The sequence below is a fragment of the Trichosurus vulpecula genome, chromosome 2 (assembly GCF_011100635.1).
Source record: "Trichosurus vulpecula isolate mTriVul1 chromosome 2, mTriVul1.pri, whole genome shotgun sequence".
Taxonomy (NCBI): domain Eukaryota; kingdom Metazoa; phylum Chordata; class Mammalia; order Diprotodontia; family Phalangeridae; genus Trichosurus; species Trichosurus vulpecula.
In genome coordinates, this window is record NC_050574.1 from 172,302,640 (window position 1) to 172,374,728 (window position 72,089).

A 72,089-nucleotide genomic window follows, 5' to 3' on the forward strand; every position below is an offset into this window, starting at 1 on the left:
TCGTTCCTTCGTTCCTTCCCTCCTTCTTCCTTCTTTCCTTTTTTGAGTCATCTTGTGCAAGATGACTAATATGGAAATGTTTTACATGACTGAACGTGTATAACCGATATCAGATTGCTTACCATCTCAGGGAGAGGGGAGGGGAGGGAGGGAAGGAGAGATAGAATTTGAAACTCAAAACTTCAAAAAAACAAATGTTAAAAATTTGTTTTAATAAGTAATTGTGGAAAAATAAAATATTATATATGTATATACATATATATAAACAACATATAAACATTTTCCCAATATTTCTGAGATATGTTTCCTATATATCACTTCAGTTTCTGGGGGAATAGGCTCAAAACTTAGCTCAATTCCTACATATTATTGGTCCTACCAAGTTCACATCTGTATGCAGAATGACTGTCTGATAAATTTTCCTTTCAGCCTCTGCTGGCCTGGATCCAGAAGTTCACTCCTTGCTTCTTAAGGCATCAATACTGGGGTGGATGCAACAACTGACCTGGAACCTAGACCCTGGAATGTTGGGATATTAGAGCACACCGATGATCCTTTTCAAACTCATAAGATCATGAGATCCCACTTCTCTCATCCAGAATATAAAAGAACAAACAAAAAAGCTAAAAATGAAGGCCTGTTTGTTGGAGCCACATGGCTTCAGAGGGGAGAAGATCCTAAGACTTCTCCCTTAGTCTCTCATTGGATGCCATGAGCAAAGGTTTAAATGAGTGAAGCCAAATAAGCAAATGAAGTAAAGAGGTCTTGCTTAGCTCAACGTGATGGACACTTTTTAATGTCTCTGCAGCCAGTCAGTGAGCTTTTCCTCCTTCACGTGGTTAGCCAATCAGAACCAGTAACAGAATATGCATTCATGCTCTATAGTCTCTCCAAGACCTTCTTTTATACATCTTGATTCTCTCAGAAGCCATTGCCCTAGTATACCTCCTATAGAAAAGGTGCATCATCCTAGCAAGCTGATTGGGTCTGTACATGTGTCAGAATACAATTGCACAAGTGCAAAATACAATAAACTTAGAATAGAGGATCTGTGTGTGGCAGAGAAGTGAGACGGGTTGAAAAGGTAGGTTGGAATGAGACAAGGGAGGACCTTGATTATCAGGCTGAGAGCTAGCATTTTTCCCAAATGGATTTCTTTTCCATTTACACAGATCTTTCTTCTTTAAGGTAATTCAATTCAGCTTCACAAACCTTTATTATGTTCTTATTATACCAAAGGTACAGGTAATAAAGAGTCCATATTTCATAAGAATGCCTGGTCTTGTTACATTTCAAGTTAAATGATGAACCCTTCTGTCTGATTGGAGGTCTGCCCCTGTGCATTGGGACCTGATCCTTAATTCACTTTGGGACAGATGCAAAAGAACTCAATTCCATATCTCTCAGCGTCCTAGTTTTCCTCTTCTAACTTAACATATTCCTCTTCTTTTTTTTTACTGGCTGTAGAGCATAGAATTAATGACTTTGTTTTTTATCAATCTTTGAGCATTCCTCAGAGGAGGCTGCTCTACAGGAAGGAAGAGCATCTTTCTGAGAGTCTCAGTGTGACTCTTCTATAGGTGCTTGGCAGGGGAGTTCAGTTGATTCCTTAGATGGAGAATTGGTTAGCAAAGTTCAGCTTGTTCATCTTTGGAGGTCACTATGACCCAAGGGTACTCACTATCCCAATGCTCAGTTACATATCTGAGCTGAAAGCAACAACAACAACAAAACAAAGACAAAAGCAGGAAAAAACCCTTCAGAATAGTAACAAAAGGTTCCTAATAAACAACATCTTGAGTGCACCTCCTATCACTCAGCTTTGATCATTCAGCTGTTTATTTCCTTGAAACGTTCTGAATCTTTGGGCAAGTAGGATTGCAGTGGCTAGAAGACTGGTCTTGGAGCCAGGAAGACCTGTGTTCAAATCTTCTTCAGACATTTATTTGCAATGTGACCTGGGCAAATCACTTAACCTCTAGACTTCACTTCCCCATCTGTGAAACGATACTTTCAGCTATAGGCTGGCATGTCTTAGCTTCCAGAAGTATTAGAGAAGAAGTGGGGGTACTTGAGCCAAGAGTGAGCTAGAATCAAATATTGCCACTGCCACTTCCAAGTTATATGCCCTCAAGCAAGTCATTAACCTCTCTGAGTCTTGATTTCTTCATCTGCAAAACGAGTTATAATAATACTTGCAGCACATGCCTCACAGGGTTTTGAGATAGTGTGTAAAGCACTTTGCAAAGCTCTTATTATAGAAACGTCAGTATATAAAAAGTTGTTCAGTCATGTCCAATTTTTTATGACTCTATTTGGGGTTTTCTTGGCAAAGATACAGGAGTGGTTTTCCATTTCCTTCTTCAGCTGATTTTACAGATGAGGAAACTGAGGCAAACAGGGTTAAGAGAATTGTCCAGGGTCCACAGCTAGTAAGTGTCTGAGGTCAAATTTGAACCCAGGCCTTCCTGACTCCAAGCCTAGCACTTTTATCCACTGCGCCACCTAGCTCTGGGTAGAGTACTAAATAAATATTAGTTACTACTGGCCAAGTGAGGCAGGATCATTGGGCAGGTCTAGGATCAATATGATTGAAGGAAAGAATGGATGAATGGGCAAGCATTTATAAATGCTTAGGCTGGGGATACAAACACAAAAACTGAAATCGTTCCTTCCCTCAAGCATTTAATATTCTTATACATGTAATGGAAGGTTAGCCAGGAGGTTCTGGTCCAGAGCCTCACAGAGATAGTTATCCACTGAGCAGTCAATCTACACACCTTTCCAAAAGTAATAGCTTTTCTTGATTTGGTTACTTAGTGCTTAGAGAAAATGGTGACAGGTATGTGTGTATGTGTGGATAGAGTGTGGGAAGAAGGTAGTGGAACTGGACAAATGACAAGTTGGTCAGCTGGTCTGCTGGGTTGCAAAGCAAGATATGCTCTGAAAGCTATCTAGGTCTAGTAGACTAATTAAGTTTGTATTCGTGAATGTAGTTCTCCATTAAGATGGCTCAGTCCCCAGGGTGAGAAGGTCCATATCTGAGTAGATAGACTTCCCCAGGGACTAAGGGTGAATTGAAGGTTATGAGTATAGCGATCCTCTTGGAATTCTACTTGCTTCCTTCAAAGGGTTACTAGGTGATATAGTGGTTGAGAAGAGGACTTGAGTTTAAATCCCACCTTATTACTGTGTAACCTTGGGCAAGTCACCTAGTAATTCTCTGCCTTGGTTTCCTCATCTGAAAAATGGAGAAAATACTAGCACCTAACTCATAGGATTGTTGTGAAGATCAAAGAAGACAACATATATACACCTTGTAAACCTTCCTTAGAGTGTTTTAAATGATACTAGGTATTATTATTAATATCATGTATAATAATCATTATTCTTGTTCACCTGTAGAAATGTCACTTAAATATTGTATTTAAAAAGTCTCTTCCTGGTCTTCTCTGTCTTTTGCCTCCCCCCATTCTTCCATTTTTAAACTTAAAAAGCAGGACACTTTAGACTTTTTTTTTTACTGTGGTGTAGATTTGTGTCTAGATATTTAGTAGCCTATAGTAGAACACTGGCAATGTACCTATCTTCTGCCTACCTAATCCCAGCTATCACTGACCACTAAAATCATTAAATCTTAGCTCCCTAGAGGACCCAGGTTGTGGTTAGGTCTATACCTGATACAGACTCTCTATGACTCTACTTTAAAGGAGGACAGAGAACCAGACATAGCAGGTTTGTTAGTAATGAATGTAAACTATACTTTTTGTGTTTAAACCTATGTCTGGTCAGTAAACAAACATGTTTTGTGTGTCTGCTTTGTTCTAGTGCTAAATACTAGGGTAAAAAAGGGGTGGGATGGGGCAAAACCCAGTTCATACTGCAAACCTTCAAGGAGCTTACAATGTAATGGAGGATCGAGCATAAAAACCACAATGCAAATACAAAATCTCTTTCCCTCTCTCTCTCTCTCTCTCTCTCTCTCTCTCTCTCTCATTCTCTATCTATCTCTCTCTGTCTCTCTGTCTCTCTCTCTCTCTTTCTCTCTTTTGCTATTGACCTACCTGTCTAGCTAGCTATGACTGCCCTGGCCCCCCACTACCTAAAGCCCCAGTATGTTACCTTTTACCCCTCCCCCAGGTCTTTCAGTACTCTTAAGTGGGTTTGGGGGTGTTTAGGATTTTTGCTACTGGCTCCAGCCTCCATTGATGGCATTCTCCCAATTATAAGGTGTCCCTGCACCTCAGTTCCATTTAACCACTTAATAGTTGGATTAGCTTTAACAAAGTGATATTTATTTCAGAAACATAGCAAGAATAAACATGCATGCATTCCCTCCAGAACCTGAGGGCATAATCCCCATTTTATACTCTGGGGAGAGGAAGAGGATTAGGTTTACAATTTACTTAGTTTCAATACTGCACAGTTGCGCCAAGCTCCAATCCAAAGCCCTCCCTTGGGCTCAAGTCCTAGGCACCCTGGTGTCTCACGGCTTGCCTGCTGATCTGAATGGCTTAGAATATACAGGCTTGGAATCCTGCCTCTATGGCTCAAATTCTGGGGTCCAGTGGGGACATCATCACACATACCTAGATGTGAGAAGAACAAATTAGGCAGAACAAACCAAACCAAAACTCCAACCCCAACTCCCCTTCTCAAGGCCACAGGATAAAAGGGAGGAGGAGAGGAAGAAGCCCTTACCCCGACCTAGTCAGTTCATGGTGCCTGTGCCGTGGGTGAACATGACCTTCATCCTCTCTGGGCACCACCAAAAAAAGAGCATGATTGTCCCATCTTAGAGTTTTGAAGATTCAGCCTGTTGTAGATACATAACCAATGTAAAGAGGCTATTGCTATCTAGGTGGAGGGAAAAGAAGGATGTCTTCTCCCAGAAATGGGTGCCTCCACGTTAGGTGATCTGGGCATATGAAAGCCCCAATCACGCGCGCGCACACACACACACACACACACACACACACACACCTGCAACACTATTCACTGCCTCCTCTCTCTCCCTCCTCTCTCCTTATCTCTCCCCTAAGATCTCACCTTCTGCAAAAAAGCCTTTCCTGATTCCCTTTAAGGCTATTTTCTTCTCCCCTCCCCTCTGAGATTACCTCTAATGAAAATATCTTTTTTTTTTAATGAAAATATCTTATATGTGTATGTTCATACACTTAAAAATAAATATAAAGTATTTTTATTAGACATAATCTTTAGTTTTAAAGGGGATCAGGAAAGGCTTTTTGCAGACGGTGAGATCTTAGGTGAGACTTGAAGGAAGACAAGAGATAAAGATAAGGAGGGAGAGCTTTCCAGGCATGGAGAAATGTTAGTGAAAATCCAGAGTGAAGAGATGGGGTGTCTTGTGTGAGAAACAACACAGAAGCCAGTGTCACTGGATGGAAGAATTGTGGAAGGAAGGAAGGTATAAGAAGAATGGAAAGATAGGAGGGGCTTTAAAAGCCAAAAGGAGAGTTTTATATTTGATGTTGCAGATAATAGGGAGCTATTGTAGTTATTTTAATGGGGGGTAACAAGGTCTGATCAATGCTTCAGGAAGATCGTTTTTACATTTGAGTGAAAGATGTATGATGGATTGGAATGGCAAGCATCTTGAGGCAAGGAGACCAAAAAGCAAACTATTTAAATAGTCCAGGTGTAAAATCATGAGTACCAGATGGTGGCAGTGTCACGAAAGAGAAGGAGGTGTGTGAGAGATTTCACAAAGGAGAATTAACAGGACTTGACAACTGATTGGATGGCGGCTGAGAAAGAGGGAAGATTTGAGGAGGACACCTAGGTTGTGAATCTAGGTGACTGAGAGGATCGTGATGCCCTCCAAGGCAATAGGGGAGTTTGGAAGAACAGAGAGTAGGGGGAAAGATAATAAGCTCAATTTTGGACATGTTGAGTTTAAAATGACTGTAGTACATATAGTTAGAAATGTCTAAGTAGAAGTTGGAGATGTGAGAATGGAAGTCAAGTAAGAGGTTAGGGATAAATAGATCTGAAAATCATCTGCACAGAAATGATAATTGAATCCATGGAATTTGACAAGATCACCAAGTGAAATAGTAGAGAAGGGAAGAGGATGAATAGGCAAGACCTATATGGATATCTAGCAAAGGAGATGGAAGAGGAGTCATACAGGTGGAAGGAGACCTAGGAGAAACCAGTGTGGTGGAAACCTAGAGAAGAGTATCAAAGAGAAGTAGTTGATCAACAGTATCAAAGGTTATAGAAAGGTCAAGAATGGTGGCATTTCAAAGAGGCCATCAGATTTGATAATTAATAGATCTTTGGTAACTTTGAGAAAAATTATTTTAATCGAATAATGAGGTCAGAAGTAAGATAACAAAGAGTTAAGGGAGTGAGAGGAAAGGAAATAGAGATACTAATTGTAGATGGCCTTCTCAAGAAGTTTAGCCGCAAAAGGAGAGGGAAAGGTAGACTGATAGTGTGGCTGGATGGGTCAAGTGTGGGCTTTTGAGGATGGAGGAGAGAAGGGCATACTTGTAGACAACAGAAAAGCAGCTAGTAGACAGGGAGACTGATAACTAGTGAAAGAAAAGTGATGAGAGAAGGGACGATCTACTGAAGAAGACAGGACGGAACTGGCTCAATGGTGCATGTAGAGGAGTTAGCCTTGACAAGAAAGATCACCTCTTCATACGAGACGGGGTGAAGGAAGTAATAGTGAAGGCATGTGAGGGATGTGAGATGAGGAGGAGGGGAGAAGAGAAGCTCTCAGTTAATGTTTTCCATTTTTAAGGAACATATGAGTTGAAGTTCTCAGCTAGAGAGTATAGGAGAGGGAGCTATGAGATTTAAGAAAGAATGAAAACATTTGGAAAAATTAATGTGGTGAGTAAGATATTGAGTCAATTGGGGAGATTTAAAAGGATTGTCACACTGAAGTTCGAGCCCAGTTGCAATGTAACATAAATTTGTAGTGGACCACATTAGCAGAGTTTCATGATTTTTTCCTGTTCTTCAGCAGCATAAGAATAGGAGTAAAGGCAGTGAATGGTCATAATAAGGTTGGGTTTGGCAGGGCATGATTGATGTTAGGATAAGGGAGCAAGAGATTTGAGAATGTAGAACTGAACTGGTTCTCCAGGGGATCAAGATGTGGAATGGGGAAAAGTGAAGCCAGTGCATGGGTGAAAGCCAGAGAAAGAACTGAAGAGTAGAGGTCATGGTGAGGATAAAGAATAGGATTAGAGGTTGTAAAGCAGTGGGGATGGAATAATAAAAATATGAACATATAAGGAAACTTATTTCATGAACATGGATGTGGAACCCTTGTGGGTCATGGAGAGATCACAGGTTTCCCTACGTATAGCTGGAGCAGAGTGGATGTAACCTGGCCAGGGCAGAGTACAGTGAGGATTCTCAACTCCCTTATTTTGGATACGATGCATCTCTCAGTGCAGCCATTGCTAAGACTGGCCAGAAAACTCAGGCAGGGCCAGCTTCTCTAGGTTCTCCTTAATAGTAGAACTGGGGGCAACTTCTGAAGGCCAGCACTGCCACATTCCCTGCTGTTGGATACCATGGATTTGACCTCAGGAGCTTAGTCATTTGAGTTGCTGAGAAGGTCATCCTCACATTTGCAGCTCATTTGCCCTGAAAACTATGCTTGCAATTTGATTAATAAATCATGAACTCTTCCCTTCTCACCTTTCCCCCAAATAAAAACATTCCCCATTACTACCACCCCATAACTGGCCACCATGGGCCCCCTGACAATCAATTACCCACCGGAGATGAAATTATTGTTTAATGGTTCCTGGAACTGGCTCCTGCTCTGACATTCATCACAATCAATAATGCATCAGCAGGGACAAAAGAAATTACCTGCCTCCTGCTAAGTGAAGGAGTCCATTTATATTCCACACAGCACCTTCATGCCAACTGAGCAAGCCACCACAGGTGGGTTTTCCTATTCACAGGGCTCTTGCTCTCCAGAGGGATGAACACAGATAGGGGTATGTAGATCCTTGGGGAAAATAGTTGTTGGCTGTCTCCAACTTATGAGCTGCAGGGTCAGGACTAGACTTGTGGTGGAAATCTTAGAACCAAGGAAGGATGGTCAGAGAAGCAGTTCTTGGTAAGGATGTTTGGGTAGATGAGAGTGAACAAGGCCAGCAATGCCAACTAATGAGTATGATGTTGATAATGAGTTGGTTTTCTTCTCTTCTTAGAGTACACCATGCTTTCCTGCTAATTTTAGGGATATGAGAAAGGAATCCTTTCTTAATGGGTTCTAGAGGGCTCATTGCTTCAAGAGAAGTAAGAAGGAAGGGAAAGTCACTTTGCCTCAGTTTTCTCATCTGCAAAATGGGGATAATAATAACATCTACCTTACACGGTTATGGATCAAATGAGATAACATACAAAGCCCTTTGGAAACCTCAAAGTGACAACCTTAAAATGTCATCCTCAAAGTCTAGAGATTGACAACAGCACCTCACATTTAAAGGACATTCTAAGGTTTATGAAGCACTTTCTTTATAACAATCTTGTGACATGGGCAGTGTTAGAAATATTATTCTAATTTGGTGGTGACTCTAAAAGTTAGAGTTCCATTGGCTTGCCAAAAGTCCTGCTGCCAGTAAGTGTTAGATGCAGAATTCCTAACTCCAAGATCAATGCTACTTATGTCTACATGTTTATAATATTATGAATATATTATTATATGACATAAAATACATGGATTTGTATGTATATGTTATATAAATACATACCTATGTACATATACATATGTATACACACATGTATACACTCATGCTAGTGCTGGCACATAGTAAGTGACCAATCACTTATTTACTTGACTTACCTAATAAACACCCTTTAAATTTAGGTTTTCTAAAAAGTTCTCTCTTCAGAAATCAACTCTAAGACTAAGTCACCTAAAGAGGTGGAAGGGAACAAACATTTATTAGGCAATTGCTGTATTCCTTGGCACTAAAGTACCAAGCATTTTACAACTATCTCATTTGATCCTTACAACAGCCCTGAGAGGTAGATGCTGTTGTTATCTTCATTTTAGAGTTGAAGAAACAGAGGTAGGTATTAAGTGAGTTGTACAAAGTCACACATTTTTTAAGTGTCTGAGGCTGGATTTAAACTAAGGTCTTCTTCACCCCATGCCCAGGCACTCTTATCTCCAACATTTAGCTTCATCTAGAGAAGGTTCCTATTTGTAATGGTGGTGAGAATTTCCTCTCTCTAGAGTTCCACTATGATGGTAAAATTACAGACCTAGATTTCATCCCTAATTAAAGATTACAACATTCTTCCTAATAGTATCAGTCATCCACCTAATATCACTGAGAGGGCAACTGAGGCAAAGACAAGACATTGTAGATTGTAAACTCCTGGAAAGCAGGATTAATTTGTTTTTTTTTTCTCTTTGTATTCGTAGTGCCTATTGCATTATCTTTCACATTTCGTTCACTCTTTGTGACCCCATTTGTGGTTTTCTTGGAAAAGATACTGGAGCAGTTTGCCATTTCCTTCTCTAGGTCATTTTACAGATGCAGAAACTGAGGCAAATGGGCTTAAGAGAATTGCAAAGGGTCGCACAGCTAGTGAGTGTCTGAGGCCAGGTTTGAATCCAGGAAGATGAGTCTTCCTGACTGCAGCCCTGCCACTCCACCCATTTTACTACCTAGATGCCCATCTTGCATACAGTAGGTACTTAATAAACACTTATTGAAATAAATTCACTTGAGTTGGCCAAGATGTTTCTGAAATCCAGGTCCTTTGCCTTAACCTTCAAGTACTTTTCTAATTCAGTCATGCTTACCTAGAATTTCCATGGTACCCACAGGACCCATAGATGGATTTCAGCAGTGGTCTAACACTCAGACTGCATGTTTGTTTAAAGTTTATATTATACTTCAATTTGCATTGCTACTATTTAAGCTTTCTTCTTCTGACCATGACAAAGTTACTTGCTTTACATATTTACCTGGGCATAGGGACAGATGGCTACATGATAGTACTCTTAGGCTGAGTATCGAATACAGAGTAAGTACAGAATACAGATCCCTACCCTCTATGGACACTGATTCAATTAGGCCTGACTTTCTTCCAGTGAGCCATTCAACCACTCCAATATCTTTTTATATCATATCAGCTACATTGGACCTAAATTTGAGCACTTGGGCCACCCTCATTTATTTCTCCTCCAGTTTTTATGATACAGGGCATCCCTAAAGTCTGGACACATAGGAAAAAATGCATATTTTCAAGAAATGGAATATTAACAGACCATAGCCCCTTTGATTTCTTTTTCCAGGGTATGCTAAAGGAGAAGGTGTACTCAACGAAAATCACAGATGCAACACACTTGATTGAATGCATAAAGAGCGAATGTGCTAAAATTGACAGCAATGTGGAGTTATTGCATCAAGTTCATGTGAGTCTTGCAAACCTTTGCATCACAAATGTTGGAAATCATATTGAAGACATTATTTGTTAATATTCCAATTAAATAAAATGTTGTTGAAAATTTCATTTATTTCATTTCTTGAGAATATGCATTTTTGCCTATGTGACAAGACTTTAGGAATGCCCTGTAGTTAACTGTGTTAGGTGGTACAGTGGATTGAGTGTCAGGCCCAGAGTCAGGAAGACTCATCTTCCTGAGCTCAAATCTGGCCTCACACACTTAGTAGCTGTGTGACCCTATCAATTATCTTAATTCTGTTTGTCTTAGTTTCTTCATCTGTAAAATGGTCTGGAGAAGGAAATGGCAAACCAGTTCAGTATCTTTGCTAGGAAAACCCCAAATGGGGTCACCAAGAGCCAGACACTGAAAAACGACTTAACAACAGCTGATAACCATCTCTTTGACCTATGTGCTCCTTGCTTCAGAAAAACTGCTACTTCTCCAACCATATGTCTTTAACTCCTTCCCAGATGATCCTTCTTTGAGACAAAACTGAAAGCTCACACATGGCAATACAACTAGGCAGGAGTGAATGTAGCATCTTCTGCCAAGCTGGGGGTGTTTTATTGTGATTAAAAAAGGTTATTCCTTAAAAGAACAATCTATATTGGTAATTAAGTGCTGAGGTCCATCAGCCTTGTGCTGTGAAGGGTATAGCATTACTGTCAAGAACTCTCAATTATTCACCACTTGGTTTATAATCCTGACTCTCTCTTTCCACTCTCTCCTAAATATTAATGAAGAAACCAAGAAGATGGTAAATCCAGAATGCCCAGGTGTCAGTCAGAAGCTTCTGACTTCTGATTGTGCTCAGCTACAGAGATCTGTAGTGGAGTCACATAACTCAAACAGTAGGCTTAGTAAAAGAAGCAGGCAGCTAAGAGGGGCAGTGGAAACAGCATGGGCCTGGAGTCATGAGTTCAAATCTGGCCTTAGATACTTACTAGCTGTGTGACCCTGGACAAGTCACTTAACCCTGTTTGCCTCAATTTCCTCATCTTTAAAATGAGCTGAAGAAGGAAATGGCAAACCACTCCAGTATCTTTGCCAAGAAAACCCCAAATGGGGTCATGAAGAGTCAGACATGGCTGAAATGATTCAACAAGAAAAATAAAATGAGCGGTAGATTTGGGGTAAGCAGATTTGGGTTTGAACTGTGTGAATTGCGACAAGTTAGGCTCCTTCTCTGGGCATCAGTGCCTTTATTAGTAACATATGGAAGTGGGATTGGACTATGCCATCTCTGAGATCCCTCCCTAATCTAAATTTTACAAAACTTTTTCCAGTATTCAGAAGAATTGTAGATGGAGGGCCTTCAGAGGAGGAGGCTATACGGCTAGAGATGGATAGATGAAGTGAGCAGATGCTTACATTGAGGCAGCTAAAAGGCGCAGGGTATAGAGGCACTCTGTGCCTTGAGTCGAGAAGATCTGAGTTCAAAACCAGTCTTAGACACTTACTAGTTATATGATTCAGGGAAGCATACTTAACCTCTTCTTGTCTCAATTGTAAAATAGAAATTGTAATTGTAATTGTGAATTACATTCCTCAGTTGTAAAATAAAAATAGGAATGGCACCTACCTCCCTGGGTTTTTGCAAGAGTCAAATGAGGTAACATTGGTGAAGCACTTAGCAAGGCCTCCCACCCCACAGTATCTCCTCTATCCACTTGTTACAATGACTGCCCAATTCTACCATTAGAGATGCACTCCTTTAGATTAATGAGTCCATTTTTAAAAGGCAAATACTTTTGGGAGAATAAAACATGTTGGGGTATTATCAACATATTTTACCTTGGCGTGAATTACTTTAATAGACGATGATGACTGAGCAAAATATCCTGGGAAATAAGCATTTGAATGGGAGATGGGGAGGGAACCCAGCATAGGTACTATATGGATCAGGCAGGCTTAGGTGGGTTGCTGAAGCAAGTGTCATGAGGGCAGTGAGAATAGGTTTTGGAGGCAGTTCCAGGAGTAGAAAAGTGAAAAATTGGAGCCCAAAGGGCCCCGAGGACAAACTGCCTATTTCATCATTTTGCCTACGGCTGACCCTGAATATAGTTATATTATAGTAAAACCTAGGAGATATCCAACCTAATTGCTTAACATAAAGAAATAAACTGCAGAATAGTCAAATCACAGAATCTTAAAGTAGGAGGGAACTTTTGAGTTCATCTAGATCAACCTCTTACCCAGGGCAGACATCCTTCCTACCTCATCTCTGCAGGCAGCCATCAAGGCTCCCATTGAAAATTCTCAGTGACAGGGAGCTCACGGTCTACTCCCTCCTCCACATGACAAGTCTTCAGATAGTTGAAGGCAGATATCATGTCTCCCTTTAATCTTATCTTTTTTTTCCCCAGGACAGACATATCTAGTTCCTTAATTCCCCTCATCATCATGATAGCCCTTCTCTGGCCAAACTCTTTTGTTTCAATAAGCCTCTTAAAATGTCCTGTCCATAACTGAACACCCTTCTCCAGATGTGGTCTGAACAGCAGGAAATAGTGGGACTATTGTGTCTTGTGATTTAGATACAACACTTTGATTAATGTAGCCCGAGTTTGCATTCCCTTTTAAAAAGAGATGTATCAACATTTTTGGTGTAGGATACCTGCTTTTGTGAGGTTACAAGAACGGAGGCCACTGCTTTGGTGATTCAGGTGAATTAGGCCTCGAACCTGTCTGTGGGAACTGTCTATCCCAAGCATGTGATGATTGTCCCCAATGGATTGGGCAGATGAGACAATTTGTTCCAATGGCCATGAAGGTGGCTGAAGTATGTCTTACAGCTTGGTCAGATATTGAAGACGCCAAGGTCGTCCACTGCATGCCAGGCCATTGACAGTCATCTTGACTTCTGTCTTGCCACTGGACTTCAGTGATTCTGGAATAGTGAGGCTGACACCTTTGTGCAACTATGCGCAACTCTGCCTCACTTACATCCAATACACTCAGAAGTCAAGACATCCCTTTGATGTCATTGGTCTTCTTTGAAAAGGAAGGGTGAACAGTAACAACAACAGGGTGGAGCTAACAGTCTCAGAGGGTCTCTAGGTAATGCCTCTCCCCTCACTACAGTTCCTAGATACATTCCTATATTTGGAGGTCCAGGTCAGTATCTTTGGATAATTCCCATCTGCTTACCTACCCACAGAAGTCTTTCCCAAAAAAACCTTTAATTCTAGTGCCTTCCATCTGTTGATTATTTCCAATGTATCCTGTACATAGATTGTTTTACATAGATATTTGCATATTGTTTCCTCTATTAGACTGTGAGCTCCCTGAAAGCAGGAACTTTGTTTTGTCTTTCTTTGCATCCCCAGAGCTTAGCACAGGGTCTGGTACATAATATGCCTTTAATAATAAATGCCTTTAATAAATCTTTACTGCCTAGCTGACTGATCCACCTAATCACGCCATCTCCATCCCAACCCCCACACTCCTAACAGGCTCAGATTTAGATAAGATTAGTTAGAATTGGCAATCCTGGGGCTAAGTTAACAGTATAAGTGTAAGGTCACTTAGAGTATTATCTCTACCTCAGACTACACTTAAAAAGTTCATAATTTCCTAGCTCAGGAAGGAATCATTTGTTCTGGTTCTTTGGCAGGGATGGGGGTGGCAGGATCATGTTGCGGGGAAAGGGGGAGGTTATAATTGGATATGGCTTATATGGCTCCTGGCCATGCTTCTGGAAATCTAGGACTATGATCTTCCCTGAGTTGAACACAAAGGCTAGATGACACAGTCAGCTGTATCTCAAGAACCTGGAAGGTTCCTAATGTAGTAGGAAAAGGTCTGGATTTGCATTCAGAGGAAATGGAGTCAAATTCCAGTTTTGCAATTTTTTTATTTTTGAGACCTTAGACAAATTGATTTGTGTCTCAGTTTCCTCATCTGTAAAAATTGGGGAAGGAGTGGGTATGTGGACTAGATGACCTGAAAGGAATCTTCCATCTTTAAATTTATGATCCTATGAACCAATGGGAAGAGGGGAGTATTCAGGTGATGTTCAGGCTGAGCAAGTAATAAGGCCTTTTTACTGGGGCCCACAGGACGAAATCATGTGGGATAATTAACTGAAAGAAAGTTGGATTTGAATTCAAAAGACCTACTTTTGAATGCCACCTATGCTGTTTATTACACGTGTGATCTTGATGAAGTAATGTAACAAAAAACAACCATCTCCTTAATAATAAAATGAGTTAGGGGGATGATCTCCAGATTTCCTTGAATTCTGTGATGATTTACTAAATCACAAGACTGTATTGAAGCAGCTGCCCAAAGGTCTCAACTGCTACTTAGAAGATACAGGGTTTCAAAGGCATTTTCTCTCCCTGTAAAAGGAACAAGTCCATAAAATCAGCAGAAGTCCTCTGTGTTGTTTTTTTTTTTTTTTTGGCCCAGATGTAATTCTGACCTCACTGTTTGACTGAAACTGCTCTCTGCAAGGTTACCAACAGTCTCTTAATTGCTAGATCCAATGGCCTTTTCTCTTCCCTCTTGACCTCTGTGTCACTTTTGACACTGTTGATTACTCCTTCCTCCTGGATATTCTGAGTTTTTGTGACACTGCTCTCCTCCTACCTGACAGATTAATATTTCTTATTCTTTGCCATATTTAGACATTCCCTGCCTGCTCTCTTCTCAACTCTAAGCCTCTCTCTCTCTCTCTCTCTCTCTCTCTCTCTCTCTCTCTCTCTCTCTCTGTCTCCTTTCTGCCTTTTCCTCTTCCTCTCTCTCCCTCTCCCCACTCCCTCCCTCTTTTCTCCCTCTCTTTGTTTTTCTCTTTCTCTTTTCCCACCTCTCTCTCTTTCTTACCTCATCTTCTCCCATGGATTTAAATATCATTTTGTGCAGATGACTCCCAAATCTACACATCCTGCTCTAATTTCTCATTTCACCCCCAATTCTGTGTTACCAACTGCTTCCCGAGTACCTCCACATGAATATTCAATGGGCATCTCAAAATCAACATATCTCAAATAAAACTTCTTATCTCCCCAGTGAAACCCAATCCTCCAACTTCCCTATTTTCTGTCAAGGACACCACCATCCATTTGATCACCCTGTTAGATAAACTCAGAGTTGTCCTTAACTCTTCTTCATCCTTCACTCCTAAAATCCAATCGGTTTCCAATACAGTTCTGCACTGAAACATTCCTTGCATCTGTCTCCTTTCCACTCAGTCATCTTATTTCTCTCTCACCACCTCTTACCTGGATAGTTTCAATAGCCTCCCAATTGGTTTCCTTGCTTACAATGTCTCCTCTCTCTAATACATCCTCCACACAGATGACAAATTGATCTCCCCATTGTAGAGATCTGACTATGTCATTCCCCTTCTCAGGAAGATTCAGTATCTCCCTACTCTCTCTGGGATAAAACACAAATTCTCCCATTTTGGCATTTAAAGTCCTTCACGATCTGTCTCTAGGCCACTCTTCCCATTGACTTCATTGAATATGAAGGCATATTTTGGTTTGGTTTGGAGAAGCTTGGCAAGTTCTTTGTAAAGTTTTTCTACTTAACTTCTTAAGTTCTTCAATGTAGTGCTGATATATTTGCTGCAATTTTTATCAGGGCAGGCCCCTTACTTGCTATACACACTCCAAAAGCACTGCAAGGAGAGATTATAAAGTAACCAACGGAATTACATTTCTGGTTGCCCCTAGGTACAAATAAATCAGCTAACTCCTTTATTCCCTTCTTTGAGAAGAATCTATGAGCCATTCTTCCATTTGGCTGCTACTTCTTGAGACTGTTTTGATTCCATTTTTTGGTTCTATTTTTAGCAATAATATTAATATGGATATGCTTAAGCTCCCTAGCAGCATATCAACTTATTGATTGTTGGATAATTAAATTAACACTTGTAGAGAGTAAGAAAACTTTGATTCTTGTCTTCCTTTCCCCTTTTCTTGCTTCTCCAGTATTGTCAACAGGGAAATACAAGTGGGTTGCATAAAGCAGTAAGCCATTTGGAACTTTTACCTGGATCAAAACTCACCATGGCCACACAACTCTTGGGTGCCTTACTAGACGTAAGACTTTATGTACTTTTGTTGATCTTGGATAGCAGGCCCAGTCTTTTGCCAACACTGTATTTTTAGCCTTGGTAGAATTTTTCCAAGGCTTAGCTCCACAGGACTGGCCTTTCAGACCCCACAGTGACCTCCATGCTACAATGAAGAACTGGAATTGGACTTCAACGAAGCATAAAATTAAACCTACTAAAAATAGCACCCAGTGGATCTTTTGTTTGTTGAACTGGTGGGAGGTCTGAAAATGTTCCAGGTTTCTTATGGTCCATATGGATAAAAGGGCCACCAGGGCTGAAATGTGTGTTTCTCTATGAGTAAAGTTCCACCTCCTACTTTTTTAAGGTGATGAGATGATACCCATATCCCTTCTTCAACCAGCTACAACTCTGCTGCTATGGGAATAGCACTAGATGGCTCATGTTCAACATGTGGTCAAGTGAAACCTCCTATTCTTTTCGACATGAATACTTATATGCATGCAATTGATTTTTTTGTGTCCAAATGAAGGACCTCACATTTATCCTTGTTAGATTTTATCTTGTTTGATTTTGGCCCTGTGTCTCCATCTGTCAAAAGTAATTTGAATGTTGATTCTGTTACTCATCATATTAGCCATCCCTCCTAGCTTTGTGTCATCTGCAAATTTGATAATATAATTCCCTTCAATATTTTTATTCATGTCCTAGTGAGTAGTGTCAGGGATGTTCAGATGAAGCAGGAAGAGAGAGCATTCCATGAGGTCTGGGTTGGTGCTCAGAGACCATTGCTTAGTGGATGTTAAGAGGACCAAGCTAAAGATCCTCCTCTTCCTCCTATTAGCAGGAGCGATTGTGAGAGCATCTGATACCTGTTGAAGGATATTTCATCCATTGGCTATTTATGATTTTAAAATACTAACTGCACAATTAACAAGTATTTGTATTACTTTTAGTAGTACAGTTATCCCTTTCACATCTCTGGAGTTAGGGGCACAATGCCCCTGCAATCTGGAAAATCCTAGTGAAAGTTTTTGGCCCTCCCTTCATACCAGACAAGAATTCTGAATTTTTTCTTTTTCTTTTATGGGGTGTTTATAGTACCTTATCGTAAAATTTGGGTTAAGTATTTGGTTATAGGGTCCAAGTTGTTTGCTGCCCTTTGTGTGTCCTCTGTGGCTTCCACAAAACTCCCCCAAAATTCCCATTTAATTTCTTACACTGACCCATGATATATCGAAACCACAATGGGGAAAGTCCAAATGTGGAAGGGATAAGTGTAGTAGTGATGGTTGATGATGGTAATAATATCAGTGGTAATGAGAATTTATAATAATAACAAAACCAACAGCAATAAAGATGGGAAACATTGTGGTGTAGCATCTGCAAATTTATGCATAATTAATTGTATAGGGTAAGGATGACCAAGAGCTGGCCTGAGGTCCTTGAAGATCTTGATTCAAGTCCCATACTGACTGAACAAATCATCCAACCTCTCTGCTGCTAGATAATGCTACAAGACTGCAAGATACAGGAAAGTCACTGATCTCCACTGATAGGAGTTCCCTAACCACAAAAATCAATCATCAGTCATTATCATCCTCATCATAGTAATGTGACCATCCTGGAAGTTGAAGCAGTGATCAATTTAGAGTCATGGCATCTTATTTCAAATCTTGGTTTTGCTATTTACAACGTAGAAGGCCTTGGACACATAATTTCATTTCTCTGGCCCATTTTTTTTTCTGTAAAATGACATTTGGGGCTAGATGGAGCTCAAATGGGGCTCCCAGCTCTAAATCTGATCTGATATAAACCCTTCATGAGATACTGATGGATTTCAGCCCAAAGAATTAAGGGGAGGTCCCTGACACAAACAACTGTGGCTTATTCACGCAGTGGGTTTGTGTATGCAACCAAACAGAGACATCTTCAGATCTAGGGTTTTGGTAAGCTTGTGTCTAAGACACACATAGGCCATGTTTCTTAGATCTAGATTCTGCGGTCCTCAGGGAACCAGAACTGTGTTTCTGAGCAACAGAGATGCCCAAAGCCTGGAAGAGCTATGGTAGAGAGGGACAAGCACCAGGGTCAGAGCATGAGAAAAGAAGTGAGAGAGAGAAAAGAGGACAGAAATCACAGGGTGGCTGCGTTTAGCTGTAATATAACATGACTTTCCCCTCTGTTGGCAAAGGGGCGCACATGATGTTAACATTCATTATCATGTCATATTCGATTGACTGCCAGAATTTATTATGCTTTCTGCTGTTACACACTGAATACTGACAAAACCTATTCCCTCGCTCAAGAAAGGTCTGTGCCTTCTAATCTGCACAGCATAACAGGGAGGTAGAAGGCTATCAGTACAGGAGTAATGAATGTCTGAGTGAAGCCAGGGTTACAGTGCTTTCATTCCAGATGAAGCAAGACAGGGAGAGTGGAGGAGGGGGGCAATGGTGACGTATTCATCACTGTTTCTGGATAAGGGGGGACAATGGCAGGGTTCCTGTGGGAGAAAAGAAAGCTGAAGGGGTTAATCTCATGATTGGTGAGCAAGCAGTTAACTATTCAATAATAAAAAGAGATTTTGAATTGGAAAGCACCTTAGAGGCTATTTAGTGCAAACCTATCATTTTATAGGTGAGGGTACTGACACCCAGAGATGTTAAATAGATTGACTTGGGTGGAATTGGAACCTAGGTTCTCTGATCCCCAAATCCAAGCTTTGATGCATTGTACCTTCTGTATCTTAAGACCTGTGAGGGCTCGCTGTATGTAAATTCCAATGTTACACAAAATTTTCAGAGTTGAATCCTGAGGGCAGTGACAGAAGGAGGAAGAGATCCAGAACTTTCCATTAGGTTCTTAGTCTCAAGGTAGGACAGGAGAGAGTAATAAAGAAATATTGATAAATCATAATCACAGCTCTTTTTCCTATCATACCATGCAGTTTACAAAACACTTCCCTCTTAACACTTCTTTCATAAGCACTTCCCTCATAATTCCCTCCTTCCTTCCTCCCTTTTTTTCCTTCCCTTCTTCCTTCTTCCCTTCCTCCCTTCCTTTCTTCTCTTTCTCCCCTCCTTCCCTCCCTCCTTCCTTCCTTCCTTCTCTGCCCTCCTTCCCTTCCCTCCTCCCTCCTTTTCTTCCCTCTTTTCTCCATTCCTTTTCCCCTCCCATCTTTTTTCTTTCCCTCCTTCCCTTCCTTTTCTTCCCTTTCTCTCTCCTTTCTCCCTCCTTCCCATCTTTTCTCTTTCCTTCTGTGAGAAATGCGGTTTTGGGGATCACTGGACTTCTTAGGCAGGGCCAAAGCCCTAAGGAAGAATCATGTGATAACCCATAAGGAAGGTTGTGCAGACCACAGGACTCCCAGAGGAAGACCAAGTGGTAGCCCCCATTTATCTGTGGGGATCACAAGGCTTCCTAGGGGTCAGACCCTGAGGAAGACCCAAGTGATGGCCCCTTAGAATGGCAGTAAGATCACAAGGTTCCCGAGACAGGGCCAGAAGACCCAAGTGACGCTTAAGAAGGCTGTGCAGACCACAGGATTCCCCAGGGAAATTCCAAGTGGTAGCTCCCTTAACACCATGGTGGGGATCATGGGACTCCCCAAGGCAGGGTCAGAAAGTTAGCCCAATATGTGCTTCCATAGCTCATTGCTTTCCTGGTAGCATAACCTTAGGAAGACCCATGTGATTTGCCCATTCTCACCCAAAGTACTCAGGACTAGAATGAGCAGAGGAAGACATTTATTACACTCCTTGAGAGAGTGGGTGCAGTGCTCACTAGGAACACTCACACCGATACAGAAGCAGGAATGAGGGTAACCATCTCTTCTACTCCTGTTTGAATTATGTTTAGTTTACATTCTTTACTTTTTACATAGTTTTCTTAGGTTATACAATTTATATAGGTAGGATAATGAGGATACAGAAGCAAAAGTGAAGTTAATTAGTTCTATCTTCCTTGTCTAAGTTAGGATTGGTCTACATTCTTTCCTACCCTACCTTCCCTCTTTAACATATGTAAAGTATGCAGATTAGTAGACCTGGACACTTGACCAGGACCTAACCCTTGAACTGTCATGATAAGCTTGGATTGATTCAACCAGTTTAGCTTCCCTACCTTCCCTGATCCTTGGCTGGCCATTGTCTTGGTAGGTAAACTTTAACTCAGCTATATGGATAGTTTTTGTGAGAGCAAAACCAGGTACCATGCTATCTTTTCTTACACCCTCCCATCCTTTATCTTAATCCCTTCCTTCCTTCCTTCTTTCCTTCCTACCTTTTTCCTATTAGGGCCTTGATTCCAGCAAAAATTATCAATGGATAATACTTAGGGTTCTTTCTCTTCTTCCTTGGGTGTTTATATTTTAACAAAGGATAAGTAAGTAACCTCACTTCATCTTTTGTTTTTCAGTTTTCCCATCTGTAATACGAGAAGGTTGAATTGTATTATTTCTAATGTCTTTCTAATCCTATAGAACCACAATACCAGAAAAGCATTCAAGGACTGAAGAAGTGAATCATTAATTATGAAATTTTAAGATTATAGGGAAAATATTTTGAGGGTGGGGGAAAGACTCCTTTCTGATCTTCCTCATTGTGGGCCCTTGAAATCTGTACCCAGTTTCAAGGTGTGGTGGGGTTAATATCTATTTAAATCACAAGTTATGGGGGCGGAGCCAAGATGGCGGCTGGTAAGCAGGGAATAGTGTGAGCTCCGTACGGAGTCCCTCCAAAAACCTATAAGAAATGGCTCTGAAACAATCCTAGAACGGCAGAACCCACAAAACAGCAGAGGGAAGCAGGGCTCCAGCCCAGGACAGCCTGGATGGTCTCTGGGTGAGGTGTATCCCACACGGAGCTGGGAGCTGGGAACGGAGTGGAGCAGAGCCCAGCCTGAGCGGCGTGGACCAACAAGACCAGCAACCAGGCAGAGCATGCCCTAGCGCCCTGATTCAGTGAGCTGCGGCAGTTACGAGACTTCTCAACCCACAAACACCAAAGACTGCGGAGAAGGTTAGTGGGAAAAGCTGCGGGAGTGGAAGGAGTTCGCTCGCGGTTCGGCTTCCAGCCCCGGGGGCAGCGGAGGTGGGGCAGCTACAGCTGCTGTTGCTGCTTCCGGCTCCAGGCCCACCTGGTGGGAGGAATTAAGTGGCGGATCAGAGCAGGAGTGCACAGCCTGCCGAAGATCTAAGCCCAGTTCGGGTTGGGGGTTCTTGGGGAAGGAGCAGTGCTGGTGTGTCAGAGCTGGCACCTCGCCCCCAAACGTGGAACATAGAACTCTCTACAAGCAGTCATACCCCACTGAAAAACTCAAAGGTCAAGTTAGTTGGCTGGGAATATGGCCAGGCAGCGAAAACGCACCAAGATTCATTCTCAGACTTTGCATTCTTTCTTTGCTGACAAAGAAGACCAAAACATACAGACAGAAGAAATTAATAAAGTCAAAGAGCCTACAACAGAAATCTCCAAGAAAAACATGAACTGGTCCCAGGCCATGGAAGAGCTCAAAAAGGAGTTGGAAAAGCAAGTTAGAGAAGTAGAGGAAAAATTGGGAAGAGAAATGAGAAGGATGCGAGAAAACCATGAAAAACAAGTCAATTACTTGCTAAAGGAGACCCAAAAAAATACTGAAAAATACACTGAAGAAAAAAACACCTTAAAAAACAGACTAACTCAAATGGCAAAAGAGCTCCAAAAAGCCAATGAGGAGAAGAATGCCTTGAAAGGCAGAATTAGCCAAATGGAAAAGGAGGTCCAAAAGACCACTGAAGAAAATACTACTTTAAAAATTAGATTGGAGCAAGTGGAAGCTAGTGACTTTATGAGAAATCAAGATATTATAAAACAGAACCAAAGGAATGAAAAAATGGAAGACAATGTGAAATATCTCATTGGAAAAACCACTGACCTGGAAAATAGATCCAGGAGAGATAATTTAAAAATTATTGGACTATCTGAAAGCCATGATCAAAAAAAGAGCCTAGATATCATCTTTCAAGAAATTATCAAGGAGAACTGCCCTGATATTTTAGAGCCACAGGGCAAAATAGAAATTGAAAGAATCCATCGATCGCCTCCTCAAAAAGATCCCAAAAAAAAATCTCCCAGGAATATTGTCTCCAAATTCCAGAGCTCCCGGATCAAGGAGAAAATACTGCAAGCAGCCAGAAAGAAACAATTTGAGTATTGTGGAAACCCAATCAGAATAACCCAAGATGTGGCAGCCTCTACATTAAGAGATCGAAGGGCTTGGAATACGATATTCCGGAGGTCAATGGAGCTAGGATTAAAACCTAGGATCACCTACCCAGCAAAACTGAGTATCATGCTCCAAGGCAAAATATGGATTTTCAATAAAATAGAGGACTTTCAAGCTTTCTCAGTGAAAAGACCAGAACTGAATAGAAAATTTGACTTTCAAACACAAGAATCAAGAGAAGCATGAAAAGGTAATCAAGAAAAAGAACAAGAAAAAGAAATTGCAAGGGACTTACTAAAGGTGAACTGTTTTGTTGACATTCCTACAAGGAAAGATGATGTGTATGATTCATGAGACCTCAGTATTAGGGTAGCTGAAGGGAATATGCATACATATATGTTTATGTATATATATGGGTGAATGTGTATGTATGTATATATCTATGTGTGTATGTGTATATATATATACAGAGAGAGAGAGAGAGAGAGAGGACACAGGGTGAGTTGAAGATGAAGGGAAGATATCTAAAAGAAATAAAATCAAATTAAGGGATGAGAGAGGAACATACTGAGAGAGGGAGATAAGGAAAGATAGAATGGGGTGGATTATCTCGCATAAAGGAGGCAAGAGCAAGCAGTTCTGTGGGAGGAGGGGAGAGGGAAGATGAGGGGGGAAATGAGTGAACATTGCTCTCATCAGATTTGGCCTAAGGAGGGAATACCATACATACCCAATTGGGAATCTTACCCCACAAGAAAGAAGAGAGAAGAAGATAAAAAAGGGGGGGATGATGGAGGGGAGGGCAGATGGGGGTGGAGGTAATCAAAAACAAACACTTTCAAAAGGGGACAGGGTCAAGGGAGAAAATTCAATAAAGGGTGATGGGTTGGGAAGGAGCAAAATATAGTTAGTCTTTCACAACATGAGTATTGTGGGAAGGGTTATACATAATGATACACATGTGGCCTATGTTGAATTACTTGACTTCTTAGGGAGGGTGGGTGGGAAGGGAAGAGCGGAAAGAACTTGGAACTCAAAGTTTTAAAAACAGATGTTCAAAAACAACAAAAATGTTTTTGCATGCAACTAGAAAATAAGATACACAGACAATGGGGTGTAGAAATTTATCTTGCCCTACAAGAAAGGAAGGGAAAAGGGGATGGGAGGGGAGTGGGGTTACAGAGGGGAGTGCTGACTGGGGAACAGGGCAACCAGAATATACGCCATCTTGGAGTGCGTGGGAGGGTAGAAATGGGGAGAAAATTTGTAATTCAAACTATTGTGAAAATCAATGCTGAAAACTAAATATGTTAAATAAATTAAAAAAAATAGATTTCCATAAAAAAAAACCAAAATAAATCACAAGTTATGATGCTTATTTTATCAGATAAAACCAGAGGACACAATTAAATGCTAGTTGATTTCATTTAAACCACAGAGAAGGGTAGGTAACAAGGAAAATTCTCCTGTATGAGTGGTATACTCACACAGATTCCCATAGTATGGATGAGAGAGGAAAATTGATGTTCTTAGAATTGATTCCCAACTAGAACCTCACTCTGCCTCTGAAGTTAACAGTTGTAGCTCATTCCTTTAAAGAGCTGCTGATGTCACTTGCTGGTCTCAAGATGCAATCTGTTGGATTGATTCTCTGCTGAACTTTTATTGTCATCTGTTGATAATCTCCTGAGCAACTGCCATCATTGTAGCTTCATTGCCATCATTTCCAGCTTCCTTTTAGAGCAATAGTTATAGTCCATTTTGCTAATGTAGCCCAAAGCTTCAGGAGTTTTTCAGCTGTTTTGTGAGTCAGATTCACAGCTCTACTCAGTTAGCAGGCAAAAAGCCCTTACTCTGTCTTTTTTTTTAATGCTTTTTTTTTTCTTTCTAGCAACCACTCCCTTGGGTTTATCTGCTATTTGGGTTGGAGTAAGGAAATTTCTTTCAACTCAAGCTTCTCTTAGCAGGTCTGGAGTGGAATGGGTACAGTTGATGACCTCTCCTGAAATCTTGCTGGCACCAAAATCTGTGTTCTATATAGTTGAATATCCTACATAAAGCAAGGCTTTGTTATTGAGGGAATGAAAATATAGAGAAATTGCACTCTAGAAGTCAGCCAGTGCTGTAGAATGTAAGTCTTTATAGATCATAGATTTATTTAGAACTGGGAATGACCTTAGAGATTATCTAGCCCAACCCCCTTCATTTTACAGAAGATGTAGCTTAGTTTCAGACTCTATCCTGGCTGAATTCCTAAATTCTAGGAAATACTGACTCGGGAGTGTCTATTGGTTTCTGTCCCTTTAAAAAGGAGGCATCTGACAGAATCTTTCATTTCCTGTTCAAGACTGATAATCTTTGACCTGAAGAACAGAAGCTTCTCATTGGGAAACTAATGAGATTTCTAATAATCTTATGAGGGGTCAGGACCTCAGGATCTTATCTTAAGGCCTCAGTGGATGACCCTCATGATGAAGACTGAAGGGTTCATTTTGATTGGCATGTTTTGGATTCAGTGGGGAGCCAGGAAGATGAGCCACCTGAGTTAAGGCCCACCAGTTTCTGTAAATCCAAGGACATATTTGCATATTTGTTTTGCATAAACTCAAGTGCTAATTTACACACATTTGCATCTGTATTCAAAATGCCCTAACTCCATGTATGTAAAATTAAGTTAATTAGTGCCCTTGACAGGTACAGGTAAGTAGTATTCCAAAATGGAATTCAGGAGCACTGGAAGAGATGGGAGCAAAAGCAGCCTATAGCTAAGGGGTACAGCTGGCCTGGGTCTTTTCCCCAGAGCTGGGGATAAAAGGGAGGATATAATGCAACAGAGACCAAAACAAACCTATCTGGAAACCCTCAGGCATCATTTAATAAATATTTAATATATTTGAACCGGCACCAAGACTGAAGGGGGAAAAATGGCCCTCCTGTCCTCAAGATGCTTATCAACTAAATGGGGGCAGCCAGATAATAACAGTTAGTATAATCTCTGGAGCCAACTTATAATAGAAAGGATGTTTACTTAGTCTATATTTATCTACTGCAATTGCCTGTGGCAGTCAGGCTAGAGACTGAAATTCCAAATGCAACAAGAGAAAGAAATAATGTCTTAGAGTTCTCCCTCTAAATCACAAGAGCAGAGTTGTAATCAATGCCTTTTCCACAGCTTAAGTATTGACGTCAGGGCACTGCCGCTCCTCTCTATGCTAAAGGGAGCTTGGAGGATAAAACGCTGCATTGGTATGGCAACTGGGAAGTAATGCCAGAAAGAGGGGTCATAGAAGTAGATGGGATTAGAAAACCATAGTCCAAGCTGGGTGAATTTTTGACAAGGAGGATTCTGTTCTTCCAAGATAAGGTTTGATGCTAATGAAGGGCATAATATGCATCAAAGCAAAACAGGGTCCAACGTGAAGCAATATGGCAACCCTCCTCCCCACCTTCGAAGAATCCCTGCCAAGTGGTCTGAGTACCTTCAATAAAAGGGAACCCATCAACTCATGCTACAATCCATTCTATTTGGAAAAGTGCTAATTATGAAGAAATTTTTCTTTATATTGAGTCAAAACCTGCCTTCTGCAATTTCGTTGTTTAGTCATTTTTCAGTCATGTTCAATTCTCTGTGTCCCCTTTTGGGGTTTGCCATTTCCTTCTCCAGCTCATTTTATAAATGAAGAAAATGAGGCAAACAGGGTTAAGTGACTACTCGCCCAAGGTCACACAGCTATCAAATGTCTGAGGTCTTTGTGACTCCAGGCCCAGCACACTGTGCCACCTAGCTGTCCTCCTAGAATTTTAATCTTTCTCAAACTCAACATATCCCAAACTAAAAGAATTATCTTTCTCCTCAAGATCACTCCTCTCAAAAGTCCATATTTCTCTCAAAGGCACCACCAACCTTCTGGCCACTGAAGTTAGAAACCTTGGTATCATGCTTGGGTCTTCAATTGCCCTCATCCCACATATACAGTGAGCTGCCAAATCCTGTCATTGCTACATCTGAATAATTTCTCACGTCTGTCTCTTATCTCCACTAACACCACCACCATAGTTCAAGTCCTTATCACATCTTGTCCAGACAACTGCAAAAGCTTCCTAATAGGTCTATCTGCCATAGGCCTCTCCCTTCTCCAATACAGTTGCCAAAATGATTTTCCTAAAGTGCATATCTGATCATGGCATTCCTCTACAAAAGAAACTTCAACATTTTAACTTCAACAACTCTTTATTGCCTCAGGGATCACATAAGCTCTCCTGTTTGATTGTTAAAGTCCTATATAACCTGAACCTAGCTTACCCTTCCTATACTGTGGTGTCTAATCAGACTGGCCTTCTTACTGTCTCTCAACACATAGCATTCCATCTCCTCTCTCCATCATCATTTCCCAGCCACCTGCTCTCCTGGACTTCATTTCAGCAAAATCTCACCTGCAACATCATATCAACTCTTAAACTTATACCTCCTTTGAACCCCCTAACCTTGGGGCCCTTCCCTCCCTCTGATTAGAGAGGGTCTAGGGTAGACAGTGAAGAGCTCTTTTTAATATCCTCTCTTTAAGAAGGCCACTCAGGGCAGCCTTCTCATAATTTCCCACCCAGCTATACTCCTGTGAGCTTGAGTATGCCCCTGTGGGTGGTGGGCACCTTCTCCCTCTCCACACACTTTCAGTTTTCTGCTTCTTTTTATGTATTTTCTTCTTCCATTAGACTGCGAGCCCCTTGAGGGAGGGGACAATCTTTTGCCTTTTATTTTTTAAGCTTCAGTGCTTTGAATAGTGCCTGGCCCATGGTTGGCACTTAATAAATCTTTCCTGATTGACTGGCACCATACCTTTGTACTGGGTGATGCTTATGATTGGAATGTACTTCTTTCTCTGACTTTAGCTTTTTTAACTTAGTTTCCTCTAGCTTTTTATGATTCTGGAAGTCACTCAACCTGACCTCTCAGTTTACCTTCTATAGACAGATTTGTGTACATGTTGCTCCCCACTTAGAATGGAATTTCCTCAAGGGCAGAGATGGCTCCATTTTTATGCTTGGATCCCCAGCATGTAGAACAGTACCTGGCATGTAATAGACTCTTATTAAATGCTTGTTGCTGGATTGATATTGCTAGTAGTTTTGCTCTGTGGGGCCAAGTAGAACAAATATAATTCCTATTCTACAGGAAAACTTGTCTAATACTTTAAGCCAGTTTCTCTGTCCCTACCAAGGCTTCTTTCTTCCCAGAATAAATAACCCCATTTTTTTCAATCAACCTGGAGAGGTGTTGTTTTGTTTTTTGTTTTCAAAGAGGACCAATGATAGTACAGAGCGTCTTGACTTATGCACGAATTGGATTTAAGTGAGGCAGAGTTGCACAAAGTTGTCAGCCTCGCTCTCTCTTCCAGAGTCATCCAAGTCCAGTGGCAGAACAAAAGTCAAGAAGACTGTAAATGGCCTGGGATGCAGTGAGTGACTTTGGTATCTTTGGTGTCCGACCAAGTTCTAAGCTCTCCGTAGCACCTGCTTCAGTTGCCTTCATGGCCGTTGGAACAAATTATTCTCATCTGCCCATTCTGCGAGTGGAAGTCTTCACATGCTTGGAGTAGACATTCCTCTACCTCACCAATGGGTTTGAGGCCTGTCAGTTACCCTCAGTCTGGGTTATCCTGTCTGCCAAGATGGTATAACCAAAGTGAGGCTGCTGCATATATGACAACTTCTTGGAGCCACACATGAGAATGGCATCTGGAGAGGACATGATTTTAAATCCCTCTCACCATTCTGACCTCTTCTGGTCACAGTTCAGTTTGACACTGCCTTTCAGAAAATGTGGTACCTGTAGATGAACACAGTGTTATAGATGGAGTCTGACCAGGGCAGGTTTCAATGGGAATGATACCTCTCAGTGTTTGTTGTTTGTGCTGGGGAATTTCCACACACAGTGGCATTTGCATCCTAACTGACTGCCTGCAAGGGTGCAGCTGCAGAAGACATAGTAAGGGAGGGTCCCACAGCAAAAATGGAGGCCATCATCATCTCTTTAGAGTAGAAGCCCTTACTTCCTATAGTGGTGGAAGGATAATGGTAGCCTCACAGGGACAAAATGCCCATGGGAAACTTCTAGCTGGGGCTTCTGAGGCCAACTTTCATCACAGGACATTCTGAATTGTTCCACATCTCTCTGGATGGACCTTGACCTAGCTTCTCACTCATCTGGGATCTACAATGACCATATCCTGGGCTGCCTTGTTCCTAGGATCCTCAGCTTGAGCCAAAATCAACAAGAGACTTCTCTCCTCCTTGTCTAGCCATGACTCCAACTTATTTTGTTGTCTTTTAACCTCTTGATTCATGTTGGCTCACTGCAGTTCTTCTTCTTTCAGTTTAGCCATCCTATCTCCTTTCATACTTTCTTAATCATGCTCATATTTGCTCACCTTCTTTTCTCCAGGAGCATTTCTCTTGGACCTTAAGATGTCTACATCTTAATCATACTATTTTTGTCAATCATCTTATACTTACTGTACAATAAGCATTTATGAAAATTTCTTTTGTATAAATACACATGAGATAATTTTTTGAATTCAGTAAAAAGGGTTCAAATACAATAGACATATAATGAAGGGCTACAGTCTTGGAAAAGACATCCAGGATCAGGGACTAAAGACCTCTGTTCTAGTTTCAAGACAGCTCTAGCCCCCTCTTAGAGTCATAAACTCATTTTAGAGATCATCTTGTCCAACCCCTCATTTTGCACATGAAGAAATTGAGTCCCAGAGACATCAAGTGACTTGCTTAAGGTCACATAGGTCATGTCAGAGATGGGATTTGAACCTAGTCCTGTGAGTCCATGTGGAACACCCCTCCAACTTTACCATGTTGCTGTTTCTTGCTCCACTTTCTGGTTTAGTTTCTCTATGTGCAAAATGGACAAGACAGTAGTTGTGCCTGAGTTCTACTGTGCATCAACGTTTGATAACCCTCTATGTATTCAGTCTTGTTTTAAGTGTTATGATGGCTATGAAGGAAGATGATTTTTATATCTCTAGTAAGCTTTTATTCCAAGCTGGAATCAAACCATATAACTTCACAAAAACATTTCAATAGAACCATAATTTGACCAACGCAGGTACTACCAACACTGATGCATATGGCTTTATCCATTCCTTAGTAGATGGTCTTCATGAGATATTGGGACCCAAGAAATTAATCAGCTGGTTACCAGCCTTCTTGTGAGGAGACTCTCTAAATTGGGCTAGGCTAGTCTGCAGATGATTGTCAATTACTGGGTCCATACGTGAAGACTTCAACCTCTCACTTGTTATCATTCCCTGGTGCCTACAAATACATGCACATTTGCCCTCATCTCTAAAAACCCAAAACAAGAACTTCACATGAACCCTGCCAACCTCTCAAATTATACTTCTGTTTATCTATTCCCCTTATTTGCAAAACTCTTAGAGCCAAGTGTGGTGATGTATGATCCTGGCCCTTGATGGTGAGGAGGCTAAGAATGGAGAATCTTATGAGCCAGAGTGTTCTGAGCTACAGTAGGACTACAGCCAAGCAGGTATCCAAACTAAGTTTGACACCAATGTGTATGGGGTGTTCAGGGAGGATTAGTGCCACTGGTATGAGGGCAACTGAACCCTTTCCGGGGCTGCTCATTCACCTTTAGTGTCCAACTCTCACCTGTGGCTCCAAGAAGCATGTGTAGCAGCCATATCCCAACAAACCCATTTCAGAAGATGGGCTAAACCAGGTTGAGGGTAACTGACAGGCCTCAAACCTGTCAGTGTCAACCCCAAACATGTGAAGACTTCTCCTGGCAGAATGGGCAGATGAGAACAATTTGTTCCAATGGCCATAGAAGCAGCTGAAACAGGCACCAAGGAGCATGTGAGTAGTCTGCACAATTTGGCAGCAGATAGGGGCCAAAATTAAAATAGCCTAAACTTCTTCAGCCCACAGATAGGTTTTTAGCAGCTTACTTTCCAAGTAAAGGTATAATTAATGATTAAACTATTTCTCAAAAACACCTTTTTATTGGGATATAATCCAAAAATCAGTAAACAATTCTTTATGAAGTCACTTTCAATAAAAGACTTCCTAGCAGCAGCAATTTCTTTAGAAATCTAAAAACTGTCTTAGTAGCTGCCTCATTTTCAGAGTTTACTTTCTTTTTTTGGGGGGGGAGGGGAGAAGGGAGTGCAATTGGGGTCAAGTGACTTGCCCAAGGTCACATAGCTAGTTAAGTATGTCAAGTGTCTGAGGCCAGATTTGAACTCTGGTCCTCCTAATTCCGGGGCTGGTGCTCTACTCACTGCACCACCTAGCTTCCCTCTGAGTTTACTTTCTTGAAAAACCATTGTCCCCCACTGAGATTTTTCAACAATTTGGATGCTTTAATTTGTTTTTCATTGGTGTCTAATTTGCTTAAGTCAGGATGTTTTGATTCGAAATGCTGATGAAGATTTTATTCCTTCAGAAGGGGTATTACTTCTTGGCAAACAAGACACAATACTTTGTCTCTCATGTAAATAAACAAGTATCTATTTGTCCACTCCAGATTAAGCACTCTGTGTTCTGATTCAATCTTCTGTTTCCTTTTATCACCCATTTTATAAAGTCATCCCCAAAACTTTAATGTTAGAACCAAAAAATCTCTACAGCAACTGCTCACGTACAAAAAAATACTGAACTGAGTGTCCGTCCTTGGAGAGAGTGCCAGGCACTCATGTAACTTGGAGGGCAGCTGTGCATCAAGGGAGGGGTACATTGTTGCCACTCATCGCATAGAGGGTGACTTTGGTATGTGGCTGCACTCACTTTGTCCCTGTTCAATGCCAGTAATGAATGAAAACACAGCTAAAAGATGACTCTCACTCCTCTCAGACTAGAAGCAGATTGACAATGGTTGCTTGCCGAGGCTCACATGGCAAACAGGAGAGAGTGCGTAATGGCAACCCACCTGCCAATGACGGGCACAATAGTGCCTAGTAGAAGGCAGATTAAGCGGGACATGGACAAAGCACTTGATACATCTTTACTTTCTTTTCCATTCCACATTTTTTGCAAGCTGCCTGAAATCCTTTGGCAGGCTGAAAGTGGCCCAAGGGCCATATGCTGTGTAGGCCTTAGAGCTTGATCAGACACCTAATACACCAATGTCATCCACTGCATCCCAGCCATTGCCAGTCATCTTGACTTTTGTTTTGCCACTGGACTTTGATGACTCAGGAAGAGAGAGTGAGGCTGATGACTCTCTGCAACTCTGCCTCACTTAAACCCATTTCATTCACAAGTCCAATTCATGCACCTTGTGATTATCTCTTTGAACATGAAGAATGAACAACGACAACCACCACAACGATACCAGTATAGCGAGACCTTAAGAGGGGAGGGAGAGAACAGGCATTTACATAATGCCTACTATGTGCCAGGCACTATGCTAAGTGGAGAGAAACACCAGACTGCCTAAGGAGGGGCACTTGGGCTCAGGTAAGAACAGTAGGTTAAAGCATCTACCCTGATTAGTACTGGGATAGGAACCATGAGGACTGCTGTACTTCTGGCCTGAGGGAGACAGGGAGACCTGGTCTCAAAACAAACAAACAAAAACCCCCCAAAATCTCTTTTACAAAGGATGGTTGATACTGTCTTCACTCCCTCACCACAGACTCCTCAATTCTTTGCAGTCTGACTTTTGAACCTGCCACTTGAGTGAAACTGCTCTCTTAAAGGTTACCAGTGATCCCTTAAGTACTAAATCCATCAGCCCTTTCTTAGTCCTCATCCTACTTGACCTTTCCGTAGCTTTCAGTACTGTTGATTTGCTCCCATCCTTCTGGATACTGTCTCTCTTCTCTTGGCTTCCGAGACACCCTTTTTTCCTGATACTCCTCCCTGTCTGACTCTTCCTTCTCAGTCGCCCCTGCTTGTACACTGCTCATCTACATGCTGGTGCATTTTATCTTGTCTCCCTATGTTTCTCTCTCTGTATGTTGATTCTGCCTACACAGCACTTCTTGGATCTGAACCCTTTTCTTAACTTATACTGACACTACTTGCTTAAGCCTTCATCCCCTCTCATTTGCACTATTTTAAAAAGCTCCTAGCTACTCAAATTCTAAAATTCTGTAGTCTCACTGGCACCTGTCTCTACCTTTTTCAACTTATCATTCATGTAGTAGCCAAAATAATCATCCTAAGAGAAAGGTCTGACCAAGTCACCTCCTCCCCTCGAAATCCTTCATTGGCTCCCTGTTGCCCCTAGGATGAAATAGGATTACTCTAGCCTGACTTTTAAGACCTACAAACTAGTTCCCATCTATTTCTCCAGCCTTGCTTCCCTTCATATACTCTTTATTCCAGCTCTAGCTGGCCTTCAATTTTGCTTTGTTGCTGAACTCCCCAAAACTGGAATGCATTTTCTCCTTTATCTCCACCTTAATAATAATAATGGCTAACATTTGTATAGCCCCTACTATGTGCCAGGCACTGTGCTAAGCACTTTATAATTGTTATCTCATTTGATCTTCACAACAACCCTAGGAGGTAGATGCTATTATTATCCCTATTTTATAGATAAAGGAACTGAGCCAAATAAGAGTTAAATGTCTGAGGCTGGATTTGATCTCTGGTCTTCCTCATTCGCAGCACAATACTATCCACTGCACCACCTTTTCTTCCTTTCTTCAAGCCTTAGCTTAGCTTAACTGCTACCTGATGTATTGAGCCTTCTATGATCCAGCCCCCTTCCCTCATTGGGTTCCATTTCTCATCAAATATCCTGAGAGCACAGCTTGTATTTTTCTTTTCCCCCTCCACAATCTCTACCTTGAATTATACTCATCTGTGCCTGTGCCACACCCAACTTTTATCCCCTGTGGTAGAATTTAAACTCAGTGAAGGTAGAGAGTAGGAAAGTTTTGTCTTTATATCCCAGTCTCCTTGAACAGTTCCTGACACATGATGGTGCTTAATAAATGCTAGTTTAGTTTGAGTGAATTGAATATTCAGAGTGGTAGAATCTGTCAGAGCTTATATCTAGGTAGAATAACCTCTAAGAATCCTGGGCTTCAGAATAGAATAGAATGAACCTAGGGGGATGTAAATATCGAACAGACAGGCTGTGCTTGGTCTAATGAATAGCAGATCCCACTGGACATTTTCAGGCTTAAAGACAACTGAATCACATGGAGGTCAATTGCCCCACAACTACTAGTAGGGGTTCTTAATTTGGGGTTTATGAACTTTAATAGCTATAGCTATAGTGACAGTTACGGCTATGGATAGAGAAATGGATGGAAAGATAGATAACTGAAATTTCACTATAATTAGTCTCCTCTGTATTCCTACGTATTTCCCTTTATACACTTAAATAAATGACTTTGAGAAAGAGTCCACAGGCTTCACCGGACTGCCAGGGGGTTCATGATGCAAAGAAAGGTTCAGAATCCTGTACTAATGTATTTCAGGGAGCTGAATAGTGGCACGGTGGCTGGTTCATCTATCTTAAATCAGACCAGGCTCTCCATACTAGGAAGACGAGTGAATGGTGAGAGTAACTGGTGGAGTGAAGCCTTTTGTGAATCACCATTTTCTCAAGGTTCAACACAGATTCCCCTTCTGTTCTGATGCCTTTCCTAACCCCTTCACTTTCAGGTGACAGTGTTCTTTTCCTCTTTAAATATTCCTAGGGCACTTCAGGTTTCTCCTCTGTTCCCATCAATAAATATACCTGTTTGCATGTACAAATCGTATTTCCCCAAGGAGAATGTGGACAATATGAGGGCAGGAATTTCTGCATTTTTGTATGTATCTCTGTCATCTAGTATGATGGCTTGAATTTTTTGTTCTGGACTAACCCTTTGATTGCATCAGTTTAGAGAACTCCTATTGAGAAAACTGCTTCTACCAATGCAGGTCTGTACCCACTTTGCAACATTTGTAAGCTCCTTGAGGGCAGGGACTGTCTTTTGTCTCTTTTTGTGTATCCCTGTGCCTGGCACTTAATTTTTATTGACTGACTGACATGTAGTCGAGGTGAGTTATTTGCCGAAGGTCATTTGAACTCAGGTCTTCCTGATTTTGAGGCCTGTTTCTTCTCTGCTCAGCCAGGAGAAGAAAAAATAGTGTAAAGAGATGTCAGACCTAAACCACATTAAAATGCAACTGGGAAGTATTTTTTTAAAAATGAAAATACAATAAAACAGATGGTATCACATGTCAAAACTATGTCAATATACATCCTGTAGGGATCCTTATGTTGGATGAGTAGATTCCATTTCTACTTGAGTTTGATGCCACTGGTGTAGAGGATAAAGGGCTAGCCTTGGATCCGGATGACCTGCCTCTGGCTCATTCCAGCTGCATGACCCTGGGCAAGTAACTTTATCTCTGAGCCCTCCTGGCAACTCTCTAAGACTTAGAAGTTATAGAGAAAGTACCCACTGGAATTGGTACAGAAAGTTTCCTAGTCCTGGAGTGCTTCTATCAATGAAATCACTGGTACAGTTTCTCTCTGCCTCTGTCTCTGTTTCTCTCTGTCTGTCTGTCTTGTCTGTCTGTCTGTCTGTCTGTCTCTCTCTCTCTCTCTGTCTGTCTCTCTTCTGTCTGTCTTTGTCTCTGTCTCTGCCTCTCTCTGTCTCTGTCTATCTCTCTGACTCTCTGTCTCTGTCTCTCTCTCTCTGCTGTCTCTCTCTGTCTCTGTCTCTGTTTCTCTCTCTCTCTGTTACTGTCTGTCTCTGTCTGTCTGCCTCTGCCTCTCTCTGTCTCTGTCTTTCTCTCTGACTTTCTCTTTGACTCTCTGTCTCTGTCTCTCTCTCACTCTCCTTCTGTCTCTTTCTCATCACTCCTTTACTAGATTTTCTTCTAATAGGCACTTCATAAAGATTTGTTGGATAGTATATAGTACAGGGAGAGCTTTGGCTCCAATAATCTTATCCTCAAACTATTATGTTATGGAGGAGAAAGGGAAAAACTGCTGGGGAAGAAGTCTACCTGTCTGCATTTCTTAGGCTGCCCCTGGCTCTAATGAGAATCCCTTCAGGGATTTAGGGGAACATTTTAAGTCTATGCAAAGTATAGCCCTGGACATTGATTTTAGGCATACATGCACCACCTGGGATACAGTATAGTTTTTGTACTCTTCTTGTTGAAGCCAGGTTCATTCTTATTTTGAGTAATCATTGTGATGAGTAAGGGTGACTGTGTCCCTCTAGTGAACTTTTTGTGTGTTGTAGAAACCTTTGGCATTCTGGGGAAACCTATGGACCTTTTCTCAGAATATTTTTTTTAAAATCCATAATTGATGGAATTGATAAATTTCATTTAGACGTTAATGATAATAAAGGTGCCATTTCTTCCCATAAAAGTTCATAGACACCTTAAAATCTATATGTGGACTTCCAATCTATGGCCAGGGCTTATGATATTCAAGAGCCCCTTCACTGTAGATCTCCAAGGAGAGGCTTTTTGGCATGTTGGAGTTGTTGCAGAGGGCATTAAGGCTTGAGATTGAAGTTAGACTGAATGACCTCAAGGTCTTTTCTAGCTTTAAGGTCCTTTATGTCTATGATATCAAAGACTAAAGAGAATTGCACTGGTGAAAGAACATGCCCCAGGAGGGAATATATCCTAACACTAGCTGGCCAATCCGGAAGACAAAATTTGCCTTAGGATTGCTCACTTATAGATCTACTGAAAGTCCTCCCCCACTGGAACTCTTGATTGGTGATCCAGCAATCCCAATGGTTGTTTCCTTTGCAATTCTCCTGGATTATTCCCCACTTTTGTAATTGCCTGTGTTTATTTGGCTTATACATGGCATCCTAAAAGTCTTAGTTTATAGCTTTAAGCTTTAATGGTGATAGTAGCTATATTGCTATCAAGGCTATCAAGGTATAGGGTAGGAAGTGATGAGGAGAGTGGATAACTACAGATAGAGGGGTCAATGTGCATGTCATACAGAGAGTTCCAAAAGCCTTATTTCAGTTTCAAGCTAAAAACATACTGTCCAAACCTTTGGTGGCAATGCAGTTGTTGAATTTTTAAAGTTAAAAACAGCACTAAGACTTTTGGGACACCTTGCATGACATAGAATGTTGACTCCTGTCGTCTGTGATTATCCACTCTCTTCATTCCAGCCAGCCCAACACCTTGACAGGAATACAGTAACTTTCATTGCCCCATGAAAATTCCCTCGTTTGTCAGGGACCTCACTCTTAGCCAGGCTGTGACTTTTGTTGTCATTTAAGAGGGTTGGTTTTCTGGGGAAAGTCTTATGGAAGAAGCTTATTTTCTTTCTAAATACCAGGAGAATGGTGGTCCACTGTATTATGGTATACACCATATACATACATACTTCAATTGGGGACCTCCCCCTTGTTACAGATAACTTAAAAAAATCTTAACCCCTTGTTTCCACTCCAAATTAATTTTTTCTATAAAATTTAAACTTTAATAAAATAATATAAAATACTCATTGTGAGATGGTAAGGACACATAACTGGAAGCAAGAATTTTATTTTCAAAGAGAGAGCAAACCCATTTAAACTCTAAATCAATTGCCTTTTCCAAAGAAACTTCAATTTTTATTAACTATAACTTAAATTTTGACTTTCTGTTCTCTTAGGAAAAAGCTTTCATATTCTCTCACATACAGAACATTAAGCTTATTCATAGCTCTGCTAGCTGACACCCTCTACTTCCATGATTCATCAATAGCCATAGCTTCTAAAAACTTGCTCCAACTGCTCCAGTAACTTTGAGGCTCACAGGACCTCAGAGTTTTATGGGAAAGTTTATTGTTTTAGGGAGTAGATTGCTAGCTCTAATTCCATGAATAGGGCTGTATCTGGGGGTGACTAGGTGGCACAGTGGATAGAGTGTCAGCCTTGGAGTCAGGAATACATCTCCCTGAGTTCAAATCTGGCCTCAGACATTTAGCAGCTGTGTGACCCTGGGCAAGTCATTTAACACTGTTGATGTCAGTTCCTCATCTGTAAAATGAACTGGAGAAGAAAATATCAAGCCACTCCAGTATTTTGGCCAAGAAAACCCCAAATGGGGTCACAGAGACCAAAACAACTGAACAGCAACAACAGGGAAATATTTCTGCATCTCATTATTCTTAGGAACCTCGAGTCTCAGCACTTTGTCAGGGATAACTATTTTTCTCCATGAGGTTTCTTTCTGAACCTAAACTTCCAGGCAGCTATTCAGCTCCCTCATCTTCCAAGCACGTTCTTGTGTCCTATGTGTCTCCTCTGGCCATCAGAGAAACAGAATGAAAATCTGAAGTGAGGCAGGTAAAGCTGAGTCCCCATGATGATCTCCTTCCAATCAGGAGAAGGTTACCCATGGCAACCAGGCTTCTATAGTTTCTCAGCTAACTCCCTCCTCTCAACTGATCTCTTGGCGTTGTTGTTAAAGTTGTTTTGCATAGAATACTAAACATTATATTTTAACTGTACTTTTCAGCTTTTGGAATTTTCAAAGCTGATTTTCTTTCTGCCAAATATTTTTGGCAGTTTCTTAAAGGAGCCAAGTCCCTTTTTCTTTGATTGATGATTTAAAGAGAAATCTGAATAAAATAGAAGAGTTTTTTTTTTTAAAAACAGTTACATGATGGTTTCCTTGTATAATTTCCTGCCTCAAATCTGTATATTGTAGCCCTGAGTTAGCTGAAGTTAATGCTTAACTAATCAAACTTTATGCATGTACCCAATGTTGTTATGGTCTGATATGAGTAGACAAAAAAAGGAGATGGAGTTCAATAACACTTTTAATGACGCTTACTTAGAGTTTTAACATATAATTTCAAAGGACCTTACATATGGTAGCTAAACAATCCAGTGAGTTCGATTCTACAGGTATTTATTTCTCTATGTTAAAGATGAGGAAACTGAGACTTAGAGGCATTTATTGAAAACTGAGGCTTAGAGACTTGCCCATAGTCCACAACTAGTGAATGTTATAGATGGAGTTTGAACCCAAGTATTTCTGGCTCCAAATCCAGCATGCCATTCACTGCCTCAGTTTGCATTTATTAACATGGTTCTGTCTATATCTCCCCATTCATACACTGGACTTGTTGGTTGGTTTTTAACTTCTAGGGGCTTGCTGGTTCTCCAACATACACCTTGACCATGATTGACCTCAATGATTCCTTTTCTGACAAAATCTGTCAGCAGAGAGTGAAATCGGGCATGTAAAGGCTCCACATAATTTCCCACAAAGACTGAAGGGACAGAAAAATAATCTAAAAGTAATGACTAATCCTTAAATGATGTTTTTGTTTAAATGGACCTATGATTTCAGTGATATGGGAGTGCTCTAGGAATACAGATCAGGCAACTATTTTGTAACTTACTGTTTTAGAAAGTTGCCCAGGTTAAATTGTCCAGGGATACATGTATCTCTCAGTGCCAATATGTATCAGAGGCTCAGAGACTATACTACAAACCAAATCTTTCTGACTTGGCCACCTAATTCATATTTTGTTTTCAAGAATACCAAAGCTAAATCAAAACTAAACCAAAACAAAAAAATTAAACACGTAACATAAATTCAAGTAGAACAGATATCTTTGTGAGGTTATTTATGTAAATGCTTTTAAGAGCCAGCCTAAAATCATTTCTCTTCTCTGCAGCCTTTGGAGATTTTATCTATTTCATCTGTTCTCATCTATGCCACCCTCTAATGTCTCTTAACTGTGTAGTTTTATGTGACACCTCTGATGCTAGTCACCCGATAAATAAAGCACAATGTTGTCATAGATCTTCTATATAGGGCACATGTATACAAAATATCTCCCCATTTAAACACGTGCTCCCTGTTTCTTTGGGAATCTGGAGCTGACAGTAGAAATAATAAGTTCTAGCTTTATAAAGTAACACATTTCCCATAACAAGAGACCTCAGAAATATCATGCACCCATTCTAAAATGGTGCTTGGACAACATTTACTGGAAAGCAAATCAAACTCTCTAAATTCCAAATAAACCAAGAATTAACAGTCAGATTTAGCACTGAGTTAAAGAGGTTTTTTTTCTATTTAAAAATAAAATGATTAGTTTAAAAAATCTTTTTTCTTGTTTAGATCTTCTTAAAGTAATTGAATGGGCAGCTAGATGGCACAGTGGATCGAATGCTGGGCCTAGACTCAGGAAGATCCATCTTTGTGAGTTCAAATCCAGCCACTTATTAGCTGTGTGACCCTGGGTAAGTCATTTAACCCTGTCTACCTCAGTTCCTCTGTAAAATGAGCTAGAGAAGGAAATGGCAAATAGCTCCAGTATCATTGGCAAGAAAACCCCAAGTGGGGTCACAAAGAGTTGGGCATGACTGAACAATAATAACAACAGGGATTGAAATGTTACAAGCCTGCAGTATGGAACATTTTCTGTTTTATGTGGTATGTCCCTCTATCCATGAGAAGGTTAAAGGGAAACACAATTGTTCTCATTAAGTCTAGTACATATTATTCTTCCAACCCCAACTGACACTGACCAACTGGGGCAACTACATCTCCCCTGGTGGTTATAGAGGAGCCTGAAGAACTGGAGTGAGAGGGGGAAGGGTAGTTTTCTTAATACTGTAGTTCATGAGCCCCCACCAGTGTGACCCCTTTTGATTGTCACTTGATATTAATTAGTATAGCTTAATTAGCTTTAAGAAAGGGTTATTTATTAAAGTGGTATAAGAAAACAATTGGTTCAAAACATTCCCTGCCTCTACCCCATGGTAATTCAGGTCATACTCTCCCACTAGTGAATACAGAGTCCAGGGGAAATTGAGCTCAAACTTAGAGCACATGTGGGAAAAGTGGCAACTCATAGGTCCTGCAAGTCCTTCTATTAGAGTCCTAAAGATGTTCCCTTAGGTGTGGTGTATCACTTTCTGTTGTTTTTCCCAAAGGGTTCTAATGCTGCCTTTCCGTTTATTCTTGACTTCAATGCTGTCATTGTGGTTCCATGTGGTGCTTTGAGTATACAGTCCTATTCCTCTGATCTTCTAAAGTTCATAAGGTCAAGGTGGAGTGGGGTGAGGAGGCAGAAGCTCTCTCCTGCTTCATGCAGCCTCCTCCAGCAAATTTCTTTCAAGGAATACTTGAAATTCCACTTACTAGATAGACACTAGAAGATCTCTAGTTCTAAGATGGTCTACTAATTCGTTCAAAATCCACAGGGCATTATCAGTCTCTTTAGCCAACCCAAATACATCTCTGCAGTGTTTTATAGCTGGCAGATGACTGATGGTGAGCTACTGAAATGGAGAAAAGACCAAATAGAGTCCAGAATCATGGTGATTCAACCATAACTTTTTAACCTCAGTTTGTCTTGAAGATCACAGAATCATCAACTCTCGAATCTAAAAGAGACCTTAGAGCTAATTCCACCCATACTGGAATTAATAATTATCAATTCTATAATATCCCTTACTGAGGGTTATTTAGCATCTCTTTGATGACTTACTGTGATAGGTAACCCACAACCTCCTGAGGCAAGGGATAGCTCTAGTGAGTAAGGGATTTTTCCCCCTTATTAACCTTTAAGTCTGATTCTGTAATTTCTGTCCATTTGTCGTAATCCCTTCCTTAGGAGTCAATCAGAACAAACCAAACCCCTCTTCTAAGTGACAAGCTTTTGAGTACTTTCAGATGACGATGATGACGACTACTACTACTACTACTATTGCTACTACTACTACCACTACTACTATAATTGATAATAATAATAATAGATATTAGCATTTATATAGTGTTCTAAGGTCAGTACAGCACTTTAAAGGCATCATCTCATTTTATTCTCACAACAGCCCTAGGGAGTATTTGCTATTATTATCCCCATTTTACAGAGGAGGAAACTGAAGGAGACAGAAACTAAATGATTTTCCCAGGATCACATGACTAGTAAGTGTGGCTGTATTTGAACTCAGGTCTTCCTGATTCCAGGTCCAGGGCATTATCTATTGAGCCACTTCACTGCTTATTATGTAACACTCCACAATTCTCTTCTCTGGGGTAAACATTCCTTGATTCTTCTATTCCTTTTAGCCCAAAGGTTGTTCTCTTTGCCAAAGCAAACAAGCTTACAATCACCAATTCTCCTTGTCTCATCTCTCGGGATATTGGTCATCTTACTGACTTGCTCATCTTTTGTCCAAGCACAGCTAAAACAATCATGCAACCAGAAGCAAACAGCAGCAATAATGCAATCGTTTTTGTTCTCAGCATTAAATAATCAATCCATCAATATACATTTATGAAGTGCCTACTATGTGCCAGGCACTGCCTTAGGCACGGAGGCACTGGGATATTCGTTTCTAGCTTCAGTTCGTTTTGACCTTTGTAACTCCTGACACTCCTCTCACAGGGTCCTGCCCCTCTTCATTAATTTTCAGTCAGCCAGCTGCTCTTCTGATCCCGATCATCATGGTATTTAAAGAGGCTTGACATGATAGAGTCTGGATACCCAGCTAGTCTCTGATCTAACACTTCTAATTCCTAGATACGATGATTCTCATATAGGATCATGTTTATGTCCTCTATGATACTAACTATGCTATCTCTGGCACCATATAATATTCTCAATAATTGGATTTAATATTTAACAAAATCTACTTGATACTAAAGAATATACATAAGCTAATCTTGGATAAATGCTATTGAATAATGTAGTTCTCTGAACAAAATTGCATGCATTTTACAAAGCTATGTATGCAGGGCAGCTAGATGGTGCAGTGGACAGAACATTGACCCTGGAGTCAGGAAGACCTGAGTTCAAATCTGGCCTCAGACAATTACTGGCTGTGTGATTCTGGGCAGGTCACTTAACTCCCATCCCCCCCCTAAAACGAAAACAAAAGAAAACCCCAAAGCTATGTAGGCCCTTAAATTAAGGAAATCAACAATGGATGGCATTGGAAAACCTTTCAGAAGTTCAATTCCAATATTTTGAGATCAAGTCCCCAATGTTTACTCCTTCCTCAGGAAGATTTTTGATGTGGTCTGCTGCTGCTAATTATTATATTTATTTAATATTTCCTTTTAAAAAAGAAATACAAAACTGAAACATTTTCTTGACATGTCTTCAAATCCAAGAATTGAGATCTGGTAAAAAAAATATGTCCTCTATCGTAGTTTCAAACAGGATGGTTGGCTCCACCTAGGATTCACACTCTAGACTTCTTTACTTGACGTCTGGTGTTCTTTCCACTGGGATTTGATTTGTAATATTAAGAAGGGAATAATAATAATAATAATAACTGCAAAAATAATAGCTAGCATTTATACAACACTTTAGGTTTTGGAAAGTGCTTTACATTTATTATCCTATTGTATCCACATAGCAACTATAGTAATTTTTTCTTGAACTCAAGTATTCAATTATTCTGGAAACGTTTTTTTGGCAGCAGCAGGGGTGGGGTGTTGTTGCTAGTATTATGTAGATCTTTTCTCTTCCGGGGCGGAGCCAAGATGGCAGCTGGAAAGCAGTGAGCTCCCCACCGAGGCTCTCCAAAAACCTATAAAAAATGGCTCTGAACCAATTCTAGAACTGCAGAACCCACAAAACAGCAGAGGGAAGCAGGGCTCCAGCCCAGGACAGCCTGGATGGTCTCTGGGTGAGATCTATCCCACACGGAGCTGGGAGCTGGGAATGGAGTGGAACAGAGCCCAGCCTGAGCGGTGTGGACCAACCAGACCAGGAGCCGGCGGAGCGGGCCCTAGCGCCCTGAATCAGTGAGCTGCGGCAGTTACCAGACCTCTCAACCCACAAACACCAAAGACTGCAGAGAAGGTTAGTGGGAAAAGCTGCGGGAGTGGAAGGAGTTCGGGTTCAGCCCCCAGGGCAGCGGAGGTGGGGCAGCTACAGCTGCTGTTGCTTCCGGCCCCAGGCCCACCTGGTGGGAGGAATTAGGTGGCAGATCAGAGCAGGTGTGCACAGCCTGCTGAAGATCTAAGCCCAGTCCGGGTTGGGGGTTCTTGGGGAAGGAGGAGTGCTGGTGCGGCAGAGCTGGCGCATCACCCCCAAATGTGGAACATAGAACTCTTTAATCTGCAAGCAGTCATACCCCACTGAAAAACTCAAGGGTCAAGTTAGTTGGTTGGGAATATGGCCAGGCAGCGAAAACACACCCAGATTCAGTCTCAGACTTTGGATTCTTTCTTTGGTGACAAAGAAGACCAAAACATACAGCCTAAAGAAGTGAACAAAGTGCAAGAGCCCACACCAAAAGCCTCCAAGAAAAGCATGAACTGGTCCCAGGCCATGGAAGAGCTCAAAAAGGAGTTGGAAAAGCAAGTTAGAGAAGTAGAGGAAAAATTGGGAAGAGAAAGGAGAAGGATGCGAGAAAACCATGAAAAACAAGTCAATGACTTGCTAAAGGAGACCCAAAAAAATACTGAAAAATACACTAAAGAAAACAACACCTTAAAAAACAGACTAACTCAAATGGCAAAAGAGCTCCAAAAAGCCAATGAGGAGAAGAATGCCTTGAAAGGCAGAATTAGCCAAATGGAAAAGGAGGTCCAAAAGACCACTGAAGAAAATACTATTTAAAAATTAGATTGGAGCAAGTGGAAGCTAGTGACTTTATGAGAAACCAGGATATTATAAAACAGAACCAAAGGAATGAACAAATGGAAGACAATGTGAAATATCTCCTTGGAAAAACCACTGACCTGGAAAATAGATCCAGGAGAGATAATTTAAAAATTGTTGGACTAACTGAAAGCCATGATCAAAAAAAGAGCCCAGATATCATCTTTCAAGAAATTATCAAGGAGAACTGCCCTGATATTCTAGAGCCAGAGGGTAAAATAGAAATTGAAAGAATCCATCGATCACCTCCTCAAATAGATCCCAAAAAGAAATCTCCTAGGAATATTGTCATCAAAATCCAGAGCTCCCAGATCAAGGTGAAAATACTGTAAGCAGCCAGAAAGAAACAATTTGAGTATTGTGGAAACATAATCAGAATAATCCAAGATCTGACAGCTTCTACATTAAGAGATCGAAGGGCTTGGAATACGATATTCTGGAGGTCAATGAGGCTAGGATTAAAACCTAGAATCACTTACCCAGCAAAACTGAGTATCATGCTCCAAGGCAAAATACGGATTTTCAATAAAATAGAGGACTTTCAAGCTTTCTCAGTGAAAAGACCAGAGCTGAACAGAAAATTTGACTTTCAAACACAAGAATCAAGAGAAGCATCAAAAGGTAAACAAGAAAGAGAAATCCTAAGAGACTTACTAAAGTTGAACTCTTTTGTTTACATTCCTACATAGAAAGATGATGTGTATGATTCATGAGACCTCAATATCATAGTAGCTGAAAGAAATATGCATATATATATGTTTATGTATATATATATATATATATATATATGTGAATGTGCATGTATGTATATACATATGTGTACATATATATAAAGAGAGAGAGAGAGAGCGGACACGGTGTGTTGGAGATGAAGGGAAGATATCTAAAAGAAATAAAATCAAATTAAGGGATGAGAGAGGAACATACTGATAGAGGGAGATAAGGAGAGATAGAATGGGGTGGATTATCTCGCATAAAGGTGGCAAGAGGAAGCAGTTCTGTGGGAGGCGGGGAGAGGGCAGGTGAGGGGGGAATGAGTGAATCTTGCTCTCATCAAATTTGGCCTGAGGAGGGAATACCATACATACTCAATTGGGTATCTTACCCCACAGGAAAGAAGAGGGAAGAAGATTAAAAAGGGTGGGATGATGGAGGGGAGGGCAGATGGGGGTGGAGGTAATCAAAAACAAACACTTTCAAAAGGGGACAGGGTCAAGGGAGAAAAGTCAATAAAGGGTGATGGGTTGGGAAGGAGCAAAATATAGTTAGTCTTTCACAACATGAGTATTGTGGAAGGGTTATACGTAATGATACACATGTGGCCTATGTTGAATTGCTTGACTTCTTAGGGAGGGTGGGTGGGAAGGGAAGAGGGGAGAGAATTTGGAACTCAAAGTTTTAAAAACAGATGTTCAAAAACAAAAAAAAAAATGTTTTTGCATGCAACTAGAAAATAAGATACACAGGCAATGGGGCATAGAAATTTATCTTGCCCTACAAGAAAGGAAGGGAAAAGGGGATGGGAGGGGAGTGGGGTGACAGAAGGGAGGGCTGACTGGGGAACAGGGCAACCAGAATATACGGCATCTTGGAGTGGGGGGGAGGGTAGAAATGGGGAGAAAATTTGTAATTCAAACTCTTATGAAAATCAATGCTGAAAATTAAATATGTTAAATAAATACATTTTAAAAATTAAAAAAAATAAAGATCTTTTCTTTACAGGCTTATTTTGGGTCAGCTGAGAAAGAAGTTCAAAGTATATCATTCTGTTTTTTCAAATAGCAACCATGGAGATACACACAAATCTGATATGCCCATTACCGAGATACATGCCAGACTCAGAAGATGCTGCTTCTTCGTGTCTCTGAGGCTTAGTATGGTTCTTGACTTTCTGGTGCCGCTGGATCAAGGTGCCGGGGTTTAGGGTGAGTTCAGTTTGATGTGATTCTAGTCGTTGTGATTTCAGGTGTAGCTCGGTTTTGAGCACATTTTTGCATCATCTTCTTCTGCTGGACTATACACCTCTTGAAGGTAATGTTTTTCTTTATATGCCTAGTGCTTAGCACAGAGCCTGGCACATAGTAGGTGCTTAGCAAATGCTTATTGACTAACTAAAAATTCCAACACCCTTAATTTTTATGGATAAAGAAACAAGGAACTTAAGTAATTTGCCCGGGGTCTCACGACTAGTAAGTGTCTGAGGCAGGATTCACTCTCAGGACTTCCTTACTAAGTTTGGTGTTCTTTCCACTATGCTTTGATTTGTAACACCAGGAAGGGGATGACAATAGTAGTAACAACCGCAAAATAATAGCTGGCATTTATACAGCACTTTAGGTTTTGGAAAGCGCTTTACAGTTATTATCCTATCATATCCACATAGCAATTTTGGCAGGTAGATTAGGATTAGGGTTAGGGTTATCGCTAATCACGAAAACTGAGGCACAGAGAAAGAAAATTACTTGCCAAGGGTCACACAGCTATCTGAGGTTACATCTGAACTCAGGACTTCCTGACTCCAAGTCCAAAGCCTCATGCATTGTTCCTGCCATCCGTAGCATTGTTTGGATAAATAAAACATGGAAGCAGTGATAATTTATTTCCAGACAGCTCTTAGAACAATGATATCAGTTTAGCACTGTTTAAATATCTAGAAAGCTGCATGAAAGTGAAAATTCAAAGGAAAATAAGGAATTTGGGAGATAGAAACACTTTCCCCCCCAAGCAGACCCAAACTCAATGGCTCTATAAACAATGGGAAGCTAGGTATTTTGTTTCATTTTGTTTTTTTAGTGATTGTTGCTGTTGGTTGTTGTGTTTGTCTTTCGCTCTAGAACAGGACCATGGCATCGGGGAAATGATGACAAGCCTTGCAGTTGACTTTGATTTGAGTGAAGGAGGGCTGGGCAAGGTCACCACCCTCACTTTCTCCTCCAGAGCCACCTGGGTCCAGTGGCCTGATATTCACCAGGATGACTGGAGATAGCCAGGCTAAGGTCTTTTCAGTTTCTCACTTTGAGTGAGGTAATGACCATTCAGTGAATAGGCTTCTTTAAAAAGTTAATCAAGGGATGGCCCCCTTTAATCAAAACAAAAGAAAATCGAACTGAGAGGGAAGACCTTCAGGGTTCCTGGCCAAAAGAGAAACAGTTACTGTTTAGTATTTATATATACTCTGCTACAAGAGCAGGGACCTATTGTCCAATCTATGAGCTCCAGAGTGAGTTGGGTTTACTGGCTTGGTTTTTGTGAAAGAAATCTAGCCGGTAAACCCAAAATTAAGGAAGCATCCTTTTTTAGCGATAGGGACCTTCGACATCCTCCAGTCCAACTCTTTTGTTTTATAAATAAAGAAACTGAGGCCCAGGTAGAGGAAATAACTCGAACTATGTCCCATAGCTACTTAATGGCAGAGTCAAGACCTGAATAAAGGTTTCCCCAAATCCCAGGCTGGTGTTTCTTTTATTCTAGCATACTGCCTTGAAAAACAGTTAAATGGAACAGAGCTAAAGGGTTATGAGGGGCAAGCTGCAGGTTGAGACATCAGCATGAGGTGGCTCTTTGTACCCTAACTGACCAGCATGCTTCCCCAATTCACTGTAATAACCACTACAAAAGGGACAGATTGGACCAGGGAGAAAGCTAGGTACCAGAAATCAGAAACCCCAGGTCAAGCCTTCATTTTCCTATTAGACTCACCAAGTGAGCCACTTATCAAAGCTTTTAGAACCTCCTACTCTAGAATTTCTCTATCAGGGATTAAAAAAAAAAAAAACTTAGCCTGACCTGTGATCTCATTAGTTTGGAGAGCTCCCTGGGAGGAACTCCCCCTACCAGTGTAGATTCTCACCTTCTCCACAAACTACAATCTTGGAGATCTGTCTGAGGTGCTGAGAGGTTAAGTGATGTGCCCAGAGCCACATAACCAATATGTAGCAGAGGTGAGATTTGACACTAAGGCTTCCTGATTTGGAGGTCAGACTTATGGTTCCTCTCAGGTACATTCAATTAGACAGAATCATCAAACATTTACTAAGTGCTGGCACTGGAGTAGGTGCCAGGGAGAGAATGACAAAAATGGAACTGTACTGTTCTAAAGCAGTTTACATATATTTGGACTGGCACAGAGAGCAGAAGAAAGGATGTTTTGGACATATTGTAAGACAGTATGGTATTTAGGACAAATGCTTCTCATTTTTTTCCTTTGAGATCCTCAAATGGAATCATTTTACTAGCATTATCTCCTCAATTTTCCCCAACCTTCTGGAGAAAGAAAAGTGTGAATATAATCATATCAATTCAAGAGACAAGGTAACAGCTAAGAATATAGAAGTGTAACACCTACCTTCCAGTTAGGGACCCAGGTCTTAACTAATTAAGGTGTAGAAAGGGTGTGTATGTATCTTTAACAGAAAGGGAGACAGAAGGGCAAAGTTGTGTTTATTTATAAAGCCAGATTTTACATACAATGCTCGCCAAGGATTTTGTGCCTGCCTTCAAGTGAATAAATCCCTCCGGTGTCAGAGACATAAGACGTTGTCAAGCTGCCTGTGAGACAATGTGATCATAAAGTCTTAGAACCAAAATACCTTCAGTCACCTTGGTAAGAAAATAATCCTCTCTCAAGTGATGCTTTGAAGTTTAATGGAGTTGCTCCCTATATAGTAAATGAAACTTGGAGGTTTTGTTGCTGCAGCCTTGGTACTGTTTGGGGAGATGGGAGCAGGGTTGGGAGGGGAGATCTCATTCTTATTCAAGACTACTCACAATTTGTCTCCGCTTTAATTTTCTAGTCTTGTTTCTTACCTCTCCCATGCACAAATTCTCTGTCCTGGTCAAACTAGCTTATTTGATGTCATACAAACAAACCCCAGAATTTCTTGCCATTTTTATCTTTGCTCAGGCTGTGCTTTCTTGCTCAGCAATGGCCTCAGAGAGGGATAAAATGCTGTGCTTACTGGCAATATGCTCACTTGACTTTGCGTAGGGGTCTTTGGGGCTGGGCACCAACGGGAAATGAAGAAATGAATTTGGGTGGGGAGAAGGGCAGAGTTTTCCCAGTCCAAGAGTGGAGCATGGGAGCCACAGCACCCAGTTTTCCTATAGTAGCTGTATACTTCATCACCCTGAAACCTGGATCCACTTCTCAGCAACACAGGGAGAGGAACAATTGACTGATAAAAGGCTGATGAAGAGGGTCAGAAAGAGATACAAACTTCAGGAACATTAACTAGAATAAAGTGGAAGGGGAAAATGGTGGAAAAATGCAGATGGGAGCATTTATTTTCCCTCTATGAGATATTTTTGGTAATTTTCTAGTAACCCGAGAGTCCTTGATCTTTTGGGTACTGTCAGCTGAAGGGGTTTGGAGGAGAGTGGATGGTGGTGGTGCTCAAGGAATGGCCATCATCAGGTCTTTGTGACTTGGGGTTCCAAGGGATCTTAATCTACCATTGAACCTCCTACTTGTCCCTTCAGGAAATCCTATCCAGGCTTTTAAGCTCAGTTCAAATCATCTTTTCCCTTGATGGGACCACCCCAGCCCAGACTGATCCTTTCTGCCTTGGAACTCTCACAGCTCTTATCTGACCTTGTTTGGCATTTACCATCTACCATTATTTGCCACATATTGTTGGACACTTTTGTAGTGAATATTTATTATTTCCCAACCAAGTCACAATATCATCTTTGCTTATAGCAGTCATAGAAAATATTTAATGATTATACAACTGAAGTATCCTTAGGCACATAGAATGTACTTGGTAAATGCTTTTCATTCATTAATCAATAAATTAATTCAATGCCATAGTATTCAGTGTGTATCAGAGAGACTCAAGGTCTCTGTACTATCAACTTGCTGAATGATCCGAAGAAAATTTGGAAAGTTGCTTCCTCTTCTATAGAGAATGACAGAAATGGAATTAGAGTGAGTCATAGAGTCATTATGGGGATGATGGAGACTGTGTCTGTAAAGGGCCGGGGACAGTCTGAAGCAAGGGTGTTAGATTTGTTGTGAGAGATATGATTCTTTAGGAGAGTTGTGAACCACTCAGACTAAAAGTGTAGGCTCCCAACCTATACAGACACATTCTAAATTTGCTAGCAAAGTCTAAGCTACATTTGCTATGCTGCATCCAAATGAATGATGTGATAAAGTGTAATCCAGGGAAGATAAACAAACAAACCAAACCAAAACAGTCTTTTGCAGGACGCCCAGGGTTTTCTTGGCTTCCAAACCCCACATTTCCCTAGCACCTATGGGCTACAGAATTGAGTCCTAAGCAATGAGAGTTCTGTTAAATTTGCAGGGAGAATAGATATCACATTACAGAAGCTTTTGTGTCAGATTGGTCCCACACATTCCCACACATCTCATCTTTTCCTTCTTTCCTTCCAGAAAAAAAAATCTGGTAGTAGCTCCTTTCTTCTTTTGCTTCCTCTATTGACAGGACAAGATTTGAAGTGGCAAATGTATTGCCACCTAGGTGGTGCAAATAGCCAGGTATTACATTGGATGAAGCACTGGACCTGGAGTTAATTAATCAACCAATCAATAAACCTTTACTAAGTTTTTATTAAGTATCCATTATATGCCAGGCACAGGGGATACAAAAAGAGGTAAAAGACAGTTCCTGACTTCAAAGAGTTTACATTCTAATGGGGGAGATAATGTGCACGTATACACATGCAGGCACACAGATACAGACACCCCCCCCACACACACACACAGAGGAAGCTATTTACAGGATAAATAGGAAATAATTAACATTGGAATCATAACATGGAATTAAGAAAAGGTGTGGAAAGAATCCTGTAAAAGTCAGATTTTAGTTGAGACTTAAAGGAAGTTGGGAGGTCAGTAGCTGGAGTGGAAGAGGGAGAGCATTCCGGGCACTGAGGACAGCCAGAAAGTATTCCTGGAGCTGAGAGATGGAGTGTCTTGTTTGTGCAACAGTCAGGAGGTCAGGCAGCCATTGTCATTTGATCTAGGAGTATGTGTAGGGGAAGTAAGGTGCAAGAACACTGGAAAGGTAGGAAGGGGCTAGGTTATGAAGGCCTTTGAATGCCGAACAGAATATTTTGCCTTCTGGAGGCTATAGGGAGCCACTAGAGGTTATTGAGTAGGGGGTGACATGATTGGACTTGTGCAATATCAAGATAAAAATCTAGAATAAAAAGAAACAGAGGCACAAAGTTTTGAGCACCATCAATTTATTAACAAGGCTAGCAAGTGCCAATAAAATGGATCCAAGGCTCTTCAGTACCTAAGGATGCATTTGATAGTCAGGGCAGCTCTTTTATGCAGTTGGTTATATAAGGCACCAGAAGTAGTCCAGTCATTCAAACTAAACTCAGAATGTGATTGGTCACACAGAGATGAAGGGTGGGTTTTGTTTGGCTTGACTCAAACCCAGGGCAACAGGGAAAGGTACAGAGTTGACTATGATCCTTTGGAAAGTCTCATGGTAGACAAACATCTTATAACAACGTTGACTTATCTCTTCCAATGGTCAGTAAAATGTAAAAGATTTGAGTCTTCGTGCTTGGATTTTGGTCCATAGAGATAGGGAAGTTTAAAAGTACTAATTTTACCGATAAGGCCTATACAATTAAGTCTACATTGATCCACAAATATTGATTCCCATGATTAGATACAATTCTAAATCAATAATAAATAGTACACAATAAAGTGGGCTATCAATTTTCAGTTTCACAGCTTTAGGAGAATCACTTTAATGGCTGAATGGAGGATGGATTAAGAGTGAGAGACACTTAAAGCAAGAAGACCCACAAGCAGGCTATCACAGTGATTAAGGCCTGAGGTGATGGGGACCTGCATTAGAGTGTTGGTTGTGTCAGAGGATAGAAGAGGTTGTAATTGAGAGATGACTCAAAGGTGAAATCATAGGCCTTAGAAACGGCTTGGATATTGGGGGTGAGAGATGGTGAGGAATCCAGATGATTCTGAGGTTGTGAACCTGAAGGACTGGAAGGATGGTGTTGCTTTTTTCAAGATATTAGGAGATACACTTTGCCAGAGCTAAGGCCCAGCAAATAAGCTGTACTCTGAGCTTGGCATAACAACAATCCTTTGCACTCACCCTCTGGATGATTACACCTAGTAGCAAAATCGCATAATTATTGTGTTGCTTTGACCAATACCAGGTGTTCTCTGAATCTGGACAAGTAGTAGGCAAGCTTGGATAAGGACCCATGTTTTGGTGGTGAAACCCTGCTGTTACCCCTCATTGTCAGGGTTAAAGCTCATTGCATAGTCATTGGTATAAGTATTGAGATCTCTCCACACTGCCTCAGGTCCTCCCAGTAGGAGTGAGGCCTTAGTACACATGTCTAATCTGCCTCCTTGCTTACAAGCTATTTTCCTCACTTTTAAATTAAACTTCTGTTTGATTCCTGACTCTCCTGTCTCTAGCACACTCTGTTCAGCTCTGGCCATTCACAAGCTAGAGGCTGCTCTGGTCTGATTGACATTAATTGGTGACAGAAATGGGATTGGACATGGAACCAGGACATTGGACTCTCTGGTACCAGTGGGAATGGTTAGGTGCCACTGGAAATTTATTTCTTTGGAGTCTGACACCACTTCTCTGGAGAGTCCTCCACCCTTCTCCCTGCTCCAGCGCCTAAGCTCTCTCCTTGGTTGACCCCACCACTCTTTGTGAGGAAAACTCTGGGGCTCTCTGATGACCTGGTTCATCTCAGATTACTCTGATAAGAATATCCTTTCTCAAAATACATGCCTGCTAATTGGCCTGTCTGCATGCCTTTTGGTAACTTTGTGCCTCTGCTGAACTGGTTAAAATTAAAATTGTAATTGCATGCTTTGTTAAAACTATTTGTGTCTGTTTGTATCTGCCTTGTTGTTTTGTCTGTGTTTGTGTTTTTGTAAAATGTAAAATGTCTGTGTCATATTTGTGTTGTTTATAGATTCTATTACCTTAAAAGATTTAAAAGGCAACCAGCCAGAAACAAAACAAAACAAAATCCCAACTTCTAAGGGGTATAGCCAACAAGTTTAGAACACTGGGAGAAATTAATGAACTTTCATACTTGAAGTGATTGTCCCAGTAAGTAGGATTAACTCCCACTTTAGGCTTTCCGCAGGAGATTAGGTTATAAGAAAAAAAAAAAACCTGCAAGACATTTTTCCCCCTGTCATTTCAGCTTGGGCTGTGTTGGAATTACAGAAATAAAATCATATAACTAAAGACATTTTTTCTGTCATTTCGACTTTGACTATGTTGAATTACAGAAATAAAGTCAGATAAAGTTTGGCAAACTGCTAAAAACCTCTTAGCCGATTAAGGAGCTTGAAGATTTATCATTTTAAGATTTCAGAGGAGAACTCCCAGAATTTGGGGTAATTACAGGAACTCATTCCCTTCTGAAATATCTTAGTAAGTTTTGGGGGTACCACTTGGTAGAATTTGTTTTAAGGAAAAATAAGGATTACATTTTATGAAAGTTTTTAAAGTAAACGGCAATGAAGTAAGGCAGCTAGCTTGGAAGTAATCCCAGAGTGAAGAAAAAAAGAGAAAAAACAGGTAAGAGGTCTGCATCTCATAGCCACCTCTTGTTAATCCTTCGTTGATCATCTTAGATCAGGTTCCCAAATAAAAATATTGAACAAAATGCTGGAAAAATGTAGGGAAACTTGAGTTACATTCTGGTTGCAAAAATTTATTAGCTGTGTAATCTTAAGCAAGTTATCGTATCTCTGTTTGCCCTAGTTTCCTAATCTGTAAGGAGAAAATTAATTATGGTACCCACCTCCCAGGGTTGTTGTGAAGATCAAAATAATGTAGTGATTCTAAAGTGCTTGACACAGTAATTGGCATATGCTGAGCACTACATTATTTCTTAAATTGAATGTAATTGTTCCATGCCCCATAACTCTAAAAAGTGTTTAAAATGTCAAAGGTGATAAGAGAAATGCTTTTTATATGGGATAATTTGGAAATGCAATTGATTTCATCTGAAGTTTTGTTTCATATTTTAAATACATGATCATGTTTATTCTGTTATTGTATTTCTAAATTCTCTTACATTATGAAATTTGAGAGATCATTATACCATATACCATTATAACAAAAATGCTGTTAGAGAAAATAACTTTTTAATCTGGATGCTGTCACACATGAATTGGGCTTTTAAAAGGATGTGATTAAAAAAATAGATATTTGAAAACTATTAAATATTTAATGAGGTTTATTTTGTCATAAATCAGATAATAATAATAATAATAATAATGTAACAGCAAATTTTCATTTGAAATTTTTGGCTATTATCAAAATGTATAGGGTGGCTTAAAGATGTAGCTTCAACATATTAATGATGAGTCAACTATCAGGTATTTGCTGTATCTCTGAAGCCCCAGAATGTGGTTAGTTTTAATTTATAAGTAAAGGATAAATGAAATGTTAACTGTTAGGGAAACATCAAGAAAAATATTCAAGCCCTAAGTTGTGGTTAGTGAAATTTTACTACTTAAGGCAAAAATTACTGGGACTATAATTTTCTATTGTTTGAGCTTTGATTACAGGAATAGTTGTCAGAATTGTCATGAAGCCAGTAGTAGAAAATGGAATGTGCTGCCATCTGGAAACTGCTAAAGGTGGATGTCTATGCCTGGGAAAGAATTTTGGGGATGACTTTGGCATGGCCCAAAGTAGGAACCTCTTGACTCTATTTTCCCATTGTGATATTTCCTTTCTGAAAAGGAAATTTCCCTACCTGGTTAATCCTGAACACTGCTTTAAACACCCTGTAACTACATGATTGGCTGTCAGTTATGACTCATGCCTGGAATCAAACAGAGTTAAAGGATTTTCTCCCCTCTATTATAATACATAACATTGTTCTTGCTCTATCCCTCTTTTTTTCTTTTAAAGCAAATTTCTATAATCAAGAAGTTTCATAAGTACAATACTAAATCTATTAAATAATAGATTGATATTGTAACATCTCTGAGTTACTATGATAGGATGCAAGTACAAACATCTTAGAATTTTAACTTGCATTTTTGGTCAAATTATAATATAGGGATGATATCTTCCTGAGGGGGAAATAATTAAACAAAATAGAAAGATAAATATGTAATGTAAAAAATTTTAGTTTTTTAAATAAATGGAAGAGTAAATTTTGAGAAAGCAATAGGATTAGGCTGTTTTCTCTAACAATTATATACATGTGTACATGATTGGCTTCCAAATTTAGCTATCATGGAAATTCAGGATTTTAGTAATAAGTTCTCAATGTTGGATTAACGATTTTACACATAAATTGTAAGTATAATGGTAAAGAAAATGAAATTATTTTCCCAATATGTCTGATAATTTTAAAAAGTAGAAGAACTCATTTTATGGTTGTACCCTCATAAATTTTTTTTAAATTATTTTATTGTTTATTTGTTTTTTAAAATATTTTTAGTTTTCAACATTAATTTTCACAAGAGTTTGAATTACAAATTTTCTCCCCATTTCTACCCTCCCCCCAACTCCAAGATGGCATATATCCCAATTGCCCCATTCCCCAGTCAGCCCTCCCTTCTGTCACCCCACTCCTTCCCATCCCCTTTTCCCTTCCTTTCTTGTAGGGCAAGATAAATTTCTATGCCCCATTGCCTGTATATCTTATTTCCTAGTTGCATGCAAAACCTTTTTTTGAACATCTTCTTTTAAAACTTTGAGTTCCAAATTCTCTCCCTTTTCCCCTCCCCACCAACCCTCCCTAAGAAGGCTAGCATTTCAACATAGGCCACATGTGTATCATTATGCAAAACCCTTCCACAATACTCATGTCGTGAAAGGCTAGCTATATTTTACTCCTTCCTATCCTGTCCCCCTTTATCCAATTTTCTCCCTTGACCCTGTCCTTTTTCAAAAGTGTTTGCTTTTGATTACCTCCTCACCCTATCTGCCCTCCCTTCTATCGTCCCCCCCCCCCCTTTTTTCTCCTTCCTGCTTCTTTCCTGTAGGGTAAGATACCCAATTGAGTGTGTATGTTATTCCCTTCTCAGGCCAAATCCGATGAGAGCAAGATTCACTCATTCCCCCTCACCCGCCCCCTCTTCCCTCCCAACAGAACTGCTATTTCTTGCCACTTTTATGTGAGATAATTTACCCCATTCTATCTCTCCCTCTCTCAATATATTCCTCTCTCATCACTTAATTTGATTTTAGTTTTTTAGATATCATCCTTTCACGTGCAACTAACCCTGTGCCCTCTGTCTATATATATATATATATATGTACATATATATGTGTGTATATATATGTGTGTATATATACATATATATATATATATATATACATATATATATATATATATATATATATGTATGTATGTATATTCCCTTCAGCTACCCTAATACTCAGGTCTCTTGAATTATACACATCATCTTTCCATGTAGGAATGTAAACAAAACAGTTCAACTTTAGTAAGTCCCTTGTGATTTCTCTTTCTTGTTTACCTTTTCATGCTTCTCTTGATTCTTGTGTTTGAAAGTCAAATTTTCTATTCAACTCTGGTCTTTCACTGAGAAAGCTTGAAAGACCTCTATTTTATTGAAAATCCATATTTTGCCTTGGAGCATGTTACTCAGTTTTGCTGGGTAGGTGATTCTTGGTTTTAATCCTAGCTCCATTGACCTCCAGAATATTGTGTTCCAAGCCCTTTGATCCCTTAATGTAGAAGCTGCTAGATCTTTGATTATTCTGATTGTGTTTCCACAATACTCAAGTTATTTCTTTCTGGCTGCTTGTAGTATTTTCTCCTTGATCTGGGAGTTCTGGAATTTGGCAATAATATTCTTAGGAGTTTTCTTTTTGGAATCTTTTTGAGGAGGTGATCGGTGGATTCTTTCAATTTCTATTTTACCTTCTACCTCTAGAATATCAGGACAATTCTCCTTGATAATTTCTTGAAAGATGATATCTAGGCTTTTTTTTATCATGGCTTTCAGGTAGTTCAATAATTTTTAAATTATCTCTCCTGGATCTATTTTCCAGGTCAGTGGTTTTTCCAATGAGATATTTCACATTGTCTTCTACTCTTCCATTCCTTTGGTTCTGTTTTCTCATAAAGTCACTAGCTTCCATTTGCTCCAAACTAATTTTTAAGGTAGTATTTTCTTCAGTGGTCCATTGGACCTCCTTTTCCGTTTGGCTAATTCTGCCTTTCAAGGCATTCTTCTCCTCATTGGCTTTTTGGAGCTCTTTTGCCATTTGAGTTAGTCTATTTTTAAGGTGTTATGTTCTTCACTATTTTTTTGGGTCTCCTTTAGCAAGTCATTGACTTGTTTTTCATGGTTTTCTTGCATCATTCTCATTTCTCTTCCCAATTTTTCCTCTACTTCTCTAACTTGCTTTTCCAAATCATTTTTGAGCTTTTCCATGGCCTGAGACCAGTTCATGTTTTTCTTGGAGGCTTTTGATGTAGGCTCTTTGACTTTGTCGATTTCTTCTGGCTGTATGTTTTGGTCTTCTTTGTCACCGAAGAAAGATTCCAAAGTCTGAGACTGAATTTGAGAGCGCTTTCGTTTCCTGGCCATATTCCCAGCCAACTACTTGACCCTTGAGTTTTTCATGGGGGTGTGACTGCTTGTAGAGTAGAGAGTACTTTGTTCCAAGCTTGAGGGTATGTGCTGTTGTTTTCAGAGCTATTTCTATACAGCAAGCTCTGCCACACCAGTGCTCCTCCCCCCCCAAGAACTGCCAACCTGGACCATGACTCAGATCTTAAGCAGGCTCTGCACTCCTGCTCTGATCTGCCACTTAATTCCTCCCACCAGGTGGGCCTGAGGCTGAAAGCAACTGCAGCTGTTGTTCTGTAGCTGCACCACCTCCTTTGCCCCTGGGGCAGTGTCCGAACCGCAAACTCCTTTCACTCTGTCCCCCGCAGTTTTTTCCCACTAACCTTTTCTGTTGTCTTTGGTGTTTGTGGGTTGAGAAGTCTGGTAACTGTCACAGCTCACTGATTCAGGGTGCTAGGGCCTGTTCCTCCTGGCTCCTGGTCTGTTTGGTCTGGGCAAGCCCACACTAGGCTCTGCTCCATTCCACTCCCAGCTCTGTGAGCGATAGACTTTACCCCGTGACCATCCAGGCTCTCCTGGGCTGGAGCCCTGCTTCCCTGTGCTATTTTGTGGGTTCTGAAGTTCTGGAATTTGTTCAGATCTATTTTTCATTGGTATTTGGATGGTCCTGGGGGAGAGCCCTAGGCAAGTACCTGCTTTCTAGCTGCCATCTTGGCTCTGCCACCCCCCTCATAAATTTTTTAAAAGATTCTTATATCAGGTACAGGATTTAGGTAAGGGTAGAAACAGAAAATGGTGTATAAACTAAAATTCTCTGAAGCTTCAAGATTGGAGAACCAAATTTAAGTGATTATACTAAACTATATTAAGTCAGAATTATCTAAGAGCCTTTAGATTTGGAACCAGAGAAGCAGAGCCCCTTTTAGAACTGTCCTGAGAATAAGCATATTGTCCAAGCACAGAGATGGTAATTAAATCCATGAGAGCTGATGAGGTCACCAAGTAAAGTAGTATAGAGGGAGGAGAGAAGAGGGTCCAGGAGAGAACCTTAATGTATAGTTAGAAGGCGTGATCAGGACGATCTGTTCAAATCCTGCCTCAGACACTTACTAGATAGGTGACCCCAGGAAAGTCACTTAACCTTTGTCTGCCTCAGTTTCTCACCTATAAATGGTGATAATAACATCAACCACCTCTTAGTGATGTTGGGAGGATCAAATGAGAAAATAAGTGGAAAGCACTTAGCACAGTGCCTGGCACTTAGAAGACGCTATATAAATGCTTGTACCTTTCTTCCTTTGCTCTTTCCCCTCCCCATATTAAAAAGCTTCTTGCAGTTATATGGAACCTAGAGTTTGTTTTTGCCCCATCTTATGTCAGACCTCATTGCATGGGTATTCTTTCTGTGTAATTAAACTAAATTGCAAGTGCTTGAATCAATCAAGAAGTTTTTTTATTAAGTATTTACAATGTGTCAGAGACTATCCTGGGCTTTGGACATAGAAGAACAAAGAGTGAAACAATTAGTCCTCACAAGGAGCTTCCACTTTAATGAGAGAGATAAAAAGTATACATCAAAATACTAATTTAGTCACTACAACTATATTGCTGTTATTGTTTAGTCATGTATGACTCTTCATAACCCCATTTGGGGTTTTCTTGGCAAATATACTGAAATGTTTTACTATTCCCTTCTCCAGCTCATTTTTCAGATGAGGAAACTGAGGCAAACAGGCTTAAGTGACTTGCCCAGGGTCACACAACTATTAAGTGTCTGAGGCCAGATGTGAACTCAGGAAGATGAGTCTTCCTGACACTTCCAGGCCTGACACTCCATCCCTGTGCCACCTGGTTGCCTCTACAGCTACATACAAAATAGTTAAATACAAGGTGGTTCGGTAGCTAAGGCACTTGTAGTTGAGGGAATCAGGACAGTTTTATGAAGAAGTGCTCTAGTTGCATCTTAAAGAAGGAGGGAGACTCTGTGAGGAAAGGAAGGAGTGTATTCCAGGCTAATAAGATGACTGATACAAAGAAATAGAAACTGGAGATGTATTATTATGTTTGAGGGACAGAGAGGATAGTTTGGCTTATCTGAAGAGAGAGGAAGGGGAAGTATGGGCAGATGCAGCTGGAAATCTAGGTGGGGACAAGACTCTTAGGGTTTTAAAAGCCAAAAGGAGGAGTGTACATTTTATGTTGGAGGCAACAAGAAGCCATTGGAATTGACTAATTAGAGGAATCACACAGTCAGATCTGGATTAAGGAAAATTTCTTTAGTAGCAGTGTGTAGAATAAGGTGAAGTGGAAATTGGGAGAGAGCTGAGGTTGGGAGACCAATGAGGAGGTTGGTGCAATAATCTGGTCAGTTGATAATAAGGGCCTGAACTAAGACAAGTGAAAAGAAGACAATTATTATTGTAAGGGAGGAGAAATTTGATTTCCCTTGCCCTCCAACCCAAGTTGTGACCACAAGATATGTTAGTGTGTTAAAGTATTATCACCTAGGGTTTGTGAAGTGTGAACACCTTTCACAGATGTAATTAAAGGGAGACTGACTCCTAGAAAGGCAGCTAGGTGGGGGAGTGGATAGATTGGAAAGCCTGGAGTCAAGACCACTCATATTCCTGAGTTCAAATCCAGCCTGAAACATTTACTAGCTGTGTGACCCTGGCAAGTCACTTAACCCTGTTTGCCTCAGTTTCTTCATCTGTAAAATGAGCTAGAGAATGAAATAGCAAACCACTCTAGTATCTTTGCCAAGAAAACCTCAAATGTGATCATGAAGAGTTGGACATGGCTGAACAACAACCTTGAGGGCCCACTGGAAGAAGAACAATTAGTCATGCCTTTGGAAGCATTTAAATAGCTAAGTTTCAAGCCAGTGAAATATAACGGCAAGCAGGGTGGGACTTTTTGTTGTCTTTTGTTTTGGAGTGCTTCTCATCACTAAGGCAATCAAAGGCCTTTGATGAATCTTGCCTTTGTTTGAATCAAGAATTATTGAATGAAACAATTTATATGAAGTGGTACTAGTGATTAAAGATCTTTCCTACAACCTTTTGCTAGGTAGATGCTAAGCCTCAGGCCTACACCCTTTTGCTAAGTAGGTGCTAAGCCCCAGGGCCCTAAACAGGCTATATATGCTCTGAGGTCAGCATTTTGCTTTGGGGGCTTACTCATGGGAAGAGTGTTCATGTGATTTGGCCAGATGGGACTCTGGGTAGCCGTTGGAGACCCCCAGGCTTTGAAAACCCACATGTTGGCACTTTTCTCTCTGGTAATTATGTATGTAATGTTTTGGTCAGACAGCTAAAAGGCTGTCTGTTAATTTGTGTTTATTTGCTCTGTTTATATAATTTCTGCTTGTAATTTCTCTTTGTATTCTTTCTGAAGTTCAGGGTGCTGGCTTTTCCCCCTGAACTAAGTGAATGATATATTTATGTTTAATTAAAATAAGATTGTTAACCCCTTAAAGTTGCTTTCCTTAGAAAAGTAGATCAAAGAACTTGTGCCAACAGCCCTCCTGCATGCTGGTGTTATTGGTCTTACACCCCCACAGCAGCTTCTAGCAACATTGTTGTTACATGAACTCAAGGAGGAAAACTAGGCTTAGACCAGTAACCCTTTGCTTATACTAGAGGACAGTATACTTTACCACTGATCCATTCCTTTCTTTCTTGGATAGTGTGGGAGGAACAGGTACACAAAATGCAAGAGGAAAATGCCTATGACATATTACCTGTGAACAGACATTTCTGATGAAGGGCGCTATGACATCCTCCCCCCAAAATGCAACAAATGTATGAAGACTGAAGACCATGGGAGGAGATAAGACTGTGAAGCCTTTGAATTTCATTTTAGTATTTTCTAAGGTTCCCACTTTCTGCCCTTTTCAAAACATAGAGGTGATCATAAACTGTTCTTGTGACTCAGACTCTACTCTAACCTCTTTGAAGATGGAGTAAATGCTTAAGGGTCCTTTTCCCTCATTAAACCTTGCTTCTAGTCACTGCGGTTTTTTTTTTGTTTCTCAGAAGGCATTTGTTTACATCTTTTCCCCTCTTTTCCTAAACCCATCGCATAATGCAGAGGTAACTTAATACATTCTTCCAGAATGTTCTATTAATTAACTTAGTGATTTAACCACCCTGTACTTTATTATCAATTCATAGTTCTGTGCTTAATGCTTAACTTTTCTTCTCATCTTATTCTCCTACCCCCAATCTAAAATAATTTTTTCTGTCTTCCAAAGCCCATTTTTATCCCTAGTAATCAATATTAATTTCATTCTAAGATTATATTCCGAGATGGAACTGTTTGCTTGGCTCAAGTTTTGTGATCAAGAGGTGGAGTTAAAAGTCTGTGTTTTGAAAGAAAATGTCTTATTAAGATAATAATCTGCTAGGGCAGCAGGAAAATTTCAATCACATTGTCGCTGAAGAATGCACACACACCAGCCATTGCTACTTGCTTCAAGGTGACTTAGTCACCCTTTGAGAGAGAAAACCATAGCTTGGGTGAAGCCAGCAGAGAGTTCATAAGGGAAAGGAGTCAAGTAAGCAGGTGGTGTTCACCCCATCAGCCTGGATTTCTATAGGGCTGGCTTATGATTGCTTGGCATTGACAAAGAAGGACCATTTCTCTCCAAGCTTTGTAGAGCAGCTGACAGAAGGATCAAAATGAAGGTTGAGGAAGCCAAGCCGTCAGTGGGAGTAGGGTCAAAAGGAAAAGATATGGTGGGGAGAAGTAGATGTACTGGGGTCAAGTTCAGGAAAGTTGGAGCTACCCAAGAGGTTTCTTCCTTTGGAAGTTTGTGAAAAATCTCTGCTCCAAATGTCAAGTACTTTTCTAATTCAAAACACTTCATTTGTCATGAAACTTAAAACAGTCTAAATTGACATAAAAATATCAAGGAAAAGATCAGGGTTAACTCATTCACTGTCGCAAAAGCCATGCAATTGTTATATAATAACAGCATGAACAGTGCAAGGAATCATTTCACCTCTTCCTGCAGTCAACGTTTCTGAAGATTGAGAAGGGAGGCTTTCTCTTTTGGCTTCTTTTTATGTTAGGAGAATGTTTATCAGTTCCATAATTATGCACAGGTTTACAGTGTACGTAAGTTTGTGGAGAGGAAGCAAAGCGAGGGTGTGCAATGTGCTTGCGGGGGAATGCAAAGAAATGAGATGACCATTAAAAAAAGAAAACCAGCTGCAATAATTCTCCCTATTTGCAGAGGAGGATCCCAGCTCCCCAAGCCCAGCTTGGGAAGATGATGAGTCTGGGAACAGTTCCTAGTGTCTCAGACTGTCTCTGTCTCCTTGTCCCTGTTGCTCTCTCTCTCTCTCTCTCTCTCTCTCTCTCTCTCTCTCTCTCTCTCTCTCTCTCTTTCTGTCTTACTCTCTCTATCTCTTTCTCTCTTTCCCCCCCTCCCTTCCTCCCTCCTTCCCTTCCCTCCCTCATAACTCCTAATTTCTCTTCTCCACACTTCTATTTTCCCTTTTCTTCCATCCTTTTTTAAAAGTTAGCTAAATAAAGCATGTATAGTCTTTTCTAATACTTGGCATTTTCTGTTGTACTATCGTTCCCTATTTCCCATTTGTAGAAATGATTATTTTAAATACTTAATTTCCTTTAGATTGCCAACAAAGAGTAATTATCAGTGAGGAAAGGTACCTTTCGATGCCTTTAGCAGGCATCGAACATACATCCATAGGTTAACTGAGTCATTGCCAAAGGGGAGGTAACATGATGTATCAATCAACAACCATTTTAAAGCACCTACTATGTGCCAGGAACTGGTAGGTATAATACAAAGAACATAGGATTTGGAAAATAGAAGACCTGGATATACTCTTGGCTCTTCTACTTATTTACCAGTATGACCTAGGGAAGGGAGATGATATTTGGGGCCTTAGTTTTCTCTTCTGTTAAAATGAAAGGGTTGAATTAGGTAATCTTTAAGACCCTTTTCAGTGATGAATTTATGATACTATGAGATAGGAAGAGGGTGATAGATAGAAGAGTGAAATAAGCACTGTGCTACTGGAGATATTCTTAGTTCTGGTAGAGATAAAAACTTCATTAGTCACTGAGTAGATAATATTTAAAAATGCTTATTAAGTTTATAAATTTCAAGATACTGAAAATAGCTCAATCTTTTCAATGTAACTTACTACCTATGTGACAGTGATACAGTCACTTAACTACCCTAGGCCTAGTTCTTCAACTATAAAATGAGTTCGTTGATCTCTTCTGGTCCTTTCCAACTTGAAGCCTGTGGTCCTATGACTTCAACAAGCGGGAAAAACAGTTATAAAGACAGTAGAACAAAGTTCCATTGTTTACATTTTTTAACTGAAACCTGATTTTTTCCTTGAAGATGCTATGTCATTTGCTATCCTCTCCATGTTTTTTTTGTATTCCACTTAGGGTTGTACTCCTTTCACTTATTGGGCCAAGGAGGGGCACTTTTCCCTCTCAGTATTGCCACTTTCAGAGAAAGAGCAACTGCCTTCAACTGGGTGAGGGAACAAGTCCCAATCTATTTTTTATGGACCAATTCCTTTTTCTTCCTTCCTTCCTTGCTTCCTTCCTTCCTTTTCTTGACAAAATTCTAGGATATATCATAAAATGCATGATTGTTGAAAATCTTGAAAAGCATGGCTTCATCAAGAACTGATCATGGGACAGATAGGTGGTGTGGTGGATAGAGCACTGGCCCTTGAGACAGGAGGACCTTAATTTAAAATGTGGCCCCAGACATTTGACACAAGTTAGCTGTGTGACCCTGGGCAAGTCACTTAATCCTGATTGCCTCACAAAAACAAGAACAACAACAACAGAACTGATCATGTCAGACCAACCTTATTGCCTTTTTGATGAATTTATTTCACCAGAAAAGTATTATAGATCATAGCTTACCTAATTTAGCAAATCCTTTGACCGAGTCTCTTATGCAGTTTTGGTGGAAAAATTGGAGAGATTTGGGTTAGATAATAATACAACTTAGTGATTGTAGAATTAGTTGAATGGGTTGGACTCAGAGAGAAGTGATGAATGGTTAGATATAATTTTGGAAGGTAGTCTCCAGCATATGCATACGTGTATGTATATGTATATCATCTATCTATCTACATATATATGCTGATTAACATTTTTATCAGTGGTCTGGATAAAGACATACATGGCATCATCATCAGATATACAGATGACACAAAGCAAGCAGGATTTGGTAACACACCGCATGCCAATCAGAATTCAAAAAGATTTTGACAGGCTAGTCATTGGACCAAATAAATAAGATGAAATTTTATTAGGAAAAAATGTGTAATCTTTTGTATTCATAAATAAAAGACTGTAACACATCTGAAAAAGATCTGAGATTTTTAGTGGCTAACATGGTCAATTTTTATCAACAATGTAATACGGCAGTCAAGAAAGCTAGTGTGATTGTAGGTTGTACTAAGAGAAACATTGTGCCCAGGACTAGGAAAATGATAGTCTTTCTGCACTGTGCCCTGGCCAGACAACATATAGAGTATTTATTTAGTTCTGGGTGTCACACTTTAGAAAAGGATGCAGATGAGCAGGACAATGTCCAGAAGGGAACCATCAGGATGGTGCAGGGCTTCAAGGTCATGTAATATGAAAATCAGGTTATTGAGATGATTAGCTTGGGGATATGAAGATATTTGGGGGAGGGGATACATGACAACTGTCTTCATTTATTTGAAGTGCTATCTTGTGGAAAAGGGAATATATTTATTTAGCTTGCCCTGAGAAGGCAGAATAAGTAACAGCAGGTGGAATTTGGAAAGAGGTAAATCTGGGCATAATGTAAATGTGGTTGGGCATCTTAGAACATCCATGTCAGTACCTTGAAGTTCCTTCATAGCTATACTTATCTTATTTGCCTCTCAAGATTCTTGATGTCTGCAGGGACAGCAGATGGAGAGTGGCAATGTTGTATGAAGGGTGGCATCAGGTTTTGAAGGTAAAAGATAGAAATCAAAAGGGACTTATGACCCCTAAGACTGGGCCTGTCCCTTTGCCATTGTAAATGCTAGATTTATGATAGACTATATCAGGAAGGAATAGCCTCTAGAGCATTTAATCTTAGTGCTGCGTCTATAGGGTTAGATCAAATCTCAACAAAGTCATGTATCCTAGACAGCTGTGATTCATGATATCCTTGGTCCTGTTGGTCTCTAGATGTATATAACCAAACAAGGTACCCCCAATTTTTTTCAATGCATTTTAACTATTCATCCAGCAGTAGTATTACTAGGAACTTGAGTGTTTAATCACTAGATATGGATTCAATACCATCCCTTTGTGGAGGGGGCTGTCTGTGAGGTTGAGTGGGGACAGAGATGCCAATCCAGTGGAGTTTCCTATGGGGGGGTTGGAGAAAGAATTAAATGAAAGTGTTTATGAGTTTTCATCCATGCTTAACATTGATTGGTCTATATTTATTTTATTACAGAGGGACCATATGATGTAGTGGACAGGGTATCTGACTTATAGTCAAAAAGACATGGGTTCAAATCTCATCTCAGTCACTTACTAGCTGGGTGACCTTTGGTATGTTGCTTAACTACCCTGCACTTCTGTTTTTTCATCTGTAAAATGAAGGGGTTAAACTTGATGGCTTCTAAGGTCCCTTTTAGCTCTAAATCTATGATCCTATGATTAAATGCTTTTATAAAGTAAAGGCATTATTAAAGGCAATTCAGTGAAAGAAAGGGCAAACAAATGGAAGAGAAGTGGCTAAGCAAGTGAGGTCAAATGTGCCAAGTGACTGATTGATGGAGACACAGACATACCCCAAGTTACAGTCAAATAAATGCTGAACTTGGAGTCATAGTTTGACTCCCAGACCTGCCACTTACTATCTACATGATTGAGGAAAGTCCTTTAATTTCTCCTTGTGAGGAGAGATTGCTTCATTAATGATATTTTTCTCCCCAGAGACTCACACAGTTCCTGACAAATAGTAGGTGCCCAATAAATATTTGCTGTTGGATTGATTATCCTGGTCTCAGTTTCCTCATCTGTAAAATGAGGGAAGTGGACTCTATCCTTCCCTGTTCTGTTTGAGGGCTAGGACTGTTTTTGCCTTGTTATGTGTCCCCACCACTTAGTGCAGTGCCTGGCATATAGCAGGCTTTTAACTTGACTTCTGCCTTTACTCGCCTCCCTTCACAATCTTAACTTTATATTTAACCATTTCCAGAGGACACTTCTTCCACCTGGGAGTATCTTGTCCCCTTGTGTTTTCACTGTTCCTTCTTTGATAATCTTGATCACCCAAATCATCTGTCTTCTAAATTTTATATCCTCTGAACTGCCTAAAAAGTCACAACCCCAGCTGACTGAATTCATAATACCATCTAACCTCACCTGGAGCCTTGCTGTTGCATGCCAAACTTTTTATTCACCTATCACATTCCCCATAGCACCTATTCCAAAATATTTCTCTCATTAAGTCCCATGATCATCACCTCTGTGCCACAATATTAATTTGTCAATCAGAAAGCATTCTTAAAGTATTTTCTATGTGCCAGGTACTGTACTAGTCAAGAATACAAAGACAGGAATAGAATAATCCTTGCCCTCACAGACCTTACATTCTCTCTAGGGAGACTGCTGTACGTATAAAGAGAACTTCATAGGTGCATACAAAATAAATACAAAATAAATCTTTACTTTTACTCATCTTTCTCTCAGTAGATTACTCTACTTCCTCTACTGAGATTAAAGTCATTCCTTTTGAGCTCCCTCACTGCCTTCACTCTGTGCTTCAAAACTTTTCTCTAGTTTTGTTCTTCCTCTTTCTCTTTGCCTTTAGTCTCAGAGATGAATTGGCCCTTCTGGCCATACTCCCTTCTCTACCTACCATCTCAATCTTATCCTTATCATCTCAAAAGCTTTGATCTAACAGACATCTATTCTGACTTCAGTATCTTTATTCTCTCTTCTTTCCCTAGTGCCTTCTTCCATTCCTACAAGTTCAGGTCTCCTTTATCCTAAAAAGAAAAAAAATTGCAAACATATGCCCCAAAGGATCTATGATCTCATCAATTTTACTTGTTCCCTCAGTGATGCAGATCACAGTCTATACATTCTTGCCCATTAGTTGTGATCTTTTTTCCATGGCCTCCCATGTGTAGGTCATTCATCAAATATCCCAGAAGCTCTCCTCTCTTTCCCTGACAACTTAAAGATACCAGTAAAGCACTTCGGATGTTCACTTCTCATCCCATGCCCTCACTCCATAACCAGTCCCTCTTCTCTTCCTATCAGGTGTTTCCTTGGTGACATCTTTACTCATGTTTGCTTCAAAGTGTCTCATTGGTCATATGTTGTATAGCCTGCTTATACCCACCATGCAACCCTCCATTGCTGTCTGTGTAATATTTATGCTCACTTCTTTGTAGACTATTGTATCTGTCCTGCTGCAATATACCAACACCAGTAGATTGATAATATTCAACAGATGGGCCTTTATTTCCAGAGGAAGCTTGGGGTCATTAAAAGCACTTCACAGTTTTCTGAAAGCAATCCAGACCACTCTGCTCCTCCTTTTCAACTCTGGGCCCAACTCATTGTCCATCTGCTCTGTCTGCCTCTATTATGTTCACTGACAGACAAACTCTATGAGTTGTCTGTCCAAATGCATATCCTAATCTGGGCAATAGACATTCTTTATCCACCTGATCTTGCCTGTGAGGATGGTCAGGCCAAACTCTTTTAAATAGTTATGGATCTTTTCCAGGAAGCTCTGCAGTATTCTGAGGCTTAATTCTACCAGTACCGTATAATCTGCAAAGAGGAACAACTGAAGAATCTTCACTATCTACATGGAATCCTCTTCAGATCTGTTCTGGATTTCCTCCATTACAGTAATACACAACTTTGAAAAACCTTAATCTCCCTACTTTATGACTCTTCTGAATCTCACCAGAGGGTCATTAAATGGGAATATCTTTGGTATATCTTTCAAGGAGTCTCGAATTATTTTGGTGTATGGATGGAAAATATCTCCTTTGAAGAGTGTCTTGAAGGCAGTTGTAACAATAATGGGGCTAGCAGCTGCTGTAGGGGTGTTAGACCCAACAAGATCAGCAACAAGAGCTGCCAGCACAAGGTCTTTGATCTGCTTTTCTAAGGAAAGCAACTTTAAGGTGTTAACAATCTCACTTTAATCAAACATACATATATCATTCATTTGGTTCAGGGGGAAAAGCCAGCCTCCTGAACTTCAGAGCAAATGAAAATAGAAATTACAAACAGAAAATATCAACAGATCAAATAACACAATTCAACAGACAGGCTTTTTCTGATCAAGATATCACATAAATAATCACCAAAAAGAGAAGCACCAACATCTGGGTTTTCTTCAAAGCCGGGGGGCTCCAGCAGCTACTCAGAGTCTCCACACCAACACTCTTTCAGTGAGTGAGAGCCCCAAACAAAATGCTAACCTCTGGTTTTTTTTGGTTCTGTTTCTTCTTTCTCATGATTCATTCCATTGGTCATAATTCTTCTCCACAACTTAACTAGTGTGTAAATTAATCCAATGCAAAGTTATATGTGGAAGATATATGGGATTCCATGCCATCTTGGGGAGGAAAGGGGGGAGGGAGGGAAGAAAATCTGGAACTCAAAATTATGTAGAACCGAGTGTTGTAAACTAATGACAATAATAATAATGATGAAATAAAAAATAAAAAAAAATGACAACAACAAAAAAAAACAAAACAAAATGCTAACCTCTGAGTATATATACTCTTCTTAGGACCCCAAAGGCTGCAAACCTAATCAGCAAAAGGGTGTGGGCCTGGGGCTTTATACCTAGTTAGCAAAAGGTGTGGGCCTCAGGCTTTGTACCTAGTAAGACTTAATCAAAGGCACATGGTTACTTTAGCATTTTAAAAGAGAAAACAGTAAAAAAAAAAAGTCCCACCATAATTAATATTACGGCAGTGTTTTGCTTTATCAAGTTCTTTTTCAAAGACATTAAACAATAAGTATACTGAAATCTCACATTCTCTACATATTCTGATTAGTTGTGAAGTGATAAAGATATGGTCAATTTTTGGAGATCACTTGTAGAAGCCAGTTTATTTCTTACTAACAGCCTCATTAGCAATGAGGCTGTTAGTGTGTATAGATGTTATTATTTGTGTATAGTTACTTTAATTTTACAATAGGAAAGAAATATATAGGTTGGTAGTTTTCAATATTATCATGATCATCCCTTCCCCTCACTGGTATTAATTTGTCAATCAACAAGTGAATAAATTAAGAATTTAAGAAATTTAAGGATTTAAGAAATACTTTAAGAATTTAAAGTATTTTATATGTGCCAAGCATTGAACCAGACAAGAATACAAAGACAAGCATAGAAGAGTCCCTGCCCTCACAGAGCAAACATTCTTTTTGGGGAGATGAATGTACCTACAAAGAGAACCTCAGAGGTGCATACAAAAATAAATATGAGATAATATTGGGGGAGACACTACCAATGAGGAGACCAAGAAGGGATTCATTTAGGAGGTGACATTTGAGCTGAGTCATGAAGGAAACTGGGTATTCTAAGAGATGGAGTTGGGAAGGAAGAGGGATTCTTTATAATGGGGGAAAGGCAATGCAAAAAAAAAATGGAAATGAGAGATAGAGTGTCCTGAGTAAGGAACAGTAAGAAAACTAACATGACTGGATCATAGTTCATAGAGAGGAGTGATATATAAGAGTCTAGAGAGGTAGGAAAGAACCAGGTTATGAAGGGTTCTAGATGACAGGAGTATTTATATTTGCTCCAACAGGTATTAGGGATTCACTGAATTTTACTGAGTAATTAGGTTCAAGGTTTGTTTTCTCCCCCTATATCTTCATTCTTTTCCACTCGTTAAGAGACAAGAACAATTTCTTAACACTACCATAATAATTTCATTTGCAGAACAGATCTCTGTGCATTTCATTCCATTTGGGCTTTAACTGGTTTGGTTCTCTTTGATGCTATCTTCTATATAAGCATATTTTGGACTGATGTTAGTCATGTGTTGGCATGCCCATCTTTGGTGGTAGATACAGCTTGTTATAATAATCTTTTCAAATTTTTTTCACTTCTGTTTTGTTTGTTGTCTTCCATTTTCATCTAAAACCATAGACAAACTTTCCCTTGGCCTTCATTATAATATCCTATCCCTCTTCTGCCCTTTACCACTACACTTCTAAAAAGAATAGTCTATACTTGCTCATATCCTTTTCCTTATTACCTACTTACTCCTCGTCCTTTCATCTTGGCTTCTGTCTCTTCTATGTCTCATCTACTGAAAATGTGCTCTCCAAGGTTATCTATAAACTCTTAAATTGCCAAACCCAATAGTTTTTTAATCATCTTCCTTCCTTCCTTCCTTCCTTCCTTTCTTCCTTCCTATTTTAAAGCATCTGATAGTTTTGGGTACTCCTTCCACTTGGTACTTTTACCTCCCTTGTTATCTTCCTGACTATCTGGCAACTACTGAGTCTTTTTTAATGGGTCCCTTTTCTTCCTTTCTGGAGAATGAAATGGCAAACCATTCTAGTATCTTTGCCAAGAAAACCTCAAATGGGGTCATAAAGAGTCAGGAATGACTGAAAAATGACTGAACAACAATGACTTCTTCCTTTTATCCCAACAGTATGACTATGCCCTAGGCTCTGTCCTTTATCTTCTCTCACTATGTTTTTTCCCTTGGTGATCTCATTGACTTCCATGGGTCCAATTAGCACTCCAATGTATATGACACTCCAATACCCATCTATCCAGTCAAAGCCTTTCCCTTGAGCAGTAATCAGGCACCTATAATTGTTTGCTTTACATTTCAACTTGGATGTCCCATAAACATCTCAAACTGGTAATGTTCAAAACTGAAGTGATCTTTTTACACTGCCAAACATGATACTACTCTCAGTGGGGATCATTCTTTTGAAAGCTCTACTATTCTTGCAGTCAAACATATTTGAAAACTCAGCATCACCTTTGATTCTTTCCTCCGCCTCACTCCTATATCAAATCAATTGCCAAATTCATTCAATTCTACTCTCACAATATATTTTATATCTGTCCTCTTCCTTCTACTTCCTCTGACATGAACCTTGTTCAAATTCTCATCACCTCACTTGGGCTATTAAAATAGTTTCCTACTCTGAAGTTCCACATCATAAACATCAGATTGCCAAA